Genomic DNA, 72089 nt, shown 5'->3' with positions numbered 1-72089 from the left:
AAATTGAATCCAAAATGCAACTGTAGGTGGCGAGATGTGAGCCTGCGTATATGTGTAAAGACTCAAGCTCCCTTAGAGGCTGAGTTGAGCATGATGCACATTACCGTGCATGCTCGGTCAGGGGGTAATGAATCACCCCGAGAACACTTTGTGGGCGGTTTCATTCTTCAGTCTGTTGACTTTTCTTAGCCAGTCAATTGAAATATAAAACACAGCAAAGCATTAAGTGCAGCTCTAGAGTGATTTTGTTAGTAGTAGCCTATTTTAGTAAAGGGTATGACAGGTATGTGGACTGTGTCTATTGTTTGGAGTTGATTTTCCTATTCTCTTGATAAACAATCAAATGGAAGGTAAATAGGTTCGCAATGTAGCCCAAAGCTCACTCCAGCTCAAAGCTCATCCTCCTAAGTTTCTCATTTGTAAAATGTGTTCATGGCTTGGTTCCCACAACAAGAGGCTGACTTCCTCATTTAGATTCTTGTCTCTGAAATGATTAAGGCCCCTGGTGTACATAATGACACATCTGAGCAGCATCCACAGGATGCATTCACCTGCCGTTTGTCAAATAACTTAGTTTGCAGTTCAGATGAATTCATTATTTGGGGCAAGACATTTGTCTTTTTGCAGTCAAGGTTTTGTGGGGAAAAATATCAAAATACTGCATCTGTGTGTTGAGGAACGGTTATGTGTGCTTTAGCAGACGATAACAGGCCAGTGCCTTCCTTCTTCTAACAAAGGGAAGATAGGACTCACAGTTTTTGATTGGAGGATTAAACTTTTATCAGCCTTCGCATTGGAAGCCTCATCACAGGCTCTTGATGATCAATAAATATTGATGGAGGGATCATCAATCATTTATTCAAGCCATGAGAAGTGACGGACAACACAAATGTTCTGAGAGGATTACAGGACCTTTTTGAGGCTTCTGTTTAAGGATATTATTAGTTTTGGCATAAACAAAGGTTAGAAGATTAATTACTGACATTCTGTGTCTACCAATTAGGTTTTTTTTCACTTTTGGTTGAGCATTTTTTGTGAGTTCCTTTTATCACAACATCTATTAAAAGCCTGTCCATGTAAAGCTGCAGCTAAACACGAGAGAATCCATGACTCAAAATGATGGTGGCAGCTCTACAAAGCCAGTAACTTGAAAGTGACCTATATTACATTTGACTGGTGACATAATACACCTGATATCAGTTTCTTTTGTATACATTATAAGTCCTAAGGTACTGATGCATGTACATTATGATAAAGCTTGACAGTGCTTTCAAAGACGCCAGCATGGTGTGAAGTGAAGTTTGTGTTTGACCATGAATAGTAGTTATTTGATTATAATAATAACAGTTATTTAATATAAAGGCTTTTGAAAGTTGTTTTCAATCTGTTCAAGGAAAGATGAACAATTGTTCCGTCTGTTTCAATTTGTTTTAACAAGACGTGCCAGACAGGCAGGCAGCAAAGACAAACATATTGAAAAGTAGTTGCCCTAAAATCGATCCTTGAGGAACCCCACAAGTTACAGTGTACATTGTTATATGAATACATCATCTATTGAACAACTCTCTACAAGAAAGATTGAACAAAACCTATTACAAGCAGTTCCAGACAGACCAATGCTTTCCTTCAGTCGAAACAGTAAAGTTAATTTGCATCTAGATTCATTCTCATATCATCTCTGTGCAAGCCTGGAAAACACTTAAACATTTTGAATTTAGTGTTTGAGTTGAGAAAATGTAAATAAAAGAAGCTTTAACAATTGCAGTGTAAAATGTGTAGAACAAAGCTGAGGGAGATTGATAATTGAGACGGCACACTAACATTTAAACAGGCACATCTGCAGGTTTAGAGACTCAAGATGGTCAAACATGGTCTGGTGGACAATTGTAGTTAAGTTAGTTACCTGGTCAGTTAATGACATTCCAACCTACTAGTTGACCCGATGTGGCGAGACCACACGTGGAACACTAGATTCTCTGCCATCTTTGTTGCAGTCTGAGGGAAACAACATGTGGGAAGTTAAAGGATAGACCACGTCCTCAGGTTGTCAGTAGAGGCCCCTTTGATAGCAGTCATTTTGACAAACAAGGGTGTAATTAATTATCGTCCCATTCTATTTAGTGTCAAAGCCATTCCAGTGAGCCAGCATGCACAATACAAGTGCCTGGCCCACCTAAACGGAGCAGGGCCATAATTAATGTTATTTATTACGCCTGTTCTTAACCTGCAGCGACACGACAAGATGGCTGCCAAGAAAAAAGCCTATCTCCAGTCTTGTGGCTCTGGCATTAAAGGTAAGGTATAAAGTAATCTATAGAGGATCGACATCATAAACTCCAGAGACTTGTTTCATGGTCCGAACTGATGGTGAAGCAGTGTGGGGCATTAGTTTACATCTGTGATTTATCATCCTGGGGCTGTCAGCAGTGTGTCACTGTCTTAACACCCCAAAGCCTGCAGCCACCACAGGGATTTGACAGATTTGTCCATATATGTGTGTGTGTGCACGCGCGCGTGTGTGTGTGTGTGTGTGTGTGTGTGTGTGTGTGTGTGTGTGTGTGTGTGTGTGTGTGTGTGAGTGTGTGTGTGTGTGTGTGTGAGTGAGTGAGTGAGTGAGTGAGTGAGAGAGAAAGGGAGAGGGATGAGTCCACCCAAGGCGCCCTCACCCTAAATGACCTTTTATCAAAGTGATCTGATGGCACAAAAGATGGATGCTGTAGAGTAACAAGGTGGACTTTCCTTGTGCTCACACGTTTGTTAACATGCACAGATACCCATCTATAATAAGATGTATTTGTTTAATGGAAAGATACACAGTCCTGCCAGCTCTGCAGTGGACGATGTGTTATTTAACAATGGTGTGGAAGGGCGGGACTTCAGCCACACGGACAGCGTGATGGATTGATTAACTGGATGTGAGACTGGGTTGGAATCACAAGCATTGTCCAGAGTGGCCACAATCAGCTCCTGCTGCTGCAAAGTCTGAACGCAGCACAGCTGCACTCAGCGGAGGCTGCAAAAGTCTAGAGGATCAATGAGTCAGGCAGACTAGACTAACATATTCAACTAAACAACCCCTCTGCCCCTGCACTCTCTCTGCTACTAGGGGATGGAGGGGGGGGGGGGGGGGGTTGGCAGGTGTGGCAGGTTAACAAGGAGGATGCATTTTGGTCATTGTGCTAACAAGGGAGATGGTATCCCTCCTCATCCTCGCTCGAATCACCTAGTTCTGCTGGGTCACCAACTCTCCTTGAAGACAGCAAGACCAACCACAGCAATGTGCAGCTGCAGCAAGACGATTAATATGAAAAAGTACAAACGAATTAACTTCAGCTTTGTAAATGTCACATATCAAACAAAATACAACTTTTGTGAGAAAGTGTAAAGGTGTGCAAGACTGAAACTCCAAAAGTGAACTTGGAAATGAAACGAGGTCTTAACATGTTGTGTGGAGCATTCATTTAACGATGAGGCTTTTAAATAATTTGACAGAAAAATAAATATAGAGCATTATAAAGTAAATAAGGAGGGATTTCAGACACTGGTTTGTTGGGGAACCGGCACATTGCGGTCTGGGGAGTGCATGGACCTCCCATGCTTCACATGGCTGACAGCACCATCTGTCGTGGAATAAACCATATATCATTTGATTAGATTTGGATCAGGTGTTGCAGACAGTCATTGTCCAGAGCACAATGACAGCTGATGTAGACAGTGGAGGCAACCTGCTTCTGCGGTTAACAGCGGGAAGTGGAAATGTTGTGTGAGGCAGCGGTGCTCGAGCCGGCTGTCAGGGCACCACAAGATAAATCTGAGAAGTAGACATGTAGCAGTGTTTTGAAGGAGTGGGATAGTGTAATTCTTCCATGAGATTATAGTTTAGACAGTTTCAACTTTTTGTATTTATTTTAAACCGTTGATAGTGAACTTTTAACCCTGAAGTTTCGTCTTGACAGAAAAAGGTAGTCCTGTCTCGACGAGGGTGCCTCCACAATGTCTGAGCTCAGCTGTACACCAGCACCATCATTTTTAACCGTGTGTAGAATTCGGGGTGATGAATCATCCTGTGTTTGTGTGTGCGCGTCCCCTTCTCTCTATCCATTCACTGCATGTCTCTGCCTGAGGTAGAATAGAGGGAATGACGGTTTAGTTTGAAAATGAAATCACTTCACTGTAGCCGTCGACAGTTGTGCTTATTCTGCATAATGGTCTGAAAATAGTTCACTGTGGGTAATTTCAGCAGAGACAGAGAGCCTGGCAGGTCTACTCAATAAGCACTCGTCCACAGTGTGGTGACACATCCTGCACAGGGAAAATAGGGAGTTAATGAAACCACTCGCGCACAGACAGAGGAGGAGTGATTCACGCATTGCTGATAAATGTAATTGTAGGGAAGAGTTCAATTGCTGCTTCTAAAATATGAGACTTTGACAAAGGCCTTCGACACTAGCGGGTGTATTATACTTGACTTGTTATTAACACCCACCCTTTTCCCTCTGTCTCTCTTGAAGCTACAACTCTGTCTGCATATCTGTCTTTTTCTCCTCCTCCATCTGTTTTATCTGCTTGTTCCTCAGACGTGCCCTTAGGCCATTAGATCAAATATGAATTACTCCAAAAACTGTTAATTAAGTAGTACCGGCTGAGTGTCCTGCCACTTTATAATTAGACCTCATTGGGCAATGTATTCATAGGAAGAGAAGTAAATGTGTTGCATGTGAGAGATAAACAGACAGACCAACAGAAGACAACAAAGAGCCAGGCTCTCTGTCTGTCTCTCTGGCCTCGTCCCACCATACACACCCCTGTCTCCCTTTGTTGTCATGGGGATTAATATACACCTCAAGTCCACAGTGGGGTCCAAAAGATGTGATTATAGGAGATTGCACCTGTCAAACACACACACACGCAAACCGACAAGGCGGACAGAGGTGACCTGAACACGGACCCGTCCATATCTCTTCTCAGAGAAACACCGAGGCTCAGGTCGTCAATCGAGCATTGACGGCAGCCACACTGAGGGGTCAGAGTCACGGTTAGAGATTACACAGGAGCTCTGCAAACTTCGCAGCACGGCTCCACTGCCAGACCACGGCGTTTTGTCCATCGGTCCGTAAACCCTGACACGGAGCAATCTCCAAACCATCAACTTTTCAGGCTGTCTGCCGCGTATAAATATAAGGTCTGCATGAGGTTCCACGTACCATACGGTGTTAAAACTCATGTGAACCGACAGGGAAATATGGAAAATAGCTAAACTGAATTACGACTTGACACCAATAATATGCACTCATAAACATTGGTTGTCATTGACGAAAGAGAAATTGAAGATATTTTTTATCAGAGACAGAGAACTTTTAATTGCTCCCTGAAGAGGAGCCCTTTCAGGTGCTGAAGAGAAAACCACCAAATACGTTTCGTTTTCTTTTAGTTTAAAGATAGCTGAAGTTGATTTTATGTAGTCGAGAGGGGAAAAAAAGTTCAAACAAACAAAATGTATTCTACAGTTCTGGGGTAGTGATCAATAGATTCTGTTTAACACTCAATAATCACATAGTCACTGTGTCAAAGAGTTGACTCAAACAATGACAAAATGAAACAGAGTCATTCTTTTTTCATTATTATTCTTTTTCTCTAAAATTGTCAAAGCCCCTTTCCCTAACCTGGTCATCCTAAACAGGACAGTCGGTAATGGTGGAACCCAGATCCAAAATGTGTCTCAAACCACACCTGCACCATGATCATTGTCTGGCATTGACACGTTATATAAATATAACGTTATATAAATATGGAGCTTCAGAGTTTTGAGGAGTCAGTGGCATGACACAGAAGTGGAGTATTTAGCTGCTACGTTGTGGAAAAAAAGTCCTTGAAGCACACTGAGCAAACAGATCAACGGACCAGAAGTGGAACATACTCAAGGAGAGGTTTGAGTAGTTTCTGTGGACACGTTTATTTTGCCATGACTGTTGTGAATTCAGGCCGACTAACCTTGAATGCTACAAACCCTCAAGAGGTGACCAAGTGGAACTATTAATTGAACTCAGAATGACAGTTGCCTAGAATTACTCTACTTTTAATATTCTTTTAATAGTAATTCAAATAGATCAACACACAACAAGCTTTTTAAGAACAATCAATCACTTGTGGTCATGCATCTTCTTATGTATTATGTTTTCTTTTCTTTCTTCTTTGTGCTTCGTGTTAACAAAGGCCTTTCCCTGTTTCTGTATATACGTGTGTGTGTGTGTGTGTGTGTGTGTGTGTGCGTGCACGTGTGATTTGCATGATTGAGTGTGCATGTATAACAGGTGCACGTAGAGTTTCAGAATAAAACCTGATAAATCCCGACCCCTTCAAGGTAAATCTCTCTGAGGTGTGGGATATCTCTCCACCATAATGAGCCATCAGCTGACAAGAGCTGCGGCGTAGATTCACTGTCAGAGTGTGTCGTATTTTATCAAGCATAGGAAGGTTATTTTAGACATAGACATACGCAGAGCAAATTGAAAAGAAAAAAAGCAGTTTAGAGACTAATAGGATGACAAAGGGAAACATAGGGTGCATGTGTTATTCGAAGCAATTAAAACAAAAGTCTGATGTGTGCAGCGTGGTGAAAGAAAATGTTTTAAAAAGACAGAAGAAGAGAAAAAAGAAAAGTGGGTTCAAGCTTTGGTTCCCTGGAAGAAGAGGGAGAGGCGGAAACTCTAATTAAGGATAAGAGAGTCTTTCTGTCTCTCTCCTTTCTTTTGTGTGCCTCAGCAACTTTTACAGCACTTCTCCTTTTCCCCTCCTCCCTTTTTTTCTCATTTACTGCAGTGCCAAGCACATTCCCCCCACTCTCTGTTCACCGCCTGCAGCATTGGAGAGTGCTGTGCCGCCTCCTCTCGGGGCGAACACACACACACACACACACACACACACACACACACACGCATAGTACAGAAATGCGTATAACCCACACACTTGCATTAGTAGCTTATGTATTTTTGGCCATGAATAAACATGCACATGCTTGATCATGTGTTAACACGACACACACACACACACACACACAACTAAAGACACAGATATTGTGTTGTGAGGTACCCTGTTGGGCAACAGCGGGGGGGATTTAGGACTCAAAGATGACGTGATTCCCTCTCTGATCTCTGCTAATGTGTTTGTTTCCAGAGAGATTTAAATAAAAAAGAGACGCTGTGGGACAGAGGAGGAAGAGAAGCCGATAAGGAGAGATACAAAATATGCAGTAAGACAGAATGAGGGGGAGAGAGAGAGAAAGAGGATGAGAGGGAAGAGCAGGTGGAGGAGAGAAGCTGAGGCGGGAGGGGAGGGACGAGGGTGAGATGTTGGTGGCAAAAAAGAGAAGAGGAGAGAAGGAAAAGAGGGAGGAGGAAGGGAGGAAGGGAGGGAGTCAGGCGAGGATAAGAGCTAGATGAGATGGAGAGATACTGTGGATGTCTATTAGCATTCACACCCTGATGCCTCCCCCCTTATTCTCCCATCGCACACTCTATCTTGTCCATCAGTTTCCATCTCAGGCTTTAGGGTGAGAGATTCAGTTACACACAGGCGTGCACACACAAACACACACTGTATCGCGCACCCTCATTTTGTTAAGGAAAATTCACTTCACGTAATTCCCTAAAGAGTTTTTTTTACACTGTTTTTCTTTGCTGGCTGATTGTCAACAACAGTGACTTCTCAATGGATGTAAAAGTGGCCCTCACAACTGACCTCTTTCACATTTTCTATCGTTTCGAGCTAATTTGCATCGTCAACGCATAAACCTCTCAAAGCCTAACTGATGAGTTATGAAATACTCCGTGTCCTCTTCTTTCCCATCCATTATTGTATTTTGTTGTTTTTCTCTGAGACAAGATCTCTCATCACACCTCAAAGTAATATCTTGGGAGAGCTCGGGATGCACGCGCACACACACACACACACACACACACACACACACACACACACACACACACACGTGCACACACACTGTGAAATTAGATGATAGGCAAAGTGAATGTTCAGAGTGCCAACATACTGCTCCTTTTTAGATTGAACACTTGCAAAGGATGAATGGATCGACGGATATAGAGACAGAAAGACAAACGGATAGAACAGAATAGAGTAGAATAGAATAGAAGTAACAAAGCCCCCCCCCCCCGACACTCTTGTATTTTTCTTCTCTTTTGCTTCAGTGAACGATTCGCTCTGTCTGGATGGAAGAACACGCCACTCGTTCTAAAGTGAGACGTAGAGATGGACTCACTTGTTTATACTAATTATTCTAACATCTAAAAATGGAGGCGGCGATGACAGTTCCATGTACACCCACCCCCTCTACTGTACGTTCTATTTCAATTACAGCTCAGAGGCGACATGAAAAGTTTCTCCACTGAACAGTTTAAAAGAAGATTCCCTTTAGTTGACGAAAGCTGTCCCATAATCCAAAGCTCAAAGGTTTGCTCCTGGAACTTTGATTGTCTCGTCAAAGAATCAGTCTGTTATTTGGAAACACAGACTGTATAAAAGAAGTGGACGTAGTCATCGTGACGTCACCCGTTGGTTTGTGGACTGACGTTTTGAGGCCTCGAGTTTGGCAATTCCACCGTCGCCATCTTGGATTACGGCCGTCAACATGTTGTTCTTTTCGCAAACGATGATCGGAAGTCACCAGATTTGGAATGCGGAGGAGTGACGTAGAGACGCCGTATTCAGCTCTGATAGCGGCAGCCACCTGTCAATCACAGTGAGCCCACCCTAAAACATACTCCACTTCTATTTGACTCTAAATGGACCATAATGTACTAAATGAACATCATGCTGTATTGAAGAAGACTTGAAACTAGAGATTGAGACCATAAACTCATGTTTACAATGTTTACTGAGGTAATAAATCAAGAGAGAAGTAGAGTCATTTTATCATAGACTTCTATACAATCAGAGGAGTCGCCCCCTGCTGGTCAGTAGAGAGAATGCAAGTTTTAAGACACTTCCGCATAGAATTCACTCGGCAGAACCGGAGGTTGCCGCCTGTTTGGAAACCAAAATCTTGCCACACGATACTTACAACATGACAAAGTGTCCTTAGTTTCATGTTGAACTGAGTCTGCCTGGTCCCCTGCTTTTGCAGTGAATTCAGACATTTTACAAATTGACAGTCTTGAGCAAAGTGTGATTCAACAGATTTTTTTCATAGCATTAAATGTATGGCTGAACAGTGTAAATGTATGGGAATGTCTCTTTTTATACGGATTCCTCTTTAACGGCTCCCTGGTTAAATTTTTATTATCCACACGTGTCAACATGTTTCATGGCGTTATACCATGTCAATAATGAATTAATGTAGCACTAAACACACACACACACACACACACACACACACACACACACACACACACACCGTGCTTCTTTGTACACAAATTTCCTCAAGGTAGAATCATAAACACAACAATACACCTTTAAGACATGTTTACAGCTAATGAATGTTAATTGAATAATAAAATCAGTGTAATTAAGGAGTGATAGCAGGGTTTCATATTTATTTGACGATGATTTTAATTACTTTGAACATTTACAGTCTGATAAACGCATGATGCTCATTTTACTCAGCCGTGAATTAGAGCGTGTTGATGCTTCTTATATAGGTGTGTGTGTGTGTGTGTGTGTGTGTGTGTGCGTGTGTGTGTGTGTGTGTTTTGGTGCACATGTTGTCCAAGCGATGGAGCCTAAAAAGGTTGTAAGTGAAAAGGTTAGAGAGAGAGAGAGAGAGAGCAATCCTGAGGAGAAATCAATAGCTCGAATGTTGACATAACCTTCCACTCATCCAATATTAACCCTTCCCTTGTGGGCACACACACACACACAGACTTACACACTCACAAGGTCGAGTGCACTCTGTAATGTATCATCCGGGAGTTCACAGGGGAGTGTTAAAAGTGAAGGCGGAACATGTGTAGCTCGGTGACTGCTGTTTGTGTGTGTGTGTGTGTGTGTGTGTGTATCAATACTCCTTCCCCTCTGTGCTGTTACAGTAAAACACAAGTACTGCTGCAAACACAGTTTCTCTTCTATCGTTCTCATCTATCATTTCTTTCTCCCTTACTCTGCCTTCTTCTTCTTCCTTTAATCTTTCAGTGCTTTTTCCCTTTTTTCATTCTTATTTCACGTTTCTTTTCCTTACATCCATCACCGGCCCAGTGGCCAGGAAGAGATGTTGAAATAGTACTTCTAACAAATAATTTAAATAAAAAGACACGTATACGGAAGCTTGTTTTTTCTTTTCTTTATGTGGACATTTTTGCATTCCTGCAGAGCAATTGACATAGTATATGGAGCAGCCATTACTGAAAGTAACGTGGTATAATAATGGGTGTAACAAGCAAGAATTAGGACAACGGGCAGATGGGAGGAATGGTATACAAACACAGGACTTTCCTCCAGGAGACCACTGTTCCTGTCTAATGAGAAACGAAAAGAAGACGTTGAATATACGCTCTTTACAAAACTTTGTTACGCTTGTTATGTAACATTACCTAAGAATGTCTGCTAAGGGCGATGCTTATGTATTCACTGTAGTTAGGTTGTTACAGTATTATTTTAACACAAACCTTAATGGTTTCTCTGACCTTAAACAATTAGTTTTGTTGCCTGGACCAAACCAATCATTTCGCAACGTTTGCCCCGAGGCATTGTGCGTTTCTGCCAGCTTAATATGGCTGTTATGACATGTACTTATGAAACATACATTTCACACGACTATTTACCCATGGCCTTGCTTTCACCTGAATACCTAATGCCTCGCACATGTTGATACATTATTGAGCAGGAGCATCACATTTTGCATTTCCATACTACAGTTTACATCGACCTTGCGTTAAGTCATGCGTGCTTTCAGTGTTTTCCCCTATTCACAGGTGTAGTTTCACAAACCCACAAGCACTGCTTTCCCAAACTTTGCGGTCCAGCTGGAATTATGCCACAAGCTCCAAGAGTGCATGCTTAGCATAAGAGTGTGTACATAATATTGTATGTATTCTCATAAATTTTAGATATGTGCGGATGCTGAAATCACAAGTGACGAAAGAGCTAAGTGTGTTCTTATGGCATGGGACCGAACAAACTAAATCCATACACGCAACATTGGCTTCTGTGAATAAAACAAACACAAACATAGAGCTAAAGCAGGTGAGCAGATATATAAACTAGCAGGAAGTATTAAATAAAATGCCTTGTAAATGACACTAGAGTTGAGGTGGAGCTTTGACATGAAGTGATGCATTACTAGAATTAGAGCGTATGAAGTTGCACACAAGATGGGAAATACGGTAAATATGAAAAAGTGAAGCATGCTTTCTTCACCTTCCCTGAGATGTTATGTTGTTTATAAAATGCCCAGTCAATCTTGTTACAGTTAGTGACAGGATCATTGGTGCAATATTTGTAAGACAAAAATCAACATCCACCTACCAGCAGTGTGAATTCAGCACAATCCTACAGACTTGAGGACTTTGCATTGCTTCAGGGGATTTGGGCCAAAATACTGTATGCCTATATACGGTAAGAGCTGCTGTAGCAATTTAGAGACCAGCACCTCTCTATCTGCCAAGTACAATACATTCACAGGGACGAGTGTTGGAGACATTGCTGCAGGAAGAACAAATGACGGTGATATTTCTGACACATTGTACAGGAACAACAGCACTTAGTGTCCAGTGGATGGGGACAGCAGACTATAAATATCACCATACAGTTCTACATCTAATATGCCGTCAATATGTGCATCCATACAGTGTGGCAGCTGTAGCAGATCTTCAGGTAGGAGACAGGTGTAGGAACAAATATGCTCCCTTTTGAGGACATCCAGCACATACAGTGATAAAAAATGGAATTATTGTAGGTTGCTTTGAATAAAAGCATCTGACAAATGAATGTGATGTAATGTGAAGGAACAATTCATATGAATGATTCCCTCACTGGTGTGAGTCATCCCATACGTGGTCCACAATAGGGAGCGATGTGCATCACAAGCAGCAGCAGCAGGATGAAATGGGAAAAACTAAAATATTAATATTAAATATTATTATTATAATAAATCAGTAAAACAAATAAAACTAAACGATTTTTCAGGCCACTTGAGGGCAGTGTAACAAACTTTTAACACCACATTGACATATTAATGTCACCTCAGGGTTAGTTAGTGTTAAGCTGTGGGCCTATTTACACAACTAGCAGATGCGAAGCAAAATTAGCTTTAATTTGAAGTCATGCGTCTGCTCTTCAGCCTGATGTTAAATTACTATAAACATGCAATAACTGATTGTTTGAGGCCACAGGGTACTGGAAGCAAGCCTAGTAAAAAAAATAGCACCACTGACATGTCATCATGTTTTAAACTTTTAGGTGTTTGTGTCTGCCTGGGGAATGTAAGTCCAATATGTCCTCTCTTTTAGCTCTGGTTTGGTCCCTACCAACTACTGTGTGAAATGTTTGGTTCTTTAACTGCTCCACTTAGTTAACCAGCTAGTTGCTAACTTTGCCCATCTGTCATTTGATGCTGAGCAGGTAGCAAAGAGTTGGTTATCTAGAGTCTGACGAGCAATGGTAAGAGTGAAGCAAAAGTAGCACATTTGCATTTATACAACCAAAACACGCTCAAAGACGCTAAAACACTTTGTGGAGCTGAAGAGTCTGATGATATATCCTCTGTGAGTTTGGCACTACAGGCAACCCTCTCACATTACACAATCATTTGAAATATTGTTAGTAAAAAAAATACTGATTAAAGCAGCTTTACAGACATTTGGAACAAAAGGGTAATAAAAATGGCAAAACAGCAGGAAAAGCCCAGGTGTTAACATTAGCGATGCTTTGTTTCATTAAGCCAGCATGAACAATACCAGGACCCTGAAACTGAAGCGACTAAAATGAAATTCAGCCATCATCAATTCTATTTACACCTGTGCATTTCCTGCTGTGACATGTCAAAATGTTTTCCCAGAAGATCAGCGCTGCGGTACCGCCCGCACTGTTTGAATGATTAATGATCCCCTGCAGGAGCAGAAACGCCCTTGCAATTAGCAACAGAGATGTCACCAACCTCTTTTTGCCATTCAAAGCGTGTCCTTTATGGGGATGGAAGTGCTGGTGGTTCTGTCTGCGTGTGGCCTGTCGGTGACAGCCATGTTAGATGGCATTCTTTGAAAGATCAGGGATGCTGCCCCTCTCTTCCTCTCTGGTGTTTTCTTCTAATTGGTCGTCTTAGGTTCGGCATTGTTCTGTGATTTGGTTTCTAATGTTCAATTTCTAGCATTATCACTTATTTAGTTAGTGTCTTCTTGTGAGAACCTGCGGGCTCTAACATTAAGCAGTGTCTGACGTCAATGACTCACCCAGTGTGTGTTGGCTTTTGCTAAAAAACTCATTTAACATCCTTGGAAGTCTAGACAAGTTTGTTTTTGTCTAGATTTGGCTTCTTATCCAATGAGGCGGGTTCAAGTCTGTCCCATTAGCCTAATGCTGTTTGGACCAATGGTCGGGTCCTGATGAATTGATCTAAGTGCAATGTCAGTTAGACAACGTGTGGATGTAAATTCATATATTCTGTGCTCAGTCAGCAGGAATCACTCCTTCTTGTTGTTTTGTTATCATAAAATGTCTCTGCCTGTGACTCGGTCTGTATTCTTGATTGATAAAATGCATATAGTCAATACACATAAACAACAGACAACGAAATGTCATGCAAGCATTACAAAACCTTAATTAACAGAGTTAACATTTGCCTATTTCTCAAAACTATTTTTCAAAAGCCAGATTTGTGTTGTGTCTTCGTGACGAGTATCGACTCACAGATTTTTTTTTTTTTAACGCCTGCTGAAGGTCATTTCATTCACACTCCGGCATAAAATCGTCCCTGTGAATGTGAGCTCAGCCGTCTGATATCTAAGTCGCTAATGGACTGTTTGACTCAGTCGTAGTCAGGATGAGCGTCGGTTCTGCTGTGCTTGACCTTTTATCTCCCTTTTCACAATCCTTAGAAATATAGATACATACAGAGAGAGGGGGAAAATAGATATCTAGGACATAAAGCGATACACAAGAGCAGAGTTCCTTTCAAAACCACGTTTATAATATTGTCTTTAAACACTAATATTTAAGATACAAGCCATCAGGTGGGTGTTGATTCACAAAAGCACCTTCTCACTGCTAATGATCTTTCATTCCAACTGGCACTCTGGAGTAGAGCTTTAGAGATGTTGATCTACAGCCCGGTGTACGTAGGAATGACATTTGTATTGAAAGATTGCTACTACACTACTTCAACTAACAAAGCTAAATCTGCTGTCGAGACTCACGCTAAATCACGCTCAATGTTGATCTTTATATTGTCTTACTCATGGCGATCTCAATATATTAAAATATATATCAAAATCAAGCAAAAAACGTAACACGCGGAGTTAAAATCACAATTAAACTGCAGTCATTTTTGCTTACTGACACACAAACTGAGCCGTGGTGGCGCTTTGCTCTCTGCGACCAGTAAACTAACCGTCAAACATTAGAGACAAGTTAGCTGGTCAACCTAAATCACATTTGATTGGATCCATTTATGTGTAAACTCTGAGTTCACGTTGAATAATCAACTATTGCAACATTTTCAGGAAGAGAATAGAGAGGGATTTTCATACAACAATACTATAAACTAGGATTTTATTGTTTGTTAAACGGTGTCTTTAAGTGGCTCATAGTTGGAACCACTATAAGACATGTTTGTGGGTGTGTGAACTGTGAATGGTTGCTTGTACTGAGCCGACTGATCCAGTGTTCATTAAAGACGTTATTTGTTCATATGTTAGTGTTCTGTTGGTGATGTGAAAAGTGTGGTCACTATAATTATACTGCGGTACTTTTAAGAACTTTCCCTTCACTTAGTGAATCTGGATCTCTCCCAGATCCCCCCCCCCACCTCCTTTCCACTATTGATTGTCCTTCACCTGCTCAACATTGCATTCAAGCCACACTAAACGGTTCAGAAAGCCCACTTCTGTGGGTTGTGGTTTTTTGAAGAAAATAAAACTGACGCTGCACTCTGTCATCGCCTCAGGAGTGGGATAAGAAATATCCCAATTAATCAGTAAAAGAGGGTGAAAGGAAAAATAAGCCCTTGAGTCAGGTCCACTTCACGTGACCTTTAATCAAATCCACCCCAACTTCCCTTTAATCACAGCACATTGCTCTAATGCTAAATAAAGCCTGGAGGGCACAAATGGCCAAGGGGGCGAGAAAATCCCCAGGAGGTGGTCTGTCATCAGTTGAGCGTGTTACTGGAGTGGAAAATTAACCTCTTCATTCACCTGACGCAGAGATGGACCGAGGTAGAGATGTAGCTCCATCCAGCACCACATCCTGTCATTTGTATGCAGCAGCAGCAGCAGCCCGAGTTAAAAAATAAAGCATTTGCGCATTTTGTGTAAGCTCTCTAATAAGCCTCTTCTAACATCCCAACCTCTCTCTCTCTCTCTCTCTCTCTCTCTCTCTCTCTCCACTGCAGTAAATAAAAATAAAAAAGCTAAATAAACCATATTTGTAGATTTGCAGACATCTTGTACTTGTCTGTATACATTTTGTTTCTAATCGCTACAAGGTCTCCTCTCTCTAGGAATTGTGAAAGGGAGACAGGATCTCTGCAAAAATGACGCGTGTAAAGACTTTAGATTCTCAAGTCTTTGGTTCTCTGTACGGCTTTACGCCGTCTCAATGATGAAAGCTCTGGCAATATAGCAAGACTTTTCTCTCACACACACACACACACACACACACACACACACACACAGTTGCCACCAGCGTCCTCATTAGGGGATCCTGCCACTTCAGCACTTCGTATCCTGTCTGGGTTTAGCAGAGCCAATTTAAATGTCTTTCTTGTAGATTTGAATCATTTATGGGTGAAGTTTAGCATTTTTGAGCCATTCCAGCATTATGCATTGTATACACTGTACACACTGGTTCTTTTTTAAGCTGCCGCGTTGTCAATGTCAAATGTCTCTTACGTGTTAAGATGGTGTCATGTTCTTTTGGGGATGTTTTTTTATGTTAAGCAATGGACGATAGCAACTCGCCAAGACAAATCCCCCCTCAGGGACAGTAAAGATCACTCTATTCTACATGGTGATAAAATGCTTTTATTATTGTGTGCACGTAAGATATATGTATCTGACTGGTTTTGACTATTTCCTGCTTACACTGCTGTCTCTGCATCGTGTTAGACAATGCGGGGTCTCCGCATTCATGTCACCAAGACACATGATTGTGATTCCCAAGTTAAACTGGCCTTTCCTTCTCTGTGTCTCTGCTGTGACGGCCTCAGAGGCATGTTGCCTTGGTCCTGCTGCCCCGGTACTGTGTGTATGTTGCTTGTGTGTTGTTTGTAGGTCCTTGGCCGGGTGGAGCTGAGGTGACATCACCCTAATTGGGAACACCTGGCCAGTGTTCCTGCTGTATTTAACCCTGCCTGCCCAGACGTCAGTGTGGGTCCCTCTTCACCAACCTGTTGTTTCTTTGGTCCTTGGTCTGTTTCTCACGGTGATTAGGTGACTGAGCAGCGGGCTGACTGTTCCCTGAAGGTTCTGCAGGAGATGGCTCGTCCCTCTGGTGAGGTGAAAAATCACGCTCAGTGTCATTTCATACAGAATGATGTGCTATTGAGAAAGCGGGTGCCTCGTGGGGAGGATTTAGTTGGGGAACCTATTTACCAGCTTGTTGTGCCTGCTAGGTTTCGTAGTGGTGTTGCAGGTTTCTCAAGATGAGTCTGGTCATTTGGGCGTCAGGGAACCGCATGATCGAATCCTGAGGTACTTCTTTTGGCCTTGACTGAAAAGAGATGTTGCTGCTTACATGCCACGCATGTCAGCTAACCAGCAAGGCTAATCAGAGCCAAAAGCCGGCTCCGTTGTGCCCAATACAAGCTATAAGTCAGCATCCTATTATTGACTTTGTCGGCCCATTACCTCCGTCTAGATCAGGTGCTGGTTACCAATTAACCGTGATGTGTCAGAGCACAAGGTACCCAGCTGCATATCCATTACGCACGACCACAGCCAGGTCTGTGGTGCATGCTTTGTGGTGTATGCTCTGTCCCAGATTCCAGGATCATTCAGTCTGATCAGGGATTCAACTTGTCCTCCCATCTGTTTGCACCGGTTCTGAAGCAACTGCGTGTTAAACACAATCAGGCATCTGCTTACCATGCGCAGGGCCATGCCTTGCGTTTTCATCAAATGCTCAAGTCCATGTTGCGTGCCTACTGCGTTCAAATGAATAGAGACTGGGAAGAGGGTTTGCCGGGGATGTTGTTGGCTGCTAGGGAGGTTGTTCGGGTTTGGCCCCAATGACCTTGTGTTTGGCCATACTGTGCAAGGGCCCTTGGCACTTTTGCAGGATAACTGGAAAGAAACACAATCACCACATAATCTGATTGAGTATGTTAACGGCTTCAGGTAAAGGCTTTATAAAGCCCAGGAAGTGGCCAATAGTAAGATGGAGTCTGCACAGGGCAAGATGAAAAAACGGTATGATTGGCAGGTTGAGCGCGGTGTTTTTCTACCTGGAGATCAGGTGCTCGCTTTGTTGCCCATTGTTACTTCTCCATTTCAGGCAAAATGTTTGGGTCCATAGTCAGTGGTAAAGAAGGTGTCAGATCTAAACTATGTGATCGCTAATCCCAATGGCAGGTGTTGAAGAAACCCAGAAGTCCAGTTCAGAAGTTGCTGTGGAGCATTTTATACAGGGAGCCAGAGCAGTGGTTAGACTGTATGTAAATACATTAAGTTATTTACCAGGGACAGTGCACAATAATCAACATTTCAGTTTCCACCTCAATGGAAATGTGCCACAGTTAACTAGAGAGCTAATTTCCATCTGTAGTATCATCATGTGGTGAAGTTGATATGGCAAACTTTTTAGTAGAAATGAAGAAAGCATCCATGTTTATTTGTGTTTGTGGCCAATGTATGTACAATATTTACAGTCTTTTAACTCTGTTTTTGCCAATTTGCCAACGTCATATCTATCCCTTTAGCTTCAAAATGCACCACTATTCACCAGTCTGTCAGTCTGACATTTGGTGCTAGGCAGGTAATACACAGTGGATTTTAGAGCTTTCCCACTGCTTGTTTCTTTTTATTAAAACTCTGTCTGTCTCTGTTGCCTGGTATTTTTGTCCCTTTCATTTTCTCTGTTGGGATATGAATCACTGCTAATGTTTAAGATGCTATCTTGGAGTGTACTTAACCTCTGCCCCGACAATCCGCCACTGTTCTTCTTCCTTCTTTCTTCTCTCTCACTCTCTCACTCACACAGAAGAAGTGAGTCATGCACATGATACACAGAAAGTAATACACACATTTCCGGAAATATTCATACTGTACATGCAGACACCAAATGGAAATCTCGTCTTTTTCCTACTCGTCACACAAATTGTGTTTGGCACGTGTCTCTGTGCATCCACATCACCGATATCACCCACTTCATATGGGTTTGTGTCTCTGTGCGGATGTGTGCGATACTGTAATTTACAGGGCCTAGCTGTAATTTTGTCATCTCATTGTGAACGTGTCACCTCGCTTTTTCCCTGACGTTGTTTGTGCATGTGGGTGGGTCGCTGTCTGAGTGAGTACGTGTGTGTGGGCTAGTTTAATCTGACGGTGCAAATGATGTTTGACGTTAATGAAATGTTTAATGAAGCCATGGCCAGAGGAAAGGCGCGGGGAGCCACATGCACATAAACACGCGCACACACACACACACACACACACACACTTACCCACCACGCACCTGTGCATGCGTGCACACAAATACACTGATTGGAGTGTGTACATGTGCACGGACACATCCGCATTTATATGCCACCATGTGGATCACACACAAGCACATACACTTGCGTTTTACACACAAAAAGGCATTATTAAAGGTCCCCGTCACACTAACTAAAGGTGACAGAAAGCCACCGTCTCTGAAACCCCTTCCACCATCCCTCCATCCAGACACTGTCAGCACCAGAAAAACAAAAGCCTTGGTTGTTTGTTCAAAAGCTTACTTGTGTTTATGGGTTTTGTGACCAAGTTTTTTGAATTTCTTTTTTCCTGAGCTCGACAAATTAAGATGGTGGTGTTAGAAGACGTTTAGAAACTGATTTCTGGAAACCTTCACCCATAAAACCCAAACTATCTGCACGGCTAGCTACCACATAGACGCAAGTGAGTTTCGTTTTGCTTTGGGTGAACTGATGCTTTGATTTGTCATGCCTTGGCTCGGCGCCCATTCAAATATGTTGTGCTAGCTTTCAGAACTTCGTTAGCATTTCTTTTAACCTTTCACACTGCCGGGGCTTGCAGGGTCGGAGTTCTGTGATTTGCAAAGACCTGAGCAGCTGGAGAGCAGCCAGGGCTCCTCAGGGATGGCACCTTTGGTTTGTCTGAATCATCGGTCCACAAATCAGGTCTGCGAGGCCACAGTGCTGCTTGGACTTTATTCTGGAGAGATATTTTCATTGTGGCTGTCCAATCAGAGACTAGTTAGACCAAGACCACAAGTGAATGCAACTAGCCACCTGACATTGTAAAAAAAACAAGCAATGCACTGAAACCTACGGTAATTACTGCATACCCAGTTGTCCATAGGTCTGATGATGAAAAATAGTAATAATGCATGACAGTGGATGACATCTGCATGCCACAGCTGCACTTCTTACACTCTCTACTTCCATTTGAGTCTCTTTATGTTTGTTTTCATACTTATTGTTGAGTTAAAAGTTTTGTGCCTTTTGTGAATTCTCTCAGACAGCGAACATGGTGACACGGCAAAAAGAATAGATTTCCCTTCATTGTGAAACAAAAGTGAAAATGAGATGAGGTGAACTCTGTATTTGTATTAAATGATTGGCACACTGTGAGAAGAGAACCAGAAATGATTGCATTCCTGAGCATCGCTCATCCAGTGTAGAAATAATTGGTTACATTAATCAGGTAGCGATTTTTAATGCAGCGTTGCGAGTTCAATAAAAACAGCTACTGGCTGCTCAAAACGTCCCCATTAGTTTCTAGACAAAGTAATACCCAAAGGAGTTTTTTCTTTGCCCTCAGTTGAGGGTCTAAGCTTGTTTTCATGTATTATTTTCATAATGTGAGCCCTGAGTGTAACAAAGAATAATGGCTATGTAAACAAAACAATTGCTGGAGGATTGCCAGTATGAATCCAGTGTGTGTGCGGTGGGCATCCTCTCCCCTCCCCGCCCGCCCCCATGTTGTTTACATGTCGGTCCCTTTGAGTGAAGCACTTAGCTCTGAACTGCTCCAGCTGAGCTGCTTGTTATTAACAGTGAGGTGCAGCTCCCAGGTGTGAATGTGTCAGTCTAGGAGTGTGAAAAAAAACAGGCTACATGCTCAGCAACCTGAGTAAATTACATTTTAGAAAAAACAAAAATCTAGTGGGGGAATGTGTTGCAGAAAGTGGTAAAAGATTAACATCTTATTTGTTCTTGCAATCAGCAACATCACGAATGCAACCTTATGGGGAAATAGAGGCAGAGATGACACCATGTAGAGATTTGGTTTTAATTCACAAGATATTTACATTTACCATGACACCGTCACACACACACACACATAGATATACACAAAGACAATAGAAGAAGGAGGCAGTTGGAGAGTGCTGGGAGAACACAAAAAAGAGCAAGCGAGATAGCAAAGTGGAGCGAGTGGGAGGAAAGAGAGGAGATAAGACTGATGGAACAAAAAGTAGTAAAATGCATGTAGAGAGGAGTCATTAATCTTTGAGATGCCCCTTCCTCTTTTGTTCCAAATTGCCTGCTATTTATAGGCTGTCGCTGGGGCTGCACCCAGGTGTCGAGGATGTTCTCATTGGTCCAGGGAGAGGTCAGAGGTCAAGTGATTTAACTCCAATCGCAGTGTGTGTGTGTGTGTGTGTGTGTGTGTGTGTGTGTGTGTGTGTGTGTGTGTGTGTGTGTGTGTGTGTGTGTGTGTGTGTGTGTGTGTGTGTGTGTGTGTGTGTGTGTGTGTGTGTGTGTGTGTGTGTGTGTGTGTGTGTGTGTGTGTGTGTGTGTGTGTGTGCCACAGAGAGTGTGAAATGATTCAACTTTGCTCTGAATGTGTGTCTCCTGCGGCTTCATTATCCAAGCTGGAGAATCACACTGAGGCAGCAGAATTGCCTTTTAATGGGACTATTTTCAGCAAAATGGCAGGCAATGAAATAATGCAACACACACGCACGCACGCACTCAAGTGATAGAAGACATTTACGATCAGCAATAATGCAACGTATTCTTCACAGAGGCATCGGGACAACTTTTCAGCCAGTTGTGCTGTTGGTAAAGTAACTAGTAGTTTCTGCACATTAATTCAGGGGAAGCTTTTCCCCCAGAATGCAACAGAATATGTGTGATAAAGCCCAGTGGAAGATCACCATGGATCTTATAGAGCAGGGATTCCCAAAGTGAGCTGCCTCTAGGGGGTGCGCGAGAGGAAAAATGTAATGGTGGTCTAATGGTGTAATAATTAATATTAAATGTAATTTTAAAAAAATTAAGTGGGATTTTTCACAAAATAAAAACATGAATTATAAAAATTCCCATTGTAATATGTAAATAGCTCTCAAAGGAACACTTGAAACTAAAATTTACAATTTCTGTATCGACATCACATGTTACCTTGAATACTTGAAGAAAACTTTGTTTTTCTCGCATCCCTCCAAAGTAAACAAAGACTCCAAAAACTGAAAAAAGTCTTGATGAATTGAAGTGAATGGAGGCCGCATCTAACAACAGCAGAACTACATCACACTCTCACACAACGTGTGCAGTATGATCAATGTAATCGATCCAGTCATCTGGTCAGTATAATAAAAACATACTATTTTAACACTTTGGACTCGTCTGGACTCGTTAGTGTCGTAGGTGTTTTGAATCAAAAGTTGAATCGAAAATGTTTTGGGAAGCAGCATACGAGCGGGTAAATGAGACTTGGAATAATACTGCAGGAGTTATGTGAGAGTTTGTAAACAGAAGTTTTGATATTGTTTTGCCGTTGTTAAACATGGCCCTCATTGACCCCACACAGTGTTAATTATCAGTTTGTCTGACATCTGATGCATACGTAATCAACAACTAACAAGCAAGCAAAACAACTTCATAGAAAACCAAGAGAGCAAGCCGGCAATAACAAATGGAAACGATGTCTGACCAAGACACAAAGGTACGACAGATGGGGAATTACACCTAAGTGGCCCTGCTCCTCACCAGCACTGTAATGAGACTCCGTAATGAGACTCCGTAATGAGACTCTGCACTGGTTAGAATTGAGTGAGCTTTGACGGAGTTACGCGAGTTCACCGAACTCACTGCACTAAAAACAATCAGAATGCCCCGCCCAAACAGATGAAAGGAGATGTCAATCACATACATGTGTTCACTCCCACATAGTCCTGAGAGAGGTCTAATTAGCCAAAATAAGTGAAAACACTTGTGTAGATGAACTGGGCCTTTAACCTGAAGGCTACATCCACACTGATACGTTTTAAAATGAAAACCATCTACGTCCACACGGGCGCTTCAGTCTCGATTTAATGATGTCCGTCCATACTAACGCGCCTGAAAAGGAATATCAGGTGACTATTCACGACCACTAAGTGTGCGGGTGCCGGTGTAAACAGGAAGTAGACTGGCTGCTTAGTTACAGAACATACATTATTGTACTCTTTCATAATAAAAGACCGGGCGTGACACTAAAGATCTACCTCTATAATCTCCCACTATATACTCAAACAGACTTTTCGAGGAAAATACGTTTTTTTTTTTCAAACTTAGTTACAACGCTGCAGGTCTTGCTCCATCTCTGTCACACACACACACACACATCAAATTTACTTAAAAAAATTAAAACTTACAAATCAAAGTTAACTAAATTATTGTTCAAGACATCCTGTAAAGACGCGTCTCTTTCTCTCGTGTCCTGGGTTTCGTTGTCTGTTCTCACACTCGTAGCTCTGCTGGTGGCTGAAGTCACTGTCGCACTAGAGAGCATTTATGCTTTTGTTCATTTACAGTTTTTTTGTGAACTTCACAATAGTTGTGCAGGACAAAATAAGCATAGATAGGAAAAGGAAAGTCCACGTAGTCGTGTGGATGTAGCCTAAGAGTTTGGGATTGTCATGAAGTGGGCAAGTCTGTAAAGTGGAGACTCTTGGATTCCTAAAGAACACATTTTCATTGAGATATCTTGAGGTGAGAGGTCTCATCCTCCCTTCCCAACAGGCTGGCATGACATGGTTGGTACCAATGGGCTCACTGGGTCGTCTAGTTTCCTATGTTGCCAGTATATTCTAACTTTACTGCTGAGCCCGTTCCAGCTTCTTACAGACAGCGATGTCGGCCGAGATCACCAGCGATACCGTCTGTCTCTGAATAACTTAATGACTTAATGACCCATCTCCATAGAGAAAAAGAACAAATAGTGATGTGCTTAAATTAATAATATGTCGACAATGAATCGTGAATATTTTAATTTTTCTTTCTGTTGAAGAAATATTAAAATCATACCTCCATGGTGTGCTCCTTGTAGTAAACAGAAGACAATATGTTTAACATTGTCTTATATATTTGAAAACAATGGGAATGCTCAATCCTCATCCAGTACATGTGAGTCACGTCCCAGAAGGAGAGATTTTCTTCTTCTTTTAACAGCTGCTACATATGAATTTCAGGGAGTGAAATCCACGTGGAGGCTTAAAAAGTTTTGAACTCCCTCATCAGTGTCGCAGCTCGCTTCCATGCCGAGCTCAGGCTGCCAGTGTCCTGCGGGGGACAGGCGTTGTCACGACAACCAGAGTGCATGTGAAGGCCAATCAGATGAAAACCCCCGGCCCACGTCAGGTCCCATGATGTCTGCGCTTCACTCGCAGTAAATTGTTTGTGAGTGTGTGTGTGTGTGTGTGTGTGTTGGGTAACAACGCGCCTGCTGGCTGTGGTGTCCATCTTGGCTGTGTCATCGTATGCTGACCTGTCTGTGGTGATGGTATGTGACACCCCCCCCCCCCCCCCCCCCCCTCTCTCTCTCCTGCCTGTGTGTGTTCTTTGTTTTATGTCACATTGACACTCCTCAAGATTTCTTGTGCTGCAAATTGTCCCTCCGTAGTTAATGTGTGACTCTGCGCAAAATGAGGACAATCTTATGTTAATGTGTAAATTAGATTTGTGTGTGTGTGTGTGTGTGTGTGTGTGTGTGTGTGTGTGTGTGTGTGTGTGTGTGTGTGTGTGTGTGTGTGTGTGTGTGTGTGTGTGTGTGTGTGTGTGTGTGTTCCCAAGCCCGAGGGACCTGTGCAAACCGGCAGCCTGTTTGTTTTGTGGTCGTCATTGATTATGTGGACGATGATGTTACTTTAATTGCATCAATGAAAATGTATCCTGACAGCGTGACTGTGTGTGTGTGTGTGTGTGTGTGTGTGCATGTATACTCATGTGTGTGTGTGTGTGCGCATGCTTGCCTGCCTGTGGGTATTATTCTTCTTTACACGATGTGGAAAGTTTGCTCCTTATTTGACCTCAAAGAATGCAAGGCAGAACAAGGACACCACTGTAAGTACACATTAGCATACGCACGAACACACACACATACACACACACACACACACACTCAGCAGATTGATATGAATCTGGCTAAAGCACATGCACGTTTGATGTGGTTTAAATTTGAAACGTGCAGTTTGATGTTTGCGTCATGGTTCACAGTGCTTCGTAAACAGGTTAAGAAAAAGCGTACGTACATCCAGGGTTCTTCAAACGAGTCGTCCCGAGAAACCAAGAAGTCAGCTGCAGCCTTTACACTAGCAAAGAGTAATATCTATCTTATTTGATTCTATTGTTTTTTGTTATTCTTCTGTTCTAAACTCGAGCACATTAATTTCCTTCGGGATTCATAAAGTTCTATCTTATCTCAACATTAATAACTAGGACTTAATAATCAAAATTTCACTCATTTCAAAGTGATGTCAAATTGATCAATGACGTAAAATAACACTCCCCACCCCTGATTAGCCAATCCGAATTAAATCAATCCTTGTTTGTGCAACCCAGCCTTATATTTCTGTGTGCACCACATGGCCAAAAGTATGGGGACAATGGAAAATGAAACCCATATGTGACTTTTATTGGAACACCATGGGAAGTAATACACTGCTGTAACAGCCTCCTCTCTCCTGGGAAGGCACGCCACCAAACGTTGCCACCTGGCTGCACGGATCTGCTCCCATTGAGCCACAAAAGTCCAAGTGAAGTCAAGTCCTTCTCACACGACCAGGAACTGGCAAAGTGCTGCTCACCGGAATAATTACATGTTTCTGCAGCCAGGAGGCGTTTTCGTGTGTTTCAGGCAGGAACAAGATCTTTGTGACATAGGTGACCATGTCACAGGGGTCGCAGGACTCTGTTTGCTGATTGGCTGCAGGTATTTTCTGACCGCAATTTGCCGCTAAAAGCTAAACTTTCCCCAACTTGGCTGCAAGCTCAGAGCTCGGAGCGGTGGACACATGCACTACTCTGAGACGTACAGCTCCGTCTCCTAATGACAGTCATGCTTGCTTCTGTACTTTCATCTTTCATGTCATTTTCCAGCCTGTGCTCCACTGCTTCTCTTAGACCTCACTTTTCCTCCATTTGAGTGTGTGCGTGTGTCTACACGACACTCTTCTGGATCAACATGCAATTGTTTTTGAGTTACTTCTTGATTCATATTTCAAAATATGTACGTCTTCCTCCAAGAACTATTTTCACACACACACACACACACACACACACACACACACACACACACACACACACACACACACACACACACACACACACACACACACACACACACACACACACACACACACACACACACACACACACACATCACTCCCGTCAGGCTATAGGTGATTGGCTGCATGTTCTCACAGTGGCTGCTGCTGCTGCTGCTGCTCTTGTAGTTGTTGTTGAAGCTGTTATTTTAGCTTTCATTTGGATGGAACCTTCTGGGGATGGTGAGCTGAATCAAATATTCATGATAGCAAAGAAAGGAAACATCAAACTCTACGAGCCTACTTTCAGCACCACAGTGTACACACACTTACTGTGTGGTAGGGAATAGAGAACAAGAATACAAATCCTATCTGTGCACGACCCCTAGATGTCTATAAGACAGTATGGGCATTCTGTGGCTGTAGTTTCTGAGTCTTAAAAGGGGGGGGGGTGGGGGGTGCAGGACATTTTTGGGTGTGTAACTTTAAAAAAATAATTATTTTGCATCATTCCATAAGTAATAAACTTGAATAACGTTGATTATTCATTTATTTTGTTCACAGTGCTGTCACAGATTGTGTTTTCTTAACAAAACTATAGAACTCGATCACTCGTCTCTCCGCTGTGCATTACATGTCACGAAACCCAGCTTGACATTTCGATGTCCATGGCCATGTCTCTTTGCTCAGACAACCTGAACAAAATAAGGCTTTTACATTTAACGTTTTTACTTTTGAGAGCTTGCTTCTTGAAATATTAATGCTGAATCTTGTCAGACAAGGATGTTGCATTAACACTCTTAACAGAGTCATCTCCGCAGCCTGCTGCGGCCCACTGCCGCTCTTTTTTTGCCCGTGTTTCTGTTTTATTTTTTCAAAGCAGGTCTGGGCATGGCAGGATTAAAATAGACCATCAACGTATTCCCTGTCGGCGTCTGAAGAGCTACAATTTCAAAAATAAGATACAGAAATAACTCAGAGGAGGGGATACGTATTTAGTTTTAAATAGCAACGCTGAAAAAATTATTTTTGCAGCAAATTTGTTGCATTGTCTGCAGTCCACCAAATGTTGACAAATTCAATTTCCACTGCAGCTGATAAGTAGAGCCGTCTCCGTCTGCATGGATGTGTAAAACATATAAATGTGTGTGAGTGAACCATCCTCATTCATAATTATGAATATGGCCTATAAATCCTAATGCAGTAGCAATAGCAATGGAATAGCAGCAGCCGTGGAAATCAGATCTTTAGTACCAGTGGCTCACGAGGTGGCTGTAAAATAAAAAAATGTACCGGAGAAGCCTGATGCATGCTCGAAGAACTACCACTCCGTGTTCCTCTCTCTCTCTCACACACACACACACACAAAATATATATTAGTTCTGCACAAAACCTCAGTACACTCAATTATTGTTTTGCAAAACACACGTGCACATTTTCCCTAAACGACCAATGCTTTGTTAAGAGGTTAGATTTCTCTGCCTGTGTTACTGTCAGTTGTTCCAGAAGCTGAATGGAGGGGCTGCAAGAATAACAAAAACAAAATGAAATTCAAATGAAAATATGCTGGACGGGAATTGCAAAAAGGAGGAAAAGACGAGGGAAAGTGAATTTGTTTGTGAAAAAAAATAGTGAAAAGTGTGTCTGGGAGCAGAATCAGGAAATGTGTGTATACATGTCAGCATGTGTGCGTGTGCAGAGAGATTGTTTGTGTGCATGTGCAGGTAAAAGGTCAAATGAGCCGTATGATTCGGGTCCTCAGATGTGCAAAATTGTTGATGCAGCTACTGTGAATGCTGTGCTGTCGATGGTCGGCCCGTCACTCCAAATCATTCGCTCTAAAGCTCACAGGCACATGTGAACACACACACAAACACACACACACACACACACACACACACACACACTCTCCCCTCTCACAGCTCGTCACCTGTCTCCGCAGCGAACACGACACGATCAAGTCATAAACACAAGGATAAGACATACGAACACAACGTATGGCCCATTAAATAAACATGAGAGACAACTTTAAAGTACTTCCACTTACAGACAGTCCACACAAACGCAAGAATGCAGCACACGCTAATGCAGCCCCCATTTTCAACCAGCCGAGCAGAGTGGAGAGTAGTGTAGTGGCTATTTTACGCTGGATTATAGAATCTCTCTTTTCACATCCAAGCCAGAGCACTTGGATGTGAAAAGAGAGGAAGAGATAATGACGGGGGAAGAAAGAGGAATATGTGAGAGAGGACAGTGTGTCTGTGGGGGCTGGGGATCGCATTTGGAGGAAGCCAGAGGCCTGCACACTAAATAAACAATAGGCACTCACTCACGTGCACTCACACACACACACACACACACACACAAACACACAGAATTAAATGAGACACAACTTTTTTTTAAGTCCAGATTTTGCGGAGAAAAAGACAACGTTAACACTAAGTGGGCTAAATCTGAAAATGCCTCAAGTGAAAACACGTTTCCACAGAATGTTTTTAGGTGATGTTCACACTGAAACACTTGAATCTATGGTTTGACATTTTGTGAAATATGTTTATTTCCCAAGAACAAAATAAGACCCATCGTAAAACACTGTTGTAATAATATAAAAGAGGTCTGCTCTGCTCACTGTGATCCCCTATGCTGAGTTTTGATACAACAGAACTCATCATTTAGTTGTTCTCAATTACATGTTTTTATTGCCTAATAAGTACAAATTTAATCGTGGCTCATAAATGCTCCCTTAATGTCATCCCCAGGCAAACAGTTATTCTGATGCTGAGATGTCGATCAAATCACTATCGTACGATCGCAAAGTCGTCTGACGAGATAAACACAAGTACAGCTTAATAATAATAGCAACACCTGCTCACCACATTACTGAGGACGACACACATTTGGGGATTTGTTTTTCCACCCCACTCCTTTCATTTCGTACAAAACTGCCATTACAAATGTTACAATTTTTTGAAAGGGCTGAACTCCGATGCGTACACACCAGGCAGTAAGCAACAGCTGTTAGCCAGCCATTACGGAGGGTTCATCAAGAACCGTAGATGAGGAATCTTAACTGCCTAAATAGCAAAACCTGGGTTGAAATGACTAACTGTGCAGATGTTCTACCTCAGGCGGGTGTATGCGTGACTGTCTGCTGAAAGATACTACTGTCAACATTGAAATACAAAGAAGCTGATGAGTAAAACAGCTGCAGTTTAACATTTAGCCACTCCACCGCCGCCGTACAATAATACACCACGGTCAAAAACTCAGTTTGAAGAGTGTGAAGCGATACACAGTCTCTTCCAAGTCGAGTCACGTGGGGCTGCAAGTCAGAGTGTGAGGACTGGGACGTGTGCAGGTGAGCTGGGAGCTGAGCGTGTGTGTGTGGTGCTACCATTGGTTTTATCCTACCGCTGTGAAGAGGGGGAGGTGGTTCAGTTCTACACTCTATGGATCTTCAATTCAGGAATCCAGGATCTAGAGGTCTCCACTGGGTTGGCTCGCCATCTGCATCACCTGATCTGCAGTTATTGACATGGAGAATTGATTTTTCATCAGTCAGTCAACCATAGACTATACATATAGTATATCTATGATATTGATATATATATACATATTTGTTCTCATATCTATCTGTGTGTGTGTGATATTGATTTACATTTAATTGAATTAATATATTTATTCACATATAAATTCTACAATTTTTTTTTTTAATGATTTACATTACGGTATGAACTTTTAGGTGTAAACATTACACACAGTATCATGCACGAGGTAATGTTCTTTCATTTTAAATCAGATTCCCTATATTAAATAGTCCTACTATTGCTTCAGTATAAAATACTTATTAAGTAACTTAACCAGCCACAGGAAAAAAAGCCTTTTGGTAATTGCACTTCTGCATATTTTCTGAGCTGCAGGCCTTTTAGCTTTTACTCACGACTCACCAACTGTGACGTTCCGCTCGTTTGCTGGACAGGAACCGGTGTCGGTGTTACTTGTACTCTTTTATCGTTAATTAAAACCTCAGACCCTCAGCAGCGCGTCTCACCAGCGTACGCTCAAACTCCGTACCTGCCGACGGTGCTGCGTAGCTGCCTTCTGATTGGCTAGGACACTTCCGTATCCTTAACCCTTCGTGGCGTGGGTATGCAAATACAATCAGACTGGTATAGACTTAACTCTGCATTCTTGTGAATTTGTATGCACCAATTTCTGGGTCTCTCAGGGATTCTGTAGTGCTTCCAAATATTTATTCTCCAGTAAATCTACTTTTCTCATTCAACGTCATCAACACGCATGTAGACATGAATCACACTTCCCTCCTCTTTTGTGTCTTTTGTTTGGTGAAATAACCTCGTCAAATGTGCACGTGCCAGCCTCCACTATGGCACGTGTATTTTAAATTAATTTACAAACACAATGGGCTTTAACATCTCATGTATTTTGCAGCAAGATTTCTATTTATGTTTTCAAACTTTCCGCACATTCAAAACATATCTCACATATCTGTGTTTTGTTCTCTGAGAAATCCAAAATAAGGATGTGATATTTTTTTGGGAAAAGTTGGAGATTAAGTCGTAATTTAACGAGAATAAAGTCACAATATTTCAATAAAAAACAGACCTACCATAATGTCTACTGTGCATCACGTTATAAATCAGAACTCTCATTTCTAGCTGGAAACTGTCGCTGGCATATTTTTATGAGATTCAGGTAGCTGGCTAATTAAGCTTACATACGATAGTGAGCCTGGCATGCTATTGTTTGCAGATTACATTTGAGAGGACAAACACACAGTTCACTACACTCCGTACACTCCATTCCACGCCTCTTCGGCATGTGAAGAAATCCAAATAGGGTGGGCCTGAATCTTGATCCTGCTGTTCCCTGTTAGTTGACTCTGATTGGACGATCACAACCTCTGGGTGCATACTGGGTTCCCAGGCAATCTTAATCATTTTGGTGATTCCTCTCACTTTTTTTTTTAAGCTTCTAAAACTTGATGTGCCCTGACCTTCACAACATGTGGGCAAATCACGATGAGAATATGAATAAATAATATGCATAAATAATTTCAAACAGAAGGTGACTCATGCGTGAAGGATTTGGTCCTGTCTCTTCTAAAAGAGTGCTGAGCTCCATTTATTGCTTCTGTCTTTCTACATTGTGTGTGTGCGTGCGTGTGTGTGTGCGTGTGTGTGCGTGCGTGTGTGTGCGTGTGTGTGTGTGTGTTTGTGTGTCCATCTGCTTTCACCTGTTCCGAGGTCCTTGTGTCCTTGAGATATAGTTTTATATGAAGTAGAAACATTTAATTATAATTTAAATAGGATGCATTATTTCAGAAAAACTGAAAACTGCAGAAACACTGCATGCTTTCACAGAAGCAACCCTCAGATTCCAAGTGAGAGTGTGGCATTGTGAAGCCACGTGTTTCCATCCAATCACGGTTGCCTGAAAATATGCAGAGGCCATGTCATGAAATGTCGTTCAAACAAACACACACACACACACACACACACATACATTAGGCCGACATGCCTGCACAATCACCTGACCTGGCATACCATTTCCTGTTCAGCATCCCGCTCTTGTTACACCGTGAGAATGCAGTGCCGGTGATATAAAGTGTGAAGTGCGGCAATGTGAGATCTGGCTGTATCTTCTCACCTCAAGATACAGGCTAGCACATGTCACCAGTCTGTCATATCTAGGTTACCAGGGGGAAATACAACCGATTTTATTTAAGTGAGATCATGCAACTAATTACAACTTCTAATATTCATTGAGGGGAGGGTGTGGTTTAGAATGATGCAATCCTACGTCCAGACGAAATGATGATATTGGATGATTGTCTGTTTTTCACATTTTGCCCGAAAAACAGTCCCTGGAAATTTCTATGATTGTCGTGTTTGTTATGTTTTGTTTTTTGTGGTAAAAAAAAATGTTTTCTACGTAATCCAGTTGTAGTTCCATTTCCACTTTCCATTCCACAGTTACAAACTAAACTCATACTCAACTCAATGCAAGTAACTCGAGGATATTTCTTGTGAACTAAAGTTAGGGACAAAGTTCTCCATAATGGTTCCTTGGCTCCACTGGAAAGATTGAGACAGAAATCTCATGAAGGTAAGTAAGTGCAATAGACTTTAATTTCAAGGTATAGTTCAACATTTCGGGGATTATGCTCATTTGCTGCTCAGAGTTGTGTGTGTGTGTGTGTGTGTGTGTGTGTGCCATGGCACCTCAGAGTGAGTAACGCTAACAAGGCTCCTACTCTGCAGTCGACTGAAATGAAACAGGTGACAAAACAAACAGCAGAGGAGTACAAAAATCTAAATCACTAATTATTATGCATTTAATAATTAGTGAATGTTGTACATTTAACAGGAGCTCATGTCCTCTGTAGTGTTTAAGGCCTGTGTCCTTGTGTGAACTGTCTGGGACACCAGGCGTCTTCAGCAAATGTTTAGTCTATTAAGAAGCAGTTGATTGCCGAAAGAACACTTCAGCTGTTTGTCCTGAATAAGAATGATAATAAACTTGTAGAAAGCGTCAATACTTACGCAGGGCTGATTTGCGACCATGATTTACGAGAAAGTGACCTTTGTACTGGAACGAATTGTTAAAGTGTCCAGATACGTTGACGCGTAGAGACTCGGAGACAGATCTTCGAGCGGTCTTGATGTACATTCTGTATGTGAATCAACTCTGTTGCTTCTTAAATAAATGTCCATGTGATTAATGATTTTTACACCAGTCTCGAGTGAATTTTTCTAACAATATACAAACATGTATTTCTGGTTATTGAAGCTATTCTAGGATCGGTTTTATCCTGCAATATTTTATTTTACATGGGGTTCATTCCCTTCTTTAAGATTAGTGCAGGGACTTGTGCTTTCAAACGGACAACTTTCTCGTCACAAGCTTGCTTTCAGCCCATTTAGATATTCTGAATTCTGAAAAAGTGCTCAAACCCACCCCTCTTTGGACCCAAATTACTTCATCATACTTTTAGTTACAAAAATATTCAAACTTCAAACAGGTAGCAAGACTTAGATCTTTATTTGGTATTTACAAAGTCACAGTTTACATTTCATGCTTTTAAGACCGTTTCAGATCCTCTGATGCACATGTGTCATGAGAAAGAAAGTCATAATTATAAGATACTTTAACACAACAGTCATAGAAGCAGCTCTTTGGCAGGTTACCCTACATTTGACATAGAAAAGTATTGTGAGTACATTGAAGACTACTTTAAACGTGGCTCTACAACACATGAATTACTTCTTGCTGCTTCACGTGGGACTGTACAAAGCAAACGCACCCTTGAAAGGATTTTAAGCAAGAAGCAGCTCTGGCGTAGAAAGAATAAAGCCGATGTGGCTGAGGTGGCGACCTTCATTGAACAGCAACTGGAAACATCTGGTCTGTGTCATGGTTACAGATGAATGCACCAAAAGTGCCATATTTTTATTATCAAGTCTAACTTTTCATCTTTTTTTGTTTTGCTTTTTTTGGTCTTTGTTGTTTTCTTTAATAGTTTGATCTTCGATAGAGTAATGTGGGTTTCTTCACCCTAAATTAAAAGGATTTAAGTAATAATAACAGAAATGTGCTTAAATATATTTTTACATTTATATAACTGCATGTACAATATTTTTACACTTGAATAAACAATAATCAAATGCAGACAGTTATTTAACAATATGTTAGGAGTAGTTACATTTACACAGTCTTACAGTTACAACCGGCCCTTTGAGGGCGACCGTGATGCTGCTGTGGCCCAGAGTGGAAATGAGTTTGACACCACTGCTCTAATGGGTTTGTGTATTAATCCTTCAGACCCATATGTTTAAAACTGTATGTTACTCAGGCTTTTTTTTGGACCACGGTACAGATTCATTTTATCATTGAATTATTCTACAGGTCTTGTATCACTGTTTTTGCATGTATCCAGCAGGGAGCCGCTCTTTGTGGTTATACGTACAATGTTTTCACAAAGATGTTTTGGGTTGCTTTATTTTACAGAGGTAAACTGATCCGTCTGCAAAATAGAAACCAGGATGGAGTGGTTCAGTGAAAGTCGTACAGACAGTGTACAGGTGGGTCAGTTTATCAGGAAAGACCTCAAAAAAGGACAAAACACCCGCCGGCCAGTCCAGATACACTCCTATGGTGCTTCTTTTTGTAGCACAGTACACAAACTCAAAATTGGAATTGTTATGACAAAAGCTCCCGTTAGAAAACCAGCACCAGGACTTTTCATTTTGCCCCAAAGAAATTTCAGTTGAATAGTTGTTCACCCTGTCCATACTTTTATATGCAACTCCAACATCAGCTGAATCACACTCAACCTCCCAGTAATGGCGACCGGTCAGACCCTCTTCACACAGAACTTGACAGTGTTCAAATCTCTCTGGATTCTCAGGATACGGCTGCTTCTCGTGAACACATGTTGCCTTTTTGTTCTCCTCTGACAATACTGCATTCAGGCCTGCTGTGTTGAGGTCCAGTGTCAGATCACATGCATCTGTAATGAAGACAGGAGAATCAATTCATTAGTGGAGTACTACTGCTGTGTGAGTGTGGTTCTTGATCTCCTATTGCTTTAGTACTATCCAATTAGAGATGTGTTGTATCTCAAATAGCACTCAAAGCAGAGTGGCATTCTTTTTCTCAGCCTGTCCATGATTTATCTATTTCACAACCATAGACTGTTTATAATAAGTGGTCGTAGTCACCGTGACGTCACCCATTGGTTTGTGGACTGTGGTTTTGAAGCCTTAAGTTCGGCATTTTGGCCGTCGCCATCTTGTTTTTTTGCAACCAGAAGTGACACAAGAGGGTGGAGTTAAGTAAAACTAAACACTGAATATTTAGGCAACCAAAAGAGTTAAATAACTTTCATGAACTGAGAACACACTGTGATAGAGTTAAAGTTGAAAGACGAAAACACTGACAAATCGCAGAAAGGAAAACGCTGTGGTAGCAACCTGTCAATCACAGTAGCCCCGCCCTAAAGCATCCCCTGCTTTATGACCTATGTCACTCTAAATATGACCATCATTTACTAAATGAACATCATGCTGTATTGAAGAAGACTTCAAACTAGCGATGTTGTTCACAATGTCTGCTGATGTGATAAATCAAGTGAGAAGTAGAGTCATTTTCTCATAGACTTCTATACAATCTGACTTATTTTTAAAACCAGAAGAGTCGCGCCCTGAGGGCCGGTAGAGACCTGGAGTTTGCCACCTGACACTTTTTTGTATGCTATCACTTAATAAATACACAACAATATAGTACAGTGATAACAGAACCACAGTCCTGTGTAGATACGTGCCCCCCACTTAACATGATATCCTCATATCCACATTTAACGATACATTCATGTTACAACATCACAGCTTTAGCATTTCATTACAATAATCACATTCTTACACTGTCTCAGGAGCTGCAGGTCAAACCAGAACTCTTCGTTTTGATCCACACTGATGGGAAACAGAGGGACAGCAGGTGACAACATCAACAATATTGTCACACATGCACTTCAAATCGACCTCAAATAAAATTAATCTTAAAAAGATCTTGGAGTAATGATAGAAGTGATAGAAGTGAGTGGACAGCCTGTTTGAGCATACTTGAGCTTCTCCAGACTGTAGCGTGAATCCCTCTGTATTTCAGTCAGCAGCTCGACTCCTTGATGTGCCAGGTGATTAAAGCTCAGGTCCAGCTCCCTGAGGCTGCAGTGGTCAGACCTCAGAGCCGAGGCTAGCGCGGCACATCCATCTTCTGTCACTTTACAGGATGACAGCCTACAGAAATCAGGCAAATTACATTTTAGGCTTGTGTTACATGCCCTTATCAGCAGCAATTTTCACTTGTTAACATGCCACACATCCCATTAGATGTCATTGATATGGCTCTCCCTATAGACTTGACGTGTAGCACCACACATCACACAGTGAGACACTTTAAGAGCAGGAGGCAAAGCAAAAGAAGGAGCAGAAAAGAAGTTGTACCCCTAACATGGCAAATATTATTTTTAGAGATAAATTTGAGACACTCGTTCTCTCACACGCTACATGTACTTACTCCATCCTCGAGATGTACAGGGTGGACAAAATGTTTGTTCTCAGTACAATACAATTCAACAGCAGCACAACCTCCAAAACGCCCTGACTCAACACCACTCTTTCAAAGAGTTTCAGAAAGCTGAGCACTATATCCATGAACGTCTATAGAACTCTATTGTATTAAAGAGCGACACTGTTGTGTTGACATGTTACAAAAGGCTAAATCCAGACATATCAATTAGCAGAGTCAAAGTGAATAAGAGCAGTGGACTCAGGCTGTCAGAGGGGATGGGGTTATAAAAAGCCTTTATGGCACTGTATCATCTCCATTTAAGGACACCCATTAGTGCACTGCATCTCGTTTTCTCCACTGGAAGGGCACCCATGAGGGCGCTGCATTATGTTTAATCTACCGCAGGAGAATCCAAGAGGGCGCTTGATCATGTTTTCTAAAAGGCACCCGAGAGGAAACTTGATCATCATTTTTCTAGGGGAGGGCACCCTCGAGGGCACTTTATCATGTTTTACCAACCGCAGGGGCATAAAAGAGGGTACTGCATAATGCTTTCTCCACTGGAAAGGCACACTCTAGGGAACTTTATCATGTTTTAGCGATCAAAGGGTTATCAAAGAAGGTACTTTGTCATGTTTTCTGCCCTGGAAAGGCACCCTCGAGGGCACTTCATCATGATGTCTCTTCTTGAAGGGCACTTTTGCGGCGCTTCATTCAGACATAGGGGCACCAAGGGGCTATATTTACTGAGTCCACCAGTGAAACAGAGCTATTCATTGCACTGACCTTCGCGTTTTCAAACGGTTTGGGATCTTCAGTGCAGTACAGAGCGCCATGACTCCTGAGTCCTGCAGGTCATTGTAGCTCAGGTCCAGCTCTGTCAGGTGGGACGATTTGGAGCTGAGTACTGAGGCCAGCTGCTTACAGCCTTCCTCAGTGAGCCTGTTGTGACTGAGACTGAAAGACAAATGAAGGAATATCATTTAATTGCTTCATAGTCTATTTAAAAATGTTTACAGATGAAAACCTTTACTTAGTGTAGCACGTTGTTTTATCAATTATCTTTATACAATTTAGTTTGTTCTACTCAACATTCACCTTGTCAGACATAATACTTTCCATTAACATACTTCCTAACATCTATTGTGTTTGGATTTTGTGATTTGCATGATAATGCAGCTGTCATTGAGACTTGATGTGCAACGTAATGCAGTGTTTCACCTCAACACTTCCAGAGAACAGTTCGTGCTCATCAGCCCAGTAGAGAGGATCTCCATTTCTGAGTCTTCAAAATTGGTGTAACTCAGTTCCAGCTCTCGCAGGTGACATGTGTTGGATGTGAAAGCCGTCGTCAACTCCTCACAGATTCTTCTAATACCAGGATTTCTGTTGAGTCTTTTGGTACAGAGATGATTAAAAATGGCATTCAATTTAGAAACATGTACTTTCCAGCCGGACCAAACTGACTTGTGATCCAGAGCACACTGACAGCAGCTGCATAAAAGTATGCAGTGAGGTGTAACAAACAATTTTACATTGCACAGATATTTGATTCAGTGTCAATATGGTAAATATTGTTTACAGTAATATAGATTTAACAACAATGATCTATCAAGAAGTATTCATACAAAGACAACATGACTATTTTAGCAGGACAGCTGTTCCTACGGTGTGGATAATGTCTTTATTGAACAAATACATTGTTTCTGCCAAAGGACATAGACTTTACATGTACCTTGTATTCATACTTCAATGTTTTTGGGAAAAACATATCTGAGACTGACCTGAGCTTCTCCAGTTTAGAGCTGTCTAGCCCAACAGAAAGCAACGAGCATAAGGAACCTCGCAGTGCGTTTCCACTCAGCTCCAGTTCCCTTAGTTTTGAGATGAACTTGATCTTGATAGCTGATGCCATATTTTCGCAGACTGGTTGTGAACCTACATTACCTGAGAAGCTACAAACAAAATGTGAATTTAAAAAAAAAAGAATTATTGAACTATGACAAAATGATCTATTGTTTTATGTACTTCACTGCTTCTACAAATACATATCTAGAAGGTACTAAAAAGAACAGAAAAGAAAAGACAAATAGTATCACAAGAGAAAATATTAAATATAAGAATAATAGTTTTACTAACCTCAGAGCTTCTAGTTTACACTGAGAGTTTAGCAGTCCATCAATCAGGATCTCTGCACCTTTGTCATCAAAGAAATTATTTATCAGGTGCAGTTCAGTGAGCACAGAGTTATGCATTCTTAGAGCTGAGGAGATTGTTGCACAACCCCAAACACCAAGCCACACGCCAGAGATTCTGTGGAAATGAAAAAAAGAATCAAGACCAGATCAAGTTTTAGATGCATGCTATTCATTTGTGCAGGGATGCATTCTGTGTACTTGTGTGTGCTTTATTAAAAAAACCTACCAGCTAAAAAATGTCAGCTCAAATTGTCAAGTGACAAAATGATTGTATGCAATACAGATATACCACAATAGAAGCAACCAACCCACCTTGCTTTTCTGCTGTTCCTCACGGCTGGGACAAGCCTAAAAGCACCTTTAGCAGATGGTCTGTATTTCTCCAGGTTGAATTCATCTAGAGGCGTATTTGACATCAGAATTGAGTCGGCCAGAGCTGAGCACTGAACAGGGGAGAGCTGTGTTTCTGGATTGTGGTCTGATTTTAGATACTTGTGCACGGTTTCATGCAGGGAATTGTCTTTCAGCTCGATCAGGCAGTGAACAATGTTCAGACATCTCTCAGGTGAGCAGTCCCCAAAATCTATTTCTAAAAGACTTGTCCTAATTTCCTCAACAGCTGCAGAGTGGTTCTCTTCCTGCTGAATCAAGCCTTGGAGCAGTTCTTGTGTTGATTGTAGGGACATGCCAATAAGGAACCTGAGGAACATGTCCAGTTCTCCTGTCTTTCTCGGTGCTGAATTAGCTATTGCAATTTCCATCAGCTCAGGCAAAGGTAAATCAATTGGATCTGCATCCAAGATAGACTTGAGCCCTTCCTCTGACCCTTTGAGCAGGAATTCTTTGAGGACTGGGGAATCTATCTTTTTACTTGCAAAGCTGCGGTACACATAGAGAGCAGCAAAGTACTCGTGAACTGTCAGATGCACAAAGCAGTAGAGTTTCTTCTTTCTGTTGAACACGCTCTCTTCTTTGAGTATCTCTGTGCACAACCCACTGTGAAGTCCAGCTTTGTGTATGTCGATGCCATATTTTTTCAGATCATTGCCAGTAAATATGATTTTTCCTTCAATCAGGTGTTCAAACGCCAATCTGCCTAATCTAAAAATGAAGTCTTCATTTGACTTGACGATGTCCTCTAAGTCTAACTCGCACTGGTTGTCGTACTTTGTGGTAGTTACCTTCATTTGAATGCAAAGGAAGTGTGTGTACATCTCAGTAAGAGATGTGGGTATCGTTATGTCTCCATCTTTAGTTCTGTCCATTTTTAGCAGCAAATACTCGAGAACTTTTGCCGCAATCCAGCAGAAGATAGGTATGTGACACATGATGTATAAGCTCCTGGACATCGTGATGCTGTCAATTATTCTTTCAGCAACTGCCTTGTCCTCAACTCTGTTCCTGAAGTACTGTTGTTTTTGTGGATCGTTGAATCCTCTGACTTCAGTCCACTTGTATACATGTTTGCGAGGGATGCGCTGAATGTGTCCTGGTCTGGAGGTTATCCAGACAAGAGCGGAGGGAAGAAGGTGCTCCCTGATGAGGTTGGTCACCAGAGTGTCCACTGACGATTTCTTCGTGGCATCCGTTAATAACTCGGTTTTTCCAAAAAGCAGTTCAAGCTGGCTTTCATCAAGACCATCAAAAATGAACAGAACTTTGTGATTTTCAAATATTCTGGCAACTGCTACGTCATTAAGGTTTGGATGGAATTCTCTCACAAGTGACTCAAGGCTATGCTGATCACTGACCAGGTTTAGCTCCCTGAACGGTAGCACAAAGATGAAGTCCAAGTCCTGATTGGCTGTCCCATCTGACCAGTCGAGGATGAACTTCTTCACGGAGACAGTTTTTCCAATGCCGGCAATTCCCTTTGTCATCACGGTCCTGATAGCTTTCACTTTCCTTCTGTCATGCCCGGATGACTCGCTATCTGCTGGTGTACTTTTAAAGATGTCATTGCAGTTGATTTTAATGTCCTCGGCTGTTTGACACCTCGCCTTATCTTCAATGTCCCAGATCTCGTGTTCTAAATTGACACGTTCACTCTCTCCTTGTACAATGTGAAGTTCTGTGTAAATCTTGTCCAGTGATTGTATATTCTCATGATCTTCTTCAGTGCCTTCAAACTCATATCTGAACTTTTCCCTCATATATTCTTTGTGCTTGTTGATGACTTCTTTGACGACATCTTCTGCTGTAATGAAAGAGTGCAGTGATGTTTGATGAAGCAATGTTTTCAGCATTTGAACATCTTATTAATTCGTATTAAAATTGCAACTTTTATCTACAAGCTATGCTCACAAATAGACGGAATATGCCTGGATCAATGTTTTATGGCTGAATAGTTGCTGACATGTTTGCACAAGTAGGTGTATTACTAAACTAATCATTACAAAGATTACATCATCATCATGTTTAGACCAGAACGACCTCACTTACCTTCGTATATCTTTGGCTGAATTTTCTGGAGGATTCTATAGAAAGCAGATTTGGCTTTTACACATCTGATGGTCGTGTAGAGCTCCCTCATCTGGTCCTGGCTGGTCCGGGCTACCCTGATGTTGTCGTACATCTCTTTATGCATTATCTTCTGCTGAAGCATCTCATCCGCTATTGGCATCACTAAAATGACATCCTGGATGAGCTTAGCCCGGTTTTTGTCCACCCAGTCGGCTTCTTCTAAAAAGAAAACAAACACGTGATGAATGGCCTCTAAAGCATGTGCGTGTTTTTGTGATTGGCACCAAGTCAAATCAAGATTGCCGCCATAAACTATAAACTTGAACTCACCTTTCTCCTCTTCAGGATCGTCTGTTTGAGTGAGGTTTGTCCCACTCATTTTCCTGTATTTTCCCCCGCCTGAGTGCAGAGCATTGGCTTTCTTTATTGTTAGCTCAGTGAATCTGCCCTTTGGAAAGTATTTAAATATCAACAAGTTGTCTTTGGACCAATACCATGCTCCGCTTTAAACATCGCTGTCCTCAGACAAACTAAAGCATCTTTCATTATGTCGTTGCTTTACAATAGACGTCACTGCCTTTGGAAGTAAAAAGACGCTTCTGATCCGCATCCATCTTGTGGTAATTATCAATTTGATACATATTGGGTCAAAAATGCGTTTGATTTGTTACAGTTTCAGAATATATTTTTTCGTATTTACTGCAAGAAGACATTAACAAAACTTGTTTTGTTTTGCAAGTAAAAGCAGCGTCAGTTTTATCTGTATTTTTTATTCTTAACAACTCTAAAACATTGTAGAAGAAAACATTTGTAATAAAGCATCTATCTTCACACACACACACACACACAAACAGGCATAGATAGATTAAAATGCATTGTTTTACCTGATGTAAGCTGCAGCAGGAAACAAGACTGTTGTATCTTCAGCATCTGTGTGGGAATTTTCCTCATGCACAGGAAGCCAAATATTTGGTGGGCGGACCCAACTGAGTGTGTGTGTGTGTGTGTGTGTGTGTGTGTGTGTTTGTGTGTGTTTGTGTGTGTGTGTGTGTGTGTGTGTGTGGGTGGTTAGGGTGGGACTAAGAAGAACTTTCCGTTGCTGCAAAGATCTACGTGATATACTACAGTACAGACATAAACAGACACATGATGGCACTGCTTATTAACAGAAATACAAGAACAGACAGTAACAGCAACACCACTTTCCCCTAAAAAACACGCACAAATATTTACATAAGTCCACACTGACAATTTGACTGGCTTCACATGGCTTCACACTGACGCATATATGAAGATTATATGATGCATGATGCAGAATGATTAGTCTTCTTCAGAAAGGAAGCTGTTTCTATCTTCCTAAAATACACATTATTATTAAAACTGACTTGAATGGCAGATGATGCAAACATTGTGACAAAGTAAGTTTGACTAAACAAGACTTTTTAGTCTTGTGTAGCACCAACAGTCACTAACAGCAGGCCTCTGTGCTAATGTTGTCTTCAGGTTGAGGATCTTAGCAACTCTGCTGTCATAGAGTGTATATAGTTTTAATGCTACTACTACTACTTGTTTATATGCATTCAACAATAAGTAGGTTGTGTTGTCTTATCTGTCATAGGGTATAGAGCATATTTTAGTGGAGGCAGCAGGTAAATTCATCATCTTATCATGGATTTACAAGTGCCTATAAAAAGTATTTTTCCCCTTTGGACCAACAAAAAGACTGCATGTTTTTGTGATTGGCACCAAGTCAAATCAAGGTTGACTTTAACTCACCTTTCTCCTCTTTAAAGGCCGAAGCAGGATCGTCTGTTTCAGTGAGGTTTGTCCCACTCATTTTCCTGTATTTTCCCAGGAAAATGACTCAGAGCCAATACCATGCTCCACTTTAAACATCGCTGTCCTCAGACAAACTAAAGCATCTTTCATTATGTTGTTGCTTTACAATAGACGTCACTGCCTTTGGAAGTAAAAAGACGCTTCTGATCCGCATCCATCTTGTGGTAATTATCAATTTGATACATATTGGGTCAAAAATGTGTTTGATTTGTTACCGTTTCAGAATTTTTTTTCCGTATTTACTGCAAGAAGACATTAACAAAACTTGTTTGTTTTGCAAGTAAAAGCAGCGTCAGTTTTATCTGTATTTTGTATTTTTAACAACTCTAAAACATTGTAGAAGAAAACATTTGTAATAAAGCATCTATCTTCACACACACACACACACACACACACAGGCATAGTTAGATTAAAATGCATTGTTTTACCTGATGTGTCCATCTGCTTTCACCTGTTCCAAGGTCCTTGTGTCCTTGAGCTATAGTTTTATATGAAGTAGAAACATTTAATTATAATTTAAATAGGATGCATTATTTCAGAAAAACAGAAAACTGCAGAAACACTGCATGCTTTCACAGAAGCAACCCTGAAATCCCAAGTGAGAGTGTGGCATTGTGAAGCCACGTGTTTCCATCCAATCACGGTTGCCTCAAAATATGCAGAGGCCATGTGTAAACCATATAAAATTGTTGGCTACCTAAAGGGATGCTGTAAGGTATAGCTTTTGTCTGTTAACTAGTGGAGTCAGTAATTGGTGTCACCTGCACTCATGGTAGGAACTGAATCCTGCTGATAGGAGGCTCTATATAAAGGAGATGACTTTGACTGAACAGGGGGAAAGGAAGATCAGTGTGTAGCTGTGTGCACGTGATTATGTTACTTTATGATGAGTTGAGTTGTATTCAGTTAAGCTAAGTTAAACTTTTGTTTGTATATATGTTTGGTTACACGTGTAGCAGGGCACTTTTATAAATAAAACACCTTTTTGATATCGGAACAAAGTCTCTCGTGTCTGACTCCTACTACTTCAGAAGCCACTCCGGTCAGGCTTCACCACACCATGTCATGAAATGTCGTTCAAATAAACACACACACACACACACACACACACACACACACACATTAGGCCGACATTACTGCACAATCACCTGACCTGGCATACCATTTCCTGTTCAGCATCCCGCTCTTGTTACACCGTGAGAATGCAGTGCCGGTGATATAAAGTGTGAAGTGCGGCAACGTGAGATCTGGCTGTATCTTCTCACCTCAAGATACAGGCTAGCACATGTCACCAGTCTGTCATATCTAGGTTACCGGGGGGAAAATACAACTGATTTTATTTAAGTGAGATCATGCAACTATAAATTACAACTTCTAATATTCATTGAGGGGAGGGTGTGGTTTAGAATGATGCAATCCTACGTCCGGACGAAATGATGATATTGGATGATTGTGCTAAACCTCAGATTAATTTTTAGTAAATAGTCTGTTTTTCACATTTTGCCCGAAAACAGTCCCTGGAAATTTCTATGATCGTCATGTTTGTTATGTTTTCTTTTTTGTGGTAAAAAAAAAATGGTTATGCTAATGCTATGCGGCAGAAATGCGACCTCGTCAATGTGGGTGCACAAGCAGGGAATTGAGTGCTTGTGTTCTAATATGGCAAACCTGCGTGTGCTCATTTCTGAGTGTAGAGTTGTGTGTGTGTGTGTGTGTGTGTGTGTATGTGTGTGTGTGCCATGGCACCTCAGAGTGAGTAACGCTAACAAGGCTCCTACTCTGCAGTCGACTGAAAGGAAACAGAAGGTGACAAAACAAACAGCAGAGGAGTACAATCCCCATGAGAGTCACAGAGCTAACACGCTCCACAAGCTGAGTTAATGTTGTCAAACCCAGTTTTAAAACTCCCGCCCATCGACCAACCTCCACAAGCTGAAGCGCCAACCTTTTGATCTCTGACTTTGGTCATTTGTGTTGTGCTCAAAGATGTTTTGAGCCATTCTGTAGTAATGTAAGTAAGTAAGTAAAATGTAGTATTTCAAAGAGGAAAGCATAAATAACACAATGTGACCACACAAGGGCCAATCATTTACAAGAACAGTTTTTAAAACATGAAACGTATTTAAGAAGGCACAATAAACAGTAAAATACTGTTGGGAAAAATCTAAATCACTAATTATTATGCATTTAATAATTAGTGAATGTTATACATTTAACAGGAGCTCATGTCCTCTGTAGTGTTTAAGGCCTGTGTCCTTGTGTGAACTGTCTGGGACACCAGGCGTCTTCAGCAAATGTTTCGTCTATTAAGAAGCAGTTGATTGCCGAAAGAACACTTCAGCTGTTTGTCCTGAATAAGAATGATAATAAACTTGTAGAAAGCGTCAATACTTACGCAGGGCTGATTTGCGACCATGATTTACGAGAAAGTGACCTTTGTACTGGAACGAATTGTTAAAGTGTCCAGATACGTAGTGAAACGCAAAATGTGTGTGTTACCCTGTGCCAGCCCACTGCATGTTGTTTACTTAGTATAAATATCAAAGACTCGGAGACAGATCTTCGAGCGGTCTTGATGTACATTCTGTATGTGAATCAACTCTGTTCCTTCTTAAATAAATGTCCATGTGATTAATGATTTTTACACCAGTCTCGAGTGAATTTTTCTAACAATATACAAACATGTATTTCTGGTTATTGAAGCTATTCTAGGATCGGTTTTATCCTGCAATATTTTTTTTTTCATGGGGTTCATTCCCTTCTTTAAGATTAGTGCAGGGACTTGTGCTTTCAAACGGACAACTTTCTCGTCACAAGCTTGCTTTCAGCCCATTTAGATATTCTGAATGGTCCTCAAATTCTTTCTCCCATGACCATGGGTTTTTTATTTGTTAGCTGGCCTGACAAGATGATAAGAATATCATCCAAGCGGGAAACTTGCACATGAACAAACTGCCTTGTCAGTTGACAAAATGAAAGTAGATACAGTCCGATAAGGAAGCAGAGAACTGTGAGAAGGAATGCAAACCAGTTCTCTTTCATGGAATTTGAGTCACACAGTGTGGGAAGTATTAAGAAAACAAATCCTCCTGATACCAATCTGAAATGTATTCTGCTTGTTCTGCTTTGATTGTTAAATGTTACGTTTTATTCCCCAGATTTCCTTTATTTAATTGGCCTGCTGTAAAAAGCACAAGCGAACACTTATTGTCATTCACCACTTATGATTCGTCATTTTTCGTACACATGTTTTGCAGAACAATACACGAGCATGCATACGTTAAAAATGGGTGGATTGAACGTGAGTGTGTGCTACGACTCTCCTTCGCTATTTGACTGCCATTCATTTCCCCATGTACGACAATGGGAAAAAGTGCTCAAACCCACCCCTCTTTGGACCCAAATTACTTCATCATACTTATAGTTACAAAAATATTCAAACTTCAAACAGGTAGCAAGACTTAGATCTTTATTTGGTATTTACAAAGTCAGTTTACATGTCATGCTTTTAAGACCGTTTCAGATCCTCTGATGCACATGTGTCATGAGAAAGAAAGTCATAATTATAAGATACTTTAACACAACAGTCATAGAAGGAGCTCTTTGGCAGGTTACCCTACATTTGACATAGAAAAGTATTGTGAGTACATTGAAGACTACTTTAAACGTGGCTCTACAACACATGAATTACTTCTTGCTGCTTCACGTGGGACTGTACAAAGCAAACGCACCCTTGAAAGGATTTTAAGCAAGAAGCAGCTCTGGCGTAGAAAGAATAAAGCCGATGTGGCTGAGGTGGCGACCTTCATTGAACAGCAACTGGAAACATCTGGTCTGTGTCATGGTTACAGATGGATGCACCAAAAGTGCCATATTTTTATTATCAAGTCTAACTTTTCATCTTTTTTTGTTTTGCTTTTTTTTGTCTTTGTTGTTTTCTTTAATAGTTTGATCTTCGATAGAGTAATGTGGGTTTCTTCACCCTAAATTAAAAGGATTTAAGTAATAATAACAGAAATGTGCTTAAATATATTTTTACATTTATATAACTGCATGTACAATATTTTTACACTTGAATAAACAATAATCAAATGCAGACAGTTATTTAACAATATGTTAGGAGTAGTTACATTTACACAGTCTTACAGTTACAACCGGCCCTTTGAGGGCGACCGTGATGCTGCTGTGGCCCAGAGTGGAAATGAGTTTGACACCACTGCTCTAATGGGTTTGTGTATTAATCCTTCAGACCCATATGTTTAAAACTGTATGTTACTCAGGCTTTTTGTTGGACCACGGTACAGATTCATTTTATCATTGAATTATTCTACAGGTCTTGTATCACTGTTTTTGCATGTATCCAGCAGGGAGCCGCTCTTTGTGGTTATACGTACAATGTTTTCACAAAGATGTTTTGGGTTGCTTTATTTTACAGAGGTAAACTGATCCGTCTGTAAAACTGAAACCAGGATGGAGTGGTTCAGTGAAAGTCGTACAGACAGTGTACAGGTGGGTCAGTTTATCAGGAAAGACCTCAAAAAAGGACAAAACACCCGCCGGCCAGTCCAGATACACTCCTATGGTGCTTCTTTTTGTGGCACAGTCCATAAACTCAAAATCGGAATCGTTATGACAAAAGCTCCCGTTAGAAAACCAGCACCAGGACTTTTCATTTTTCCCCAAAGAACATTCACTTGAACTGTCGTTCACCCTGTCCATACTTTTGTATGCAACTCCAACATCAGCTGAATCACACTCAACCTCCCAGTAATGGCGACCGGTCAGACCCTCTTCACACAGAACTTGACAGTGTTCAAATCTCTCTGGATTCTCAGGATACGGCTGCTTCTCGTGAACACATGTTGCCTTTTTGTTCTCCTCTGACAATACTGCATTCAGGCCTGCTGTGTTCAGGTCCAGTGTCAGATCACATGCATCTGTAATGAAGACAGGAGAATCAATTCATTAGTGGAGTACTACTGCTGTGTGAGTGTGGTTCTTGATCTCTTATTGCTTTAGTACTATCCAATTAGAGATGTGTTGTATCTCAAATAGCACTCAAAGCAGAGTGGCATTCTTTTTCTCAGCCTGTCCATGATTTATCTATTTCACGACCATAGACTGTTTATAATAAGTGGTCGTAGTCACCGTGACGTCACCCATTGGTTTGTGGACTGTGGTTTTGAAGCCTTAAGTTCGGCATTTTGGCCGTCGCCATCTTGTTTTTTTGCAACCAGAAGTGACACAAGAGGGTGGAGTTAAGTAAAACTAAACACTGAATATTTAGGCAACCAAAAGAGTTAAATAACTTTCATGAACTGAGAACACACTGTGATAGAGTTAAAGTTGTAAGACGAAAACACTGACAAATCGCAGAAAGGAAAACGCTGTGGTAGCAACCTGTCAATCACAGTAGCCCCGCCCTAAAGCATCCCCTGCTTTATGATCTATGTCACTCTAAATATGACCATCATTTACTAAATGAACATCATGCTGTATTGAAGAAGACTTCAAACTAGCGATGTTGTTCACAATGTCTGCTGATGTGATAAATCAAGTGAGAAGTAGAGTCATTTTCTCATAGACTTCTATACAATCTGACTTATTTTTAAAACCAGAAGAGTCGCGCCCTGAGGGCCGGTAGAGACCTGGAGTTTGCCACCTGACACTTTTTTGTATGCTATCACTTAATAAATACACAACAATATAGTACAGTGATAACAGAACCACAGTCCTGTGTAGATACGTGCCCCCCACTTAACATGATATCCTCATATCCACATTTAACGATACATTCATGTTACAACATCACAGCTTTAGCATTTCATTACAATAATCACATTCTTACACTGTCTCAGGAGCTGCAGGTCAAACCAGAACTCTTCGTTTTGATCCACACTGATGGGAAACAGAGGGACAGCAGGTGACAACATCAACAATATTGTCACACATGCACTTCAAATCGACCTCAAATAAAATGAATCTTAAAAAGATCTTGGAGTAATGATAGAAGTGATAGAAGTGAGTGGACAGCCTGTTTGAGCATACTTGAGCTTCTCCAGACTGTAGCGTGAATCCCTCTGTATTTCAGTCAGCAGCTCGACTCCTTGATGTGCCAGGTGATTAAAGCTCAGGTCCAGCTCCCTGAGGCTGCAGTGGTCAGACCTCAGAGCCGAGGCTAGCGCGGCACATCCATCTTCTGTCACTTTACAGGATGACAGCCTACAGAAATCAGGCAAATTACATTTTAGGCTTGTGTTACATGCCCTTATCAGCAGCAATTTTCACTTGTTAACATGCCACACACCCCATTAGATTAGTCATTTATATGGCTCTCCCTATAGACTTGACGTGTAGCACCACACATCACACAGTGAGACACTTTAAGAGCAGGAGGCAAAGCAAAAGAAGGAGCAGAAAAGAAGTTGTACCCCTAACATGGCAAATATTATTTTTAGAGATAAATTTGAGACACTCGTTCTCTCACACGCTACATGTACTTACTCCATCCTCGAGATGTACAGGGTGGACAAAATGTTTGTTCTCAGTACAATACAATTCAACAGCAGCACAACCTCCAAAACGCCCTGACTCAACACCACTCTTTCAAAGAGTTTCAGAAAGCTGAGCACTATATCCATGAACGTCTATAGAACTCTATTGTATTAAAGAGCGACACTGTTGTGTTGACATGTTACAAAAGGCTAAATCCAGACATATCAATTAGCAGTGTGGTGGAAAAAATCCCCATACCCGCTTTGCGTGAGTCTTTTCATGCTGAAATACATAATACCAAAAAACAGGTTGTCTTTTAAGTATTTATTCTCTACGCAGAGAAGGTTCAATCATCACAACAGAATGCATACAGTCTCAGTGAGGAAGAACCTGGAAAAAAGTGAACAAGCTTTCTTTATACAGAATGAGCAAAGGTGGGGGCCGATGGCCAATGTTACAGACATTTCAGTCTCAGACTTTTGGTCTCAGACTGATAGGAACAACATTCAAAAACAAACGGTCAGCAACCAAAGCAAGCGGCCCAAAGGCCTTGGTGCTGGAACATTCTCATACAACACAGTTAGTTATATTTTGTGAACAGGCAAGGGAGAACTCTTCTTCTGCACAACAGAGACACGGTGAAGTTCAACAAAGTTCAGAGCAAAATTACTTATGCATGACTACGATATACTGAGTGGAAATATATACTAAGTAAGTAGAAATATACGTATACTACATAACAAATTACCATTACAAGAGTCAAAGTGAATAAGAGCAGTGGCGGACTCAGGCTGTCTGGGGGGATGGGGTTATAAAAAGCCTTTATGGCACTGTATCATGTTTTCTCCATTTAAGGGCACCCATTAGTGCACTGCATCTCGTTTTCTCCACTGGAAGGGCACCCATGAGGGCACTAGATGATACTTTATTCATACTTCATGAATAAAGTATCTATCTATCTATCTATCTACTTTATCATGTTTTCTCTACTGGTAGGACACCCATGAGGGCACTTCATCATGTTTTCTCCACTGGTAGGGCACCCATGAGGGCACTTCATCATGTTTTCACCACTGGAAGGACACCCATGAGGGCACTTCATCATGTTTTCTCCACTGGAAGGACACCCATGAGGGCACTTCATCATGTTTTCTCCACTGGTAGGGCACCCATGAGGGCACTTCATCATGTTTTCTCCACTGGTAGGGCACCCATGAGGGCACTTCATCATGTTTTCTCCACTGGTAGGGCACCCATGGGGGCACTTCATCATGTTTTCACCACTGGAAGGACACCCATGAGGGCACTTCATCATGTTTTCTCCACTGGTAGGACACCCATGAGGGCACTTCATCATGTTTTCTCCACTGGTAGGGCACCCATGAGGGCACTTCATCATGTTTTCTCCACTGGTAGGGCACCCATGAGGGCACTTCATCATGTTTTCACCACTGGAAGGACACCCATGAGGGCACTTCATCATGTTTTCTCCACTGGAAGGACACCCATGAGGGCACTTCATCATGTTTTCTCCACTGGTAGGGCACCCATGAGGGCACTTCATCATGTTTTCTCCACTGGTAGGGCACCCATGAGGGCACTTCATCATGTTTTCTCCACTGGTAGGTCACCCATGAGGGCACTTCATCATGTTTTCACCACTGGAAGGACACCCATGAGGGCACTTCATCATGTTTTCTCCACTGGAAGGACACCCATGAGGGCACTTCATCATGTTTTCTCCACTGGTAGGGCACCCATGAGGGCACTTCATCATGTTTTCTCCACTGGTAGGGCACCCATGAGGGCACTTCATCATGTTTTCACCACTGGAAGGACACCCATGAGGGCACTTCATCATGTTTTCTCCACTGGAAGGACACCCATGAGGGCACTTCATCATGTTTTCACCACTGGAAGGACACCCATGAGGGCACTTCATGATGTTTTCTCCACTGGTAGGGCACCCATGAGGGCACTTCATCATGTTTTCTCCACAGGTAGGACACCCATGAGGGCACTTCATCATGTTTTCTCCACTGGTAGGGCACCCATGAGGGCACTTCATCATGTTTTCTCCACTGGTAGGACACCCATGAGGGCACTTCATCATGTTTTCACCACTGGAAGGACACCCATGAGGGCACTTCATCATGTTTACTCCACTGGAAGGACACCCATGAGGGCACTTCATCATGTTTTCACCACTGGAAGGACACCCATGAGGGCACTTCATGATGTTTTCTCCACTGGTAGGGCACCCATGAGGGCACTTCATCATGTTTTCTCCACAGGTAGGACACCCATGAGGGCACTTCATCATGTTTTCTCCACTGGTAGGGCACCCATGAGGGCACTTCATCATGTTTTCTCCACAGGTAGGACACCCATGAGGGCACTTCATCATGTTTTCTCCACTGGTAGGGCACCCATGAGGGCACTTCATCATGTTTTCTCCACTGGAAGGGCACCCATGAGGGCACTGCATTATGTTTAATCTACCGCAGGAGAATCCAAGAGGGCGCTTGATTATGCTTTCTCAAAGGCACCCTTGAGGAAACTTGATCATCATTTTTCTAGGGGAGGGCACCCTCGAGGGCACTTTATCGGGGTTTAGCAACGCAGGGGCATAAAAGAGGGTACTTCATAATGTTTTCTTCACTGGAAAGGCACACTCTAGGGAACTTTATCATGTTTTAGCGACCGAAGGGGTATCAAAGAAGGCACTTTATCATGATGTCTCTTCTTGAAGGGCACTTTTGCGGCGCTTCATTCAGACATAGGGGCACCAAGGGGTTATATTTACTGAGTCCACCAGTGAAACAGAGCTATTCATTGCACTGACCTTAGCGTTTTCAAACAGTTTGGGATCTTCAGTGCAGTACAGAGCGCCATGACTCCTGAGTCCTGCAGGTCATTGTAGCTCAGGTCCAGCTCTGTCAGGTGGGAAGATTTGGAGCTGAGTACTGAGGCCAGCTGCTTACAGCCTTCCTCAGTGAGCCTGTTGTGACTGAGACTGAAAGACAAATGAAGGAATATCATTTAATTGCTTCATAGTCTATTTAAAAATATTTACAGATGAAAACCTTTACTTAGTGTAGCACGTTGTTTTATCAATTATCTTTATACAATTGAGTTTGTTCTACTCAACATTCACCTTGTCAGACATAATACTTTCCATTAACATACTTCCTAACATCTATTGTGTTTGGATTTTGGGATTTGCATGATAATGCAGCTGTCATTGAGACTTGATGTGCAACGTAATGCAGTGTTTCACCTCAACACTTCCAGAGAACAGTTCGTGCTCATCAGCCCAGTAGAGAGGATCTCCATTTCTGAGTCTTCAAAATTGGTGTAACTCAGTTCCAGCTCTCGCAGGTGACATGTGTTGGATGTGAAAGCCGTCGTCAACTCCTCACAGATTATTCTAATACCAGGATTTCTGTTGAGTCTTTTGGTACAGAGATGATAAAAAATGGCATTCAATTTAGAAACATGTACTTTCCAGCCGGACCAAACTGACTTGTGATCCAGAGCACACTGACAGCAGCTGCATAAAAGTATGCAGTGAGGTGTTTAACAAACAATTTTACATTGCACAGATATTTGATTCAGTGTCAATATGGTAAATATTGCTTACAGTAATATAGATTTAACAACAATGATCTATCAAGAAGTATTCATACAAAGACAACATGACTGTTTTAGCAGGACAGCTGCTCCTACGGTGTGGATAATGTCTTTATTGAACAAATACATCGTTTCTGCCAAAGGACATAGCCAAGACTTTACATGTACCTTGTATTCATACTTCAATGTTTTTGGGAAAAACATGTCTGAGACTGACCTGAGCTTCTCCAGTTTAGAGCTGTCTAGCCCAACAGAAAGCAACGAGCATAAGGAACCTCGCAGTGCGTTTCCACTCAGCTCCAGTTCCCTTAGTTTTGAGATGAACTTGATCTTGATAGCTGATGCCATATTTTCGCAGACTGGTTGTGAACCTACATTACCTGAGAAGCTACAAACAAAATGTGAATAAAAAAAAATAATTATTGAACTATGACAAAATGATCTATTGTTTTATGTACTTCACTGCTTCTACAAATACATATCTAGAAGGTACTAAAAAGAACAGAAAAGAAAAGACAAATAGTATCACAAGAGAAAATATTAAATATAAGAATAATAGTTTTACTAACCTCAGAGCTTCTAGTTTACACTGAGAGTTTAGCAGTCCATCAATCAGGATCTCTGCACCTTTGTCATCAAAGAAATTATTTATCAGGTGCAGTTCAGTGAGCACAGAGTTATGCATTCTTAGAGCTGAGGAGATTGTTGCACAACCCCAAACACCAAGCCACACGCCAGAGATTCTGTGGAAATGAAAAAAAATAATCAAGACCAGATCAAGTTTTAGATGCATGCTATTCATTTGCCACTATGCAGGGATGCATTCTGTGTACTTGTGTGTGCTTTATTAAAAAAACCTGCCAGCTCAAATGTCAGCTCAAATTGTCAAGTGACAAAATGATTGTATGCAATACAGATATACCACAATCAGGGTAGGAAATTTACATATTTTTTGGGGGCAATTTTTGCCCCCACTGACTGAAATCCAGGGTCATTTTCAAAAAATTGGGGGCACTTTTTGAAACTTGTGAAATAACATTTAACCTTTGTTCAAAATAATAAATATACTTATTGAGGCTTACAATATATGAGCTATTGTCATCAAATGGCAATAATAAGACTATTAGGCAGTAGTCTACAGATTCAAAAAACAAACATAAATCAGACAATCATATTCAATTTTATTCTTATTTCTTTGTGGTTATTTATTGTTGTTATTAAATTTTTTAAACAACTATTAACAATTATTAAGTCAACGATGCCTTGATTACATATACATCAGTCATTGTATGGAATTATTGAGAAAGATATTTTGTAGTACCTCAAATGTTGCGATATTACCCATTTTTGTCCTGAACTTATGCATTAGTAATTGTGTGGAATTTTTGAGATAAATATTTTTAGAGCACCTTAAAAATTTAAAAAATGTGCCATTTGAAGGTACAAATTCAGTTCAGAGTTGTTGCGCAGTGAAATATCTTAATTGACTGTCAGTCAGGTATTATTCATTTCCAGCAACCCTCAAATCAAAGAATAAAGACACTTTATGCACAATTTAGGTGTATTTTACCTTTAACTCACGAGATGCAGGTAGCATGTTTTATACTTAATGTGAATATAATTCATTTAATCTAATTTCCATTATGCAATATGTATACTTTGTTGACATCTTATTCTGAAAACCGGATGTTCGTCTGAAGAAACCGGATGTTGTCTCACGTTAATCTTTCAAAGTCCTTCGCTCGCTCCCGATCTGCGCCGTTTGAATGAGTTTACCGTGAATTTCAGCATATAGGTGCACTAAAGTGTAAGTGTCTGCTGAGTAGACCGCAGTCTCGCAGTCACAGGTCCATTTATTTATTCATTTAGAAAGTTCGGGGGCATTTTCTTCCCCTCCCAGTGATATCAGGGGCAAAATCATATTCCTTAGGGGCAGTTTTGCCCTTTGCCCTCGTGTATTTCCGACGCTGACCACAATAGAAGCAACCAACCCACCTTGCTTTTCTGCTGTTCCTCACGGCTGGGACAAGCCTAAAAGCACCTTTAGCAGAAGGTCTGTATTTCTCCAGGTTGAATTCATCTAGAGGCGTCTTTGACATCAGAATTGAGTCGGCCAGAGCTGAGCACTGAACAGGGGAGAGCTGTGTTTCTGGATTGTGGTCTGGTTTTAGATACTTGTGCACGGTTTCATGCAGGGAATTGTCTTTCAGCTCGATCAGGCAGTGAACAAGGTTCAGACATCTCTCAGGTGAGCAGTCCAATAAATCTATTTCTAAAAGACTTGTCCTAATTTCCTCAACAGCTGCAGAGTGGTTCTCTTCCTGCTGAATGAAGCCTTGGAGCAGTTCTTGTGTTGATTGTAGGGACATGCCAATAAGGAACCTGAGGAACATGTCCAGTTCTCCTGTCTTTCTCGGTGCTGAATTAGCTATTGCAATTTCCATCAGCTCAGGCAAAGGTAAATCAATTGGATCTGCATCCAAGATAGACTTGAGCCCTTCCTCTGACCCTTTGAGCAGGAATTCTTTGAGGACTGGGGAATCTATCTTTTTACTTGCAAAGCTGCGGTACACATAGAGAGCAGCAAAGTACTCGTGAACTGTCAGATGCACAAAGCAGTAGAGTTTCTTCTTTCTGTTGAACACGCTCTCTTCTTTGAGTATCTCTGTGCACAACCCACTGCGAAGTCCAGCTTTGTGTATGTCGATGCCATATTTTTCCAGATCATTGCCAGTAAATATGATTTTTCCTTCAATCAGGTGTTCAAACGCCAATCTGCCTAATCTAAAAATGAATTCTTCATTTGACTTGACGATGTCCTCTATGTCTAACTCGTACTGGTTGTCGTACTTTGTGGTAGTTACCTGCATTTGAATGCAAAGGAAGTGTGTGTACATCTCAGTAAGAGATGTGGGTATCGTTATGTCTTCATCTTTAGTTCTGTCCATTTTTAGCAGCAAATACTCGAGAACTTTTGCCGCAATCCAGCAGAAGATAGGTATGTGACACATGATGTATAAGCTCCTGGACATCGTGATGCTGTCAATTATTCTTTCAGCAACTGCCTTGTCCTCAACTCTGTTCCTGAAGTACTGTTGTTTTTGTGGATCGTTGAATCCTCTGACTTCAGTCCACTTGTATACATGTTTGCGAGGGATGCGCTGAATGTGTCCTGGTCTGGAGGTTATCCAGACAAGAGCGGAGGGAAGAAGGTGCTCCCTGATGAGGTTGGTCACCAGAGTGTCCACTGACGATTTCTTCGTGGCATCCGTTAATAACTCGGTTTTTCCAAAAAGCAGTTCAAGCTGGCTTTCATCAAGACCATCAAAAATGAACAGAACTTTGTGATTTTCAAATATTCTGGCAACTGCTACGTCATTAAGGTTTGGATGGAATTCTCTCACAAGTGACTCAAGGCTATGCTGATCACTGACCAGGTTTAGCTCCCTGAACGGTAGCACAAAGATGAAGTCCAAGTCCTGATTGGCTGTCCCATCTGACCAGTCGAGGATGAACTTCTTCACGGAGACAGTTTTTCCAATGCCGGCAATTCCCTTTGTCATCACGGTCCTGATAGCTTTCACTTTCCTTCCGTCATGCCCGGATGACTCGCTATCTGCTGGTGTACTTTTAAAGATGTCATTGCAGTTGATTTTAATGTCCTCGGCTGTTTGACACCTCGCCTTATCTTCAATGTCCCAGATCTCGTGTTCTAAATTGACACGTTCACTCTCTCCTTGTACAATGTGAAGTTCTGTGTAAATCTTGTCCAGTGATTGTATATTCTCATGATCTTCTTCAGTGCCTTCAAACTCATATCTGAACTTTTCCCTCATATATTCTTTGTGCTTGTTGATGACTTCTTTGACGACATCTTCTGCTGCAATGAAAGAGTGCAGTGATGTTTGATGAAGCAATGTTTTCAGCATTTGAACATCTTATTAATTCGTATTAAAATTGCAACTTTTATCTACAAGCTATGCTCACAAATAGACGGAATATGCCTGGATCAATGTTTTATGGCTGAATAGTTGCTGACATGTTTGCACAAGTAGGTGTATTACTAAACTAATCATTACAAAGATTACATCATCATCATGTTTAGACCAGAACGACCTCACTTACCTTCGTATATCTTTGGCTGAATTTTCTGGAGGATTCTATAGAAAGCAGATTTGGCTTTTACACATCTGATGGTCGTGTAGAGCTCCCTCATCTGGTCCTGGCTGGTCCGGGCTACCCTGATGTTGTCGTACATCTCTTTATGCATTATCTTCTGCTGAAGCATCTCATCCGCTATTGGCATCACTAAAATGACATCCTGGATGAGCTTAGCCCGGTTTTTGTCCACCCAGTCGGCTTCTTCTAAAAAGAAAACAAACACGTGATGAATGGCCTCTAAAGCATGTGCATGTTTTTGTGATTGGCACCAAGTCAAATCAAGATTGCCGCCATAAACTATAAACTTGAACTCACCTTTCTCCTCTTCAGGATCGTCTGTTTGAGTGAGGTTTGTCCCACTCATTTTCCTGTATTTTCCCCCGCCTGAGTGCAGAGCATTGGCTTTCTTTATTGTTAGCTCAGTGAATCTGCCCTTTGGAAAGTATTTAAATATCAACAAGTTGTCTTTGGACCAATACCATGCTCCGCTTTAAACATCGCTGTCCTCAGACAAACTAAAGCATCTTTCATTATGTCGTTGCTTTACAATAGACGTCACTGCCTTTGGAAGTAAAAAGACGCTTCTGATCCGCATCCATCTTGTGGTAATTATCAATTTGATACATATTGGGTCAAAAATGCGTTTGATTTGTTACAGTTTCAGAATATATTTTTTCGTATTTACTGCAAGAAGACATTAACAAAACTTGTTTTGTTTTGCAAGTAAAAGCAGCGTCAGTTTTATCTGTATTTTTTATTCTTAACAACTCTAAAACATTGTAGAAGAAAACATTTGTAATAAAGCATCTATCTTCACACACACACACACACACAAACAGGCATAGATAGATTAAAATGCGTTGTTTTACCTGATGTAAGCTGCAGCAGGAAACAAGACTGTTGTATCTTCAGCGTCTGTGTGGGAATTTTCCTCATGCACAGGAAGCCAAATATTTGGTGGGCGGACCCAACTGAGTGTGTGTGTGTGTGTGTGTGTGTGTGTGTGTGTGTGTTTGTGTGTGTTTGTGTGTGTGTGTGTGTGTGTGTGTGTGGGTGGTTAGGGTGGGACTAAGAAGAACTTTCCGTTGCTGCAAAGATCTACGTGATATACTACAGTACAGACATAAACAGACACATGATGGCACTGCTTATTAACAGAAATACAAGAACAGACAGTAACAGCAACACCACTTTCCCCTAAAAAACACGCACAAATATTTACATAAGTCCACACTGACAAGTTGACTGGCTTCACATGGCTTCACACTGACGCATATATGAAGATTATATGATGCATGATGCAGAATGATTAGTCTTCTTCAGAAAGGAAGCTGTTTCTATCTTCCTAAAATACACATTATTATTAAAACTGACTTGAATGGCAGATGATGCAAACATCGTGACAAAGTAAGTTTGACTAAACAAGACTTTTTAGTCTTGTGTAGCACCAACAGTCACTAACAGCAGGCCTCTGTGCTAATGTTGTCTTCAGGTTGAGGATCTTAGCAACTCTGCTGTCATAGAGTGTATATAGTTTTAATGCTACTACTACTACTTGTTTATATGCATTCAACAATAAGTAGGTTGTGTTGTCTTATCTGTCATAGGGTATAGAGCATATTTTAGTGGAGGCAGCAGGTAAATTCATCATCTTATCATGGATTTACAAGTGCCTATAAAAAGTATTTTTCCCCTTTGGACCAACAAAAAGACTGCATGTTTTTGTGATTGGCACCAAGTCAAATCAAGGTTGACTTTAACTCACCTTTCTCCTCTTTAAAGGCCGAAGCAGGATCGTCTGTTTCAGTGAGGTTTGTCCCACTCATTTTCCTGTATTTTCCCAGGAAAATGACTCAGAGCCAATACCATGCTCCACTTTAAACATCGCTGTCCTCAGACAAACTAAAGCATCTTTCATTATGTTGTTGCTTTACAATAGACGTCACTGCCTTTGGAAGTAAAAAGACGCTTCTGATCCGCATCCATCTTGTGGTAATTATCAATTTGATACATATTGGGTCAAAAATGTGTTTGATTTGTTACCGTTTCAGAATTTTTTTTCCGTATTTACTGCAAGAAGACATTAACAAAACTTGTTTGTTTTGCAAGTAAAAGCAGCGTCAGTTTTATCTGTATTTTGTATTTTTAACAACTCTAAAACATTGTAGAAGAAAACATTTGTAATAAAGCATCTATCTTCACACACACACACACACACACACAGGCATAGTTAGATTAAAATGCATTGTTTTACCTGATGTGTCCATCTGCTTTCACCTGTTCCAAGGTCCTTGTGTCCTTGAGCTATAGTTTTATATGAAGTAGAAACATTTAATTATAATTTAAATAGGATGCATTATTTCAGAAAAACAGAAAACTGCAGAAACACTGCATGCTTTCACAGAAGCAACCCTGAAATTCCAAGTGAGAGTGTGGCATTGTGAAGCCACGTGTTTCCATCCAATCACGGTTGCCTGGAAATATGCAGAGGCCATGTGTAAACCATATAAAATTGTTGGCTACCTAAAGGGATGCTGTAAGGTATAGCTTTTGTCTGTTAACTAGTGGAGTCAGTAATTGGTGTCACCTGCACTCATGGTAGGAACTGAATCCTGCTGATAGGAGGCTCTATATAAAGGAGATGACTTTGACTGAACAGGGGGAAAGGAAGATCAGTGTGTAGCTGTGTGCACGTGATTATGTTACTTTATGATGAGTTGAGTTGTATTCAGTTAAGCTAAGTTAAACTTTTGTTTGTATATATGTTTGGTTACACGTGTAGCAGGGCACTTTTATAAATAAAACACCTTTTTGATATCGGAACAAAGTCTCTCGTGTCTGACTCCTACTACTTCAGACGCCACTCCGGTCAGGCTTCACCACACCATGTCATGAAATGTCGTTCAAACAAACACACACACACACACACACACACACATTAGGCCGACATTCCTGCACAATCACCTGACCTGGCATACCATTTCCTGTTCAGCATCCCGCTCTTGTTACACCGTGAGAATGCAGTGCCGGTGATATAAAGTGTGAAGTGCGGCAACGTGAGATCTGGCTGTATCTTCTCACCTCAAGACACAGGCTAGCACATGTCACCAGTCTGTCATATCTAGGTTACCGGGGGGAAAATACAACTGATTTTATTTAAGTGAGATCATGCAACTATAAATTACAACTTCTAATATTCATTGAGGGGAGGGTGTGGTTTAGAATGATGCAATCCTACGTCCGGACGAAATGATGATATTGGATGATTGTGCTAAACCTCAGATTCATTTTTAATAAATAGTCTGTTTTTCACATTTTGCCCGAAAACAGTCGCTGGAACTTTCTATGATTGTTGTGTTTATGTTTTGTTTTTTGTGGTAAAAAAAAAATGTTTTTTACGTACTCCAGTTGTAGTTCCATTTCCACTTTCCATTCCACAGTTATAAACTAAACTCATACTCAACTCACTGCAAGTAACTCGAGGATATTTCTTGTGAACTAAAGTTTCCAGGGACAAAGTTCTCCATAATGGTTCCTTGAGACAGAAATTTCATGAAGGTAGCAAGTAAGTGCAATAGACTTTAATTTCAAGGTATAGTTCAACATTTCGGGAATTATGCTCGTTTGCTTTCCGGATGACAGTTAGATAAGAAGATTGTACTCCTCAAGTCTGTACGGGACATATAAAGCTGGAGCCAGCAGCTGGTTAGCTTAGCACAATGGCTGTTGAACTGTTCCTTTTGCATCACTGTGAGCACATTCAGTATATTTGGATGTGAGTGTGATCAAGGGTAGAGCTATGCGGCAGAAATGCGACCTCGTCAATGTGGGTGCACAAGCAGGGAATTGAGTGCTTGTGTTCTAATATGGCAAACCTGCGTGTGCTCATTTCTGAGTGTAGAGTTGTGTGTGTGTGTGTGTGTGTGTGTGTGTATGTGTGTGTGTGCCATGGCACCTCAGAGTGAGTAACGCTAACAAGGCTCCTACTCTGCAGTCGACTGAAAGGAAACAGAAGGTGACAAAACAAACAGCAGAGGAGTACAATCCCCATGAGAGTCACAGAGCTAACACGCTCCACAAGCTGAGTTAATGTTGTCAAACCCAGTTTTAAAACTCCCGCCCATCGACCAACCTCCACAAGCTGAAGCGCCAACCTTTTGATCTCTGACTTTGGTCATTTGTGTTGTGCTCAAAGATGTTTTGAGCCATTCTGTAGTAATGTAAGTAAGTAAGTAAAATGTAGTATTTCAAAGAGGAAAGCATAAATAACACAATGTGACCACACAAGGGCCAATCATTTACAAGAACAGTTTTTAAAACATGAAACGTATTTAAGAAGGCACAATAAACAGTAAAATACTGTTGGGAAAAATCTAAATCACTAATTATTATGCATTTAATAATTAGTGAATGTTATACATTTAACAGGAGCTCATGTCCTCTGTAGTGTTTAAGGCCTGTGTCCTTGTGTGAACTGTCTGGGACACCAGGCGTCTTCAGCAAATGTTTCGTCTATTAAGAAGCAGTTGATTGCCGAAAGAACACTTCAGCTGTTTGTCCTGAATAAGAATGATAATAAACTTGTAGAAAGCGTCAATACTTACGCAGGGCTGATTTGCGACCATGATTTACGAGAAAGTGACCTTTGTACTGGAACGAATTGTTAAAGTGTCCAGATACGTAGTGAAACGCAAAATGTGTGTGTTACCCTGTGCCAGCCCACTGCATGTTGTTTACTTAGTATAAATATCAAAGACTCGGAGACAGATCTTCGAGCGGTCTTGATGTACATTCTGTATGTGAATCAACTCTGTTCCTTCTTAAATAAATGTCCATGTGATTAATGATTTTTACACCAGTCTCGAGTGAATTTTTCTAACAATATACAAACATGTATTTCTGGTTATTGAAGCTATTCTAGGATCGGTTTTATCCTGCAATATTTTTTTTTTCATGGGGTTCATTCCCTTCTTTAAGATTAGTGCAGGGACTTGTGCTTTCAAACGGACAACTTTCTCGTCACAAGCTTGCTTTCAGCCCATTTAGATATTCTGAATGGTCCTCAAATTCTTTCTCCCATGACCATGGGTTTTTTATTTGTTAGCTGGCCTGACAAGATGATAAGAATATCATCCAAGCGGGAAACTTGCACATGAACAAACTGCCTTGTCAGTTGACAAAATGAAAGTAGATACAGTCCGATAAGGAAGCAGAGAACTGTGAGAAGGAATGCAAACCAGTTCTCTTTCATGGAATTTGAGTCACACAGTGTGGGAAGTATTAAGAAAACAAATCCTCCTGATACCAATCTGAAATGTATTCTGCTTGTTCTGCTTTGATTGTTAAATGTTACGTTTTATTCCCCAGATTTCCTTTATTTAATTGGCCTGCTGTAAAAAGCACAAGCGAACACTTATTGTCATTCACCACTTATGATTCGTCATTTTTCGTACACATGTTTTGCAGAACAATACACGAGCATGCATACGTTAAAAATGGGTGGATTGAGTGCGAGTGTGTGCTACGACTCTCCTTCGCTATTTGACTGCCATTCATTTCCCCATGTACGACAATGGGAAAAAGTGCTCAAACCCACCCCTCTTTGGACCCAAATTACTTCATCATACTTATAGTTACAAAAATATTCAAACTTCAAACAGGTAGCAAGACTTAGATCTTTATTTGGTATTTACAAAGTCAGTTTACATGTCATGCTTTTAAGACCGTTTCAGATCCTCTGATGCACATGTGTCATGAGAAAGAAAGTCATAATTATAAGATACTTTAACACAACAGTCATAGAAGGAGCTCTTTGGCAGGTTACCCTACATTTGACATAGAAAAGTATTGTGAGTACATTGAAGACTACTTTAAACGTGGCTCTACAACACATGAATTACTTCTTGCTGCTTCACGTGGGACTGTACAAAGCAAACGCACCCTTGAAAGGATTTTAAGCAAGAAGCAGCTCTGGCGTAGAAAGAATAAAGCCGATGTGGCTGAGGTGGCGACCTTCATTGAACAGCAACTGGAAACATCTGGTCTGTGTCATGGTTACAGATGGATGCACCAAAAGTGCCATATTTTTATTATCAAGTCTAACTTTTCATCTTTTTTTGTTTTGCTTTTTTTTGTCTTTGTTGTTTTCTTTAATAGTTTGATCTTCGATAGAGTAATGTGGGTTTCTTCACCCTAAATTAAAAGGATTTAAGTAATAATAACAGAAATGTGCTTAAATATATTTTTACATTTATATAACTGCATGTACAATATGTTTACACTTGAATAAACAATAATCAAATGCAGACAGTTATTTAACAATATGTTAGGAGTAGTTACATTTACACAGTCTTACAGTTACAACCGGCCCTTTGAGGGCGACCGTGATGCTGCTGTGGCCCAGAGTGGAAATGAGTTTGACACCACTGCTCTAATGGGTTTGTGTATTAATCCTTCAGACCCATATGTTTAAAACTGTATGTTACTCAGGCTTTTTTTTGGACCACGGTACAGATTAATTTTATCATTGAATTATTCTACAGGTCTTGTATCACTGTTTTTGCATGTATCCAGCAGGGAGCCGCTCTTTGTGGTTATACGTACAATGTTTTCACAAAGATGTTTTGGGTTGCTTTATTTTACAGAGGTAAACTGATCCGTCTGTAAAATAGAAACCAGGATGGAGTGGTTCAGTGAAAGTCGTACAGACAGTGTACAGGTGGGTCAGTTTATCAGGAAAGACCTCAAAAAAGGACAAAACACCCGCCGGCCAGTCCAGATACACTCCTATGGTGCTTCTTTTTGTAGCACAGTCCACAAACTCAAAATCGGAATTGTTATGACAAAAGCTCCCGTTAGAAAACCAGCACCAGGACTTTTCATTTTGCCCCAAAGAACATTCACTTGAACTGTCGTTCACCCTGTCCATACTTTTGTATGCAACTCCAACATCAGCTGAATCACACTCAACCTCCCAGTAATGGCGACCGGTCAGACCCTCTTCACACAGAACTTGACAGTGTTCAAATCTCTCTGGATTCTCAGGATACGGCTGCTTCTCGTGAACACATGTTGCCTTTTTGTTCTCCTCTGACAATACTGCATTCAGGCCTGCTGTGTTCAGGTCCAGTGTCAGATCACATGCATCTGTAATGAAGACAGGAGAAACAATTCATTAGTGGAGTACTACTGCTGTGTGAGTGTGGTTCTTGATCTCCTATTGCTTTAGTACTATCCAATTAGAGATGTGTTGTATCTCAAATAGCACTCAAAGCAGAGTGGCATTCTTTTTCTCAGCCTGTCCATGATTTATCTATTTCACGACCATAGACTGTTTATAATAAGTGGTCGTAGTCACCGTGACGTCACCCATTGGTTTGTGGACTGTGGTTTTGAAGCCTTAAGTTCGGCATTTTGGCCGTCGCCATCTTGTTTTTTTGCAACCAGAAGTGACACAAGAGGGTGGAGTTAAGTAAAACTAAACACAATATTTAGGCAACCAAAAGAGTTAAATAACTTTCATGAACTGAGAACACACTGTGATAGAACAGTTGAAAGACGATAGAACAGTTGAAAGACGAAAACACTGACAAATCGCAGAAAGGAAAATGCTGTGGTAGCAACCTGTCAATCACAGTAGCCCCGCCTTAAAGCATCCCCTGCTTTATGACCTATGTCACTCTAAATATGACCAACATTTACTAAATGAACATCATGCTGTATTGAAGAAGACTTCAAACTAGCGATGTTGTTCACAATGTCTGCTGATGTGATAAATCAAGTGAGAAGTAGAGTCATTTTCTCATAGACTTCTATACAATCTGACTTATTTTTAAAACCAGAAGAGTCGCGCCCTGAGGGCCGGTAGAGACCTGGAGTTTGCCACCTGACACTTTTTTGTATGCTATCACTTAATAAATACACAACAATATAGTACAGTGATAACAGAACCACAGTCCTGTGTAGATACGTGCCCCCCACTTAACATGATATCCTCATATCCACATTTAACGATACATTCATGTTACAACATCACAGCTTTAGCATTTCATTACAATAATCACATTCTTACACTGTCTCAGGAGCTGCAGGTCAAACCAGAACTCTTCGTTTTGATCCACACTGATGGGAAACAGAGGGACAGCAGGTGACAACATCAACAATATTGTCACACATGCACTTCAAATCGACCTCAAATAAAATGAATCTTAAAAAGATCTTGGAGTAATGATAGAAGTGATAGAAGTGAGTGGACAGCCTGTTTGAGCATACTTGAGCTTCTCCAGACTGTAGCGTGAATCCCTCTGTATTTCAGTCAGCAGCTCGACTCCTTGATGTGCCAGGTGATTAAAGCTCAGGTCCAGCTCCCTGAGGCTGCAGTGGTCAGACCTCAGAGCCGAGGCTAGGGCGGCACATCCATCTTCTGTCACTTTACAGGATGACAGCCTACAGAAATCAGGCAAATTACATTTTAGGCTTGTGTTACATGCCCTTATCAGCAGCAATTTTCACTTGTTAACATGCCACACACCCCATTAGATTAGTCATTTATATGGCTCTCCCTATAGACTTGACGTGTAGCACCACACATCACACAGTGAGACACTTTAAGAGCAGGAGGCAAAGCAAAAGAAGGAGCAGAAAAGAAGTTGTACCCCTAACATGGCAAATATTATTTTTAGAGATAAATTTGAGACACTCGTTCTCTCACACGCTACATGTACTTACTCCATCCTCGAGATGTACAGGGTGGACAAAATGTTTGTTCTCAGTACAATACAATTCAACAGCAGCACAACCTCCAAAACGCCCTGACTCAACACCACTCTTTCAAAGAGTTTCAGAAAGCTGAGCACTATATCCATGAACGTCTATAGAACTCTATTGTATTAAAGAGCGACACTGTTGTGTTGACATGTTACAAAAGGCTAAATCCAGACATATCAATTAGCAGTGTGGTGGAAAAAATCCCCATACCCGCTTTGCGTGAGTCTTTTCATGCTGAAATACATAATACCAAAAAACAGGTTGTCTTTTAAGTATTTATTCTCTACGCAGAGAAGGTTCAATCATCACAACAGAATGCATACAGTCTCAGTGAGGAAGAACCTGGAAAAAAGTGAACAAGCTTTCTTTATACAGAATGAGCAAAGGTGGGGGCCGATGGCCAATGTTACAGACATTTCAGTCTCAGACTTTTGGTCTCAGACTGATAGGAACAACATTCAAAAACAAACGGTCAGCAACCAAAGCAAGCGGCCCAAAGGCCTTGGTGCTGGAACATTCTCATACAACACAGTTAGTTATATTTTGTGAACAGGCAAGGGAGAACTCTTCTTCTGCACAACAGAGACACGGTGAAGTTCAACAAAGTTCAGAGCAAAATTACTTATGCATGACTACGATATACTGAGTGGAAATATATACTAAGTAAGTAGAAATATACGTATACTACATAACAAATTACCATTACAAGAGTCAAAGTGAATAAGAGCAGTGGCGGACTCAGGCTGTCTGGGGGGATGGGGTTATAAAAAGCCTTTATGGCACTGTATCATGTTTTCTCCATTTAAGGGCACCCATTAGTGCACTGCATCTCGTTTTCTCCACTGGAAGGGCACCCATGAGGGCACTAGATGATACTTTATTCATACTTCATGAATAAAGTATCTATCTATCTATCTATCTACTTTATCATGTTTTCTCTACTGGTAGGACACCCATGAGGGCACTTCATCATGTTTTCTCCACTGGTAGGGCACCCATGAGGGCACTTCATCATGTTTTCTCCACTGGTAGGACACCCATGAGGGCACTTCATCATGTTTTCTCCACTGGTAGGACACCCATGAGGGCACTTCATCATGTTTTCTCCACTGGAAGGACACCCATGAGGGCATTGCATTATGTTTAATCAACCGCAGGAGAATCCAAGAGGGCGCTTGATTATGCTTTCTCAAAGGCACCCTTGAGGAAACTTGATCATCATTTTTCTAGGGGAGGGCACCCTCGAGGGCACTTTATCGGGGTTTAGCAACGCAGGGGCATAAAAGAGGGTACTTCATAATGTTTTCTTCACTGGAAAGGCACACTCTAGGGAACTTTATCATGTTTTAGCGACCGAAGGGATATCAAAGAAGGCACTTTATCATGATGTCTCTTCTTGAAGGGCACTTTTGCGGCGCTTCATTCAGACATAGGGGCACCAAGGGGCTATATTTACTGAGTCCACCAGTGAAACAGAGCTATTCATTACACTGACCTTAGCGTTTTCAAACAGTTTGGGATCACCAGTGCAGTACAGAGCGCCATGACTCCTGAGTCCTGCAGGTCATTGTAGCTCAGGTCCAGCTCTGTCAGGTGGAAAGATTTGGAGCTGAGTACTGAGGCCAGCTGCTTACAGCCTTCCTCAGTGAGCCTGTTGTGACTGAGACTGAAAGACAAATGAAGGAATATCATTTAATTGCTTAATAGTCTATTTAAAAATATTTACTGATGAAAACCTTTACTTAGCGTAGCACGTTGTTTTATCAATTATCTTTATACAATTTAGTTTGTTCTACTCAACATTCACCTTGTCAGACATAATACTTCCCATTAACATACTTCCTAACATCTATTGTGTTTGGATTTTGTGATTTGCATGATAATGCAGCTGTCATTGAGACTTGATGTGCAACGTAATGCAGTGTTTCACCTCAACACTTCCAGAGAACAGTTCGTGCTCATCAGCCCAGTAGAGAGGATCTCCATTTCTGAGTCTTCAAAATTGGTGTAACTCAGTTCCAGCTCTCGCAGGTGACATGTGTTGGATGTGAAAGCCGTCGTCAACTCCTCACAGATTATTCTAATACCAGGATTTCTGTTGAGTCTTTTGGTACAGAGATGATTAAAAATGGCATTCAATTTAGAAACATGTACTTTCCAGCCGGACCAAACTGACTTGTGATCCAGAGCACACTGACAGCAGCTGCATAAAAGTATGCAGTGAGGTGTTTAACAAACAATTTTACATTGCACAGATATTTGATTCAGTGTCAATATGGTAAATATTGTTTACAGTAATATAGATTTAACAACAATGATCTATCAAGAAGTATTCATACAAAGACAACATGACTATTTTAGCAGGACAGCTGTTCCTACGGTGTGGATAATGTCTTTATTGAACAAATACATTGTTTCTGCCAAAGGACATAGACTTTACATGTACCTTGTATTCATACTTCAATGTTTTTGGGAAAAACATATCTGAGACTGACCTGAGCTTCTCCAGTTTAGAGCTGTCTAGCCCAACAGAAAGCAACGAGTATAAGGAACCTCGCAGTGCGTTTCCACTCAGCTCCAGTTCCCTTAGTTTTGAGATGAACTTGATCTTGATAGCTGATGCCATATTTTCGCAGACTGGTTGTGAACCTACATTACCTGAGAAGCTACAAACAAAATGTGAATTTAAAAAAAAAAGAATTATTGAACTATGACAAAATGATCTATTGTTTTATGTACTTCACTGCTTCTACAAATACATATCTAGAAGGTACTAAAAAGAACAGAAAAGAAAAGACAAATAGTATCACAAGAGAAAATATTAAATATAAGAATAATAGTTTTACTAACCTCAGAGCTTCTAGTTTACACTGAGAGTTTAGCAGTCCATCAATCAGGATCTCTGCACCTTTGTCATCAAAGAAATTATTTATCAGGTGCAGTTCAGTGAGCACAGAGTTATGCATTCTTAGAGCTGAGGAGATTGTTGCACAACCCCAAACACCAAGCCACACGCCAGAGATTCTGTGGAAATGAAAAAAAGAATCAAGACCAGATCAAGTTTTAGATGCATGCTATTCATTTGTGCAGGGATGCATTCTGTGTACTTGTGTGTGCTTTATTAAAAAAACCTACCAGCTAAAAAATGTCAGCTCAAATTGTCAAGTGACAAAATGATTGTATGCAATACAGATATACCACAATAGAAGCAACCAACCCACCTTGCTTTTCTGCTGTTCCTCACGGCTGGGACAAGCCTAAAAGCACCTTTAGCAGATGGTCTGTATTTCTCCAGGTTGAATTCATCTAGAGGCGTATTTGACATCAGAATTGAGTCGGCCAGAGCTGAGCACTGAACAGGGGAGAGCTGTGTTTCTGGATTGTGGTCTGATTTTAGATACTTGTGCACGGTTTCATGCAGGGAATTGTCTTTCAGCTCGATCAGGCAGTGAACAATGTTCAGACATCTCTCAGGTGAGCAGTCCCCAAAATCTATTTCTAAAAGACTTGTCCTAATTTCCTCAACAGCTGCAGAGTGGTTCTCTTCCTGCTGAATCAAGCCTTGGAGCAGTTCTTGTGTTGATTGTAGGGACATGCCAATAAGGAACCTGAGGAACATGTCCAGTTCTCCTGTCTTTCTCGGTGCTGAATTAGCTATTGCAATTTCCATCAGCTCAGGCAAAGGTAAATCAATTGGATCTGCATCCAAGATAGACTTGAGCCCTTCCTCTGACCCTTTGAGCAGGAATTCTTTGAGGACTGGGGAATCTATCTTTTTACTTGCAAAGCTGCGGTACACATAGAGAGCAGCAAAGTACTCGTGAACTGTCAGATGCACAAAGCAGTAGAGTTTCTTCTTTCTGTTGAACACGCTCTCTTCTTTGAGTATCTCTGTGCACAACCCACTGTGAAGTCCAGCTTTGTGTATGTCGATGCCATATTTTTTCAGATCATTGCCAGTAAATATGATTTTTCCTTCAATCAGGTGTTCAAACGCCAATCTGCCTAATCTAAAAATGAAGTCTTCATTTGACTTGACGATGTCCTCTAAGTCTAACTCGCACTGGTTGTCGTACTTTGTGGTAGTTACCTGCATTTGAATGCAAAGGAAGTGTGTGTACATCTCAGTAAGAGATGTGGGTATCGTTATGTCTCCATCTTTAGTTCTGTCCATTTTTAGCAGCAAATACACGAGAACTTTTGCCGCAATCCAGCAGAAGATAGGTATGTGACACATGATGTATAAGCTCCTGGACATCGTGATGCTGTCAATTATTCTTTCAGCAACTGCCTTGTCCTCAACTCTGTTCCTGAAGTACTGTTGTTTTTGTGGATCGTTGAATCCTCTGACTTCAGTCCACTTGTATACATGTTTGCGAGGGATGCGCTGAATGTGTCCTGGTCTGGAGGTTATCCAGACAAGAGCGGAGGGAAGAAGGTGCTCCCTGATGAGGTTGGTCACCAGAGTGTCCACTGACGATTTCTTCGTGGCATCCGTCAATAACTCGGTTTTTCCAAAAAGCAGTTCAAGCTGGCTTTCATCAAGACCATCAAAAATGAACAGAACTTTGTGATTTTCAAATATTCTGGCAACTGCTACGTCTTTAAGGTTTGGATGGAATTCTCTCACAAGTGACTCAAGGCTATGCTGATCACTGACCAGGTTTAGCTCCCTGAACGGTAGCACAAAGATGAAGTCCAAGTCCTGATTGGCTGTCCCATCTGACCAGTCGAGGATGAACTTCTTCACGGAGACAGTTTTTCCAATGCCGGCAATTCCCTTTGTCATCACGGTCCTGATAGCTTTCACTTTCCTTCCGTCATGCCCGGATGACTCGCTATCTTCTGGTGTACTTTTAAAGATGTCATTGCAGTTGATTTTAATGTCCTCGGCTGTTTGACACCTCGCCTTATCTTCAATCTCCCAGATCTCGTGTTCTAAATTGACACGTTCACTCTCTCCTTGTACAATGTGAAGTTCTGTGTAAATCTTGTCCAGTGATTGTATATTCTCATGATCTTCTTCAGTGCCTTCAAACTCATATCTGAACTTTTCCCTCATATATTCTTTGTGCTTGTTGATGACTTCTTTGACGACATCTGCTGCAATGAAAGAGTGCAGTGATGTTTGATGAAGCAATGTTTTCAGCATTTGAACATCTTATTAATTCGTATTAAAATTGCAACTTTTATCTACAAGCTATGCTCACAAATAGACGGAATATGCCTGGATCAATGTTTCATGGCTGAATAGTTGCTGACATGTTTGCACAAGTAGGTGTATTACTAAACTAATCATTACAAAGATTACATCATCATCATGTTTAGACCAGAACGACCTCACTTACCTTCGTATATCTTTGGCTGAATTTTCTGGAGGATTCTATAGAAAGCAGATTTGGCTTTTACACATCTGATAGTCGTGTAGAGCTCCCTCATCTGGTCCTGGCTGGTCCGGGCTACCCTGATGTTGTCGTACATCTCTTTATGCATTATCTTCTGCTGAAGCATCTCATCCGCTATTGGCATCACTAAAATGACATCCTGGATGAGCTTAGCCCGGTTTTTGTCCACCCAGTCGGCTTCTTCTAAAAAGAAAACAAACACGTGATGAATGGCCTCTAAAGCATGTGCATGTTTTTGTGATTGGCACCAAGTCAAATCAAGATTGCCGCCATAAACTATAAACTTGAACTCACCTTTCTCCTCTTCAGGATCGTCTGTTTGAGTGAGGTTTGTCCCACTCATTTTCCTGTATTTTCCCCCGCCTGAGTGCAGAGCATTGGCTTTCTTTATTGTTAGCTCAGTGAATCTGCCCTTTGGAAAGTATTTAAATATCAACAAGTTGTCTTTGGACCAATACCATGCTCCGCTTTAAACATCGCTGTCCTCAGACAAACTAAAGCATCTTTCATTATGTCGTTGCTTTACAATAGACGTCACTGCCTTTGGAAGTAAAACGACGCTTCTGATCCGCATCCATCTTGTGGCAATTATCAATTTGATACATATTGGGTCAAAAATGTGTTTGATTTGTTACAGTTTCAGAATATATTTTTCCGTATTTACTGCAAGAAGACATTAACAAAACTTGTTTTGTTTTGCAAGTAAAAGCAGCGTCAGTTTTATCTGTATTTTTTATTCTTAACAACTCTAAAACATTGTAGAAGAAAACATTTGTAATAAAGCATCTATCTTCACACACACACACACACACACACACAAACAGGCATAGATAGATTCAAATGCGTTGTTTTACCTGATGTAAGCTGCAGCAGGAAACAAGACTGTGTTGTATCTTCAGCGTCTGTGTGGGAATTTTCCTCATGCACAGGAAGCCAAATATTTGGTGGGCGGACCCAACTGAGTGTGTGTGTGTGTGTGTGTGTGTGTGTGTGTGTGTGTGTGTGTGTGTGTGTGTGTGTGTGTGTGTGTGGTTAGGGTGGGACTAAGAAGAATTTTCCGTTGCTGCAAAGATCTACGTGATATGATGACACTGCTTATTAACAGAAATACAAGAACAGACAGTAACAGCAACACCACTTTCCCCTAAAAAACACGCACAAATATTTACATAAGTCCACACTGACAACT

General features: G+C 41.2%; 2 protein-coding genes across 10 annotated transcripts; both read right to left on the bottom strand.

The window, feature by feature from the left end:
• Window positions 1-32894: 32894 nt before the first annotated feature.
• Window positions 32895-41523, bottom strand: LOC142945133 (NACHT, LRR and PYD domains-containing protein 3-like). 9 transcript variants are annotated; one of them, XM_076086522.1, is made up of 11 exons: window positions 41486-41523; window positions 40932-41044; window positions 40581-40820; window positions 38451-40335; window positions 38080-38253; window positions 37725-37895; window positions 37162-37335; window positions 36727-36897; window positions 35493-35666; window positions 35293-35342; window positions 32895-34381 (listed from the first exon to the last, which is right to left on the bottom strand). In XM_076086522.1, the coding sequence occupies exons 2-11, from the start codon at window positions 40978-40980 to the stop codon at window positions 33846-33848; spliced, it is 3624 nt and encodes a 1207-aa protein (XP_075942637.1). In that variant the 5' UTR covers window positions 40981-41044; window positions 41486-41523; the 3' UTR covers window positions 32895-33845. The 9 variants fall into 9 exon arrangements, with proteins under 9 accessions (XP_075942637.1, XP_075942638.1, XP_075942636.1 ...); XM_076086523.1 differs by having other exon boundaries at window positions 40932-41000; XM_076086521.1 differs by having other exon boundaries at window positions 40932-41049; window positions 41486-41521.
• Window positions 41524-45892: 4369 nt separating this feature from the next.
• Window positions 45893-71874, bottom strand: LOC142945311 (uncharacterized). Its single transcript, XM_076086727.1, has 22 exons — window positions 71755-71874; window positions 71195-71312; window positions 70844-71083; window positions 68717-70598; window positions 68346-68519; window positions 67991-68161; window positions 67426-67599; window positions 66991-67161; window positions 65001-65174; window positions 64801-64850; window positions 63344-63875; window positions 57599-57697; window positions 57045-57157; window positions 56694-56933; window positions 54564-56448; window positions 53138-53311; window positions 52786-52956; window positions 52216-52389; window positions 51781-51951; window positions 48489-48662; window positions 48289-48338; window positions 45893-47377 (listed from the first exon to the last, which is right to left on the bottom strand). Exons 1-22 carry the CDS (start codon window positions 71821-71823, stop codon window positions 46842-46844), a joined length of 7542 nt encoding a protein of 2513 aa, XP_075942842.1. The 5' UTR covers window positions 71824-71874; the 3' UTR covers window positions 45893-46841.
• Window positions 71875-72089: the final 215 nt, after the last annotated feature.

Source organism: Anarhichas minor, unplaced genomic scaffold (genome assembly GCF_050575085.1).
Source record: "Anarhichas minor isolate MPS153535 unplaced genomic scaffold, ASM5057508v1 ptg000007l, whole genome shotgun sequence".
Taxonomy (NCBI): Eukaryota; Metazoa; Chordata; class Actinopteri; order Perciformes; family Anarhichadidae; genus Anarhichas; species Anarhichas minor.
The sequence above is the reverse complement of the archived record's forward strand: the minus strand, read 5'-3'. Positions and strand labels throughout refer to the sequence as shown.

Bases quoted from the DNA above. Each gene is read 5' to 3' on its own strand.
- LOC142945133 (XM_076086522.1), bottom strand. From the start codon at position 40,980: ATGAGTGGGACAAACCTCACTCAAACAGACGATCCTGAAGAGGAGAAA. The intron at 35,667-36,726 runs GTCAGTGCAATG...TGATTTCTGTAG, and splicing joins AACCGTTTGAAAACGCGAAG to GCTGTCATCCTGTAAAGTGA. The intron at 34,382-35,292 runs GTAAGAATGTGA...TCTTCATTACAG, and splicing joins CCTGCAGCTCCTGAGACAGT to ATGCATGTGATCTGACACTG.
- LOC142945311 (XM_076086727.1), bottom strand. From the start codon at position 71,823: ATGAGGAAAATTCCCACACAGACGCTGAAGATACAACACAGTCTTGTT. The intron at 65,175-66,990 runs GTCAGTGTAATG...TGATTTCTGTAG, and splicing joins AACTGTTTGAAAACGCTAAG to GCTGTCATCCTGTAAAGTGA. The intron at 47,378-48,288 runs GTAAGAATGTGA...TCTTCATTACAG, and splicing joins CCTGCAGCTCCTGAGACAGT to ATGCATGTGATCTGACACTG.